Source organism: Brienomyrus brachyistius, chromosome 8 (genome assembly GCF_023856365.1).
Source record: "Brienomyrus brachyistius isolate T26 chromosome 8, BBRACH_0.4, whole genome shotgun sequence".
NCBI lineage: Eukaryota > Metazoa > Chordata > Actinopteri > Osteoglossiformes > Mormyridae > Brienomyrus > Brienomyrus brachyistius.
The window spans coordinates 1,914,159-1,978,489 of NC_064540.1; the positions used below are offsets into that span (position 1 = coordinate 1,914,159).

At 45.4% G+C, this 64,331-nt stretch overlaps 1 protein-coding gene across 2 annotated transcripts; it reads right to left on the reverse strand.

Annotated features, from left to right (window-relative positions):
* Positions 1 to 1,588: 1,588 nt before the first annotated feature.
* Positions 1,589 to 30,967, reverse strand: LOC125747087 (neurexophilin-1). Of its 2 annotated transcripts, XM_049021823.1 has the most exons (3): positions 30,778 to 30,967; positions 30,577 to 30,673; positions 1,589 to 3,304 (listed from the first exon to the last, which is right to left on the reverse strand). In XM_049021823.1, the coding sequence occupies exons 2-3, from the start codon at positions 30,628 to 30,630 to the stop codon at positions 2,483 to 2,485; spliced, it is 876 nt and encodes a 291-aa protein (XP_048877780.1). In that variant the 5' UTR covers positions 30,631 to 30,673; positions 30,778 to 30,967; the 3' UTR covers positions 1,589 to 2,482. The 2 variants fall into 2 exon arrangements, with proteins under 2 accessions (XP_048877780.1, XP_048877779.1); XM_049021822.1 differs by having other exon boundaries at positions 30,577 to 30,967.
* Between the last annotated feature and the right edge of the window lie 33,364 nt (positions 30,968 to 64,331).

Genomic DNA, 64,331 nt, shown 5'->3' on the forward strand with positions numbered 1-64,331 from the left:
GGGGAAAATGCAGAGCTGGAAAAAAAATAACATTTACTAATCACGTTCAATTCCGAAAATGGCACGCTGAATGTCCACACTGTGCGCCCTAATAATGTATGATATTTTGGAGGTAAAAAAATACGACCTGAAATCTGCAGGTTTTAATACTATGCAATTTTCTCTGGACAGATAATGTTAAGCTTATTACTCGGATGATGGCATTTTCTACCAAGTCGATTATTTTAATTAACCAGCTCGGTGCTGGGACGCAGCGAAGATAAGATCCTTTACAATACTTGTTTGTTCGCTACTGATACCGGAGTAGTGTAGAAGAAAATACCATAATAATATTTAATATTAACTTTAATATTTAATCCTCTTAAACTAAAGAACGTCACCTGATCTCAAAACAATGTGACTTAACTGAAATATAGGTTATTAGACATCTAGTTTGACAATATATAGGGAACGCATCTGAGAGGGGACAACACCTGTAGGCCTAACAAGCCGTATCCTCAACATTATACAGCAATATAGCTGTATCTGTGGTCAGCAGCGTATTCAAACCTGATAAATATGTAGCACGATATTTAATCTAAATTTGTATAACTTTTTAAACCAACTGTACAAACAGAAATCATGCATTCTTATTGATGTATTTTTTTGCGCTTCAAAAGTGCAGTATGCTCTGAAAGTGTTTTCGATCGGTAAGACAAACCTGAACAGAAAAGCTCGATTCTGTCGTAGCCGAACAATAAGATCATTCACAATTCAACAGATCGGGATGTCGTCTTTGTTAGTTTTGATTTTTTTTGTTTCATTTTAAATTAAGCCAAGTTTTGAAATAATAATACCACATTAACTCTGTACGTGTAAGCCATATTACGTGTAGTACTATCTGCATTTTTAACACGGAGCGCGGCATTATAGTAGGTTGAACATTTTTGACAATAATAACAGAATGAGAATTAATATATTTCTATTTTATTGCGTGATTTAGTCAACACCCTTTGTTAAGTGCGAAAATAAACGGCGGCAGAGCACTTTAAAATTCAGCACACACGTAATACCAGGCACATCTTAGAGGCTCGCACCCCCAATTCTAGCATTTAGCCCCCCTCCTGGTAGCAGACATGAAAAGTTAAATCTGACAGTCTAAGTATTTTCCAGACGGGAGAGAAAGTGTGGCAATATCAGGGTGTTGGGAGGGGACTGCACTGGAACAGAGCTCCAGGGTTTGAGATCTACAGTAGGGGTGTCAATCAAATAATAAATGAAGAAAAGAGGATTCAACTGAACATTAACTGGGTTACTTGATAAAACATCGCAGAGTACCCCTCCCCATTATCCAACACAAGAGAACATACTTAAAAATGACTTTGTAGAAAGGTAGGTAAAGAAAGCAAATCATCACTTTATTAACAATCCTTAAAACTGCAGTGTGTTAATAATAATAATAATAATATTAAAAATGACTTGATTTCACTAGCGGATATCGATACTGGTTTCTGTTTTTCAGTTAAAATGGTATATATTCATAAATAAATATGCATTTTGTATGGATCGAAAGCATGCATTAAAAATAAGCAGTAGTCAAATAAAGGTTGATTATTATTTAAAAATACATTTCATTTGACAGTATATTTTACAAGAAATCCATGAATCAGACATTTTATTTGAATCTGACATAAGATCAGTTTTCTCTTTATTTCAAGCAACTCAGTGCTGTCCACCAGTCCATATTATCTATCAGCTGGCTCGTTACTAACAGAAGTCTTTTATTTGTTATTATTTTTTATTATTTTTATTTTTTACAGTCCCTTTAACAGTGTCTTTGGAAACATATTCATTTTAAACAGCTTGCATTCTCTTCCATTTCCATGTGCCATTAATGGGTGTGCAATGACATCGCTTAGTGCTGAGACATTTATTTCAAAATCGCATGCTAAGTCGCCAGTTAACTTGGACAAAGACCCAAAGCCAACAGTTTAATACATTTTAATTGGCATTTTCATATATGCATATCCTGTCTTTATTATTTTCTACACATAATAGCAACAGTAGCATTATTTTCCAGCTGTAAGTTGTCATAGTCTCTCGCCGCTCCTTTCTGGAACTCAAGAGTGAAACAAGGATGGTGAAAATCACTAAACCAAAACACTTCTCACTATTTTAATTAATGCCACACATGGTATTATATTTCTTAATTAAAAAAAATGATTTCCAAGGTGAGAGGCTACAGTTAAGTTTGATTCCATTTTAATGCCTCTTCAGATTCCTCAAATATCAACAATATTAATGAATGACTTCTAAAAGCTGAGTTGATGTACAGAAAATAATCCAAATGAAAGCAATACAAATAACTGAGTCATTTTAGAAATCATTTGAAATGTTGCCTTTGTAGCTCTTGACCTTTTTTTATTATCCCACGTAATTGTAGAGAGGTGAGAAAACTACACAGCTCCTTTTGTTTATGCCAGCCTCTCTTACCCATCAGCCTTCATCCAAAGTAGGGGTGGTCATTCTGGAAGTTGTAGTCCGGACATACCTTCTGTACCAGCTTGTAATCTTTACCGCAGAAGGAGATGAAGATGCAGATGACCTTGAAAGGTTTGGCACACACCCAGGTTGCCTGCGACTCTGTATGTTCTGTGTAGCAGTTCTCAGAAGGGTTGTATAGGCAAGGCTTGGGTTTTACTTTGTGGTCGGTCTTTTGGTGTTCCACCCGGCAGTTGAAGGTCTTTATCTCTTTGGGGTCAATGGTGGATTGCTGCTGCTGCTGGAGCTGGAGATCGGGATGGAGCTGCTGCTGGTGGAGCACGTCAAACTCCACCACTTTTGAGGGCGGGACAATGCTGATGGACACATTGGCCAAGCTGGAGGAGTTGTGGCGGAAATAGACGCCGAATGTGCCGTTGACGTGATCCACTATCTTGCCCGTCACTATAAGACTGAACTTCATTGTCTTGATGTTTAAGTAGAAGTCCCCCCAGCCAAAGATCTTCTTGGATTTCATGCCTGTCTTCAGTAAAGGTTTGCGCTTGGAGCGATAGCCTGTCTGGTCCAAGTGGAGCGACTGGTTCCGGGCCAAGTCATATGGGTTCAGAAAGCTGTAGCTGGGGGGTTTGGACTTCAAGGGGGTGCTGTCCATAGTGGAGAAAATTCCAGATGTCTGGTACGGTGGCTTCACTCCCATGGGTTTTACCCTTTCCTCTTCCCCCACTCTGCCCATACCATAGGGAATGGTTTTCATCATGGAGCCGGCTGGCCCTAATTCCAGGTAATCCAAGGACTTGGTCACTTGTTTCTCCAGTCCTTGCACCTGAGGATATGGAGGGTACAGGGGAGAGAGACTCAGAAACCATAATGCATTTCTTCCATAACTGTATTACACTGAGCACACTGGCCTCATCCTAATAGTGTCAAAATATAACAGAATGAGTGTTTAATTCATTGTCCAATAATCTTTAATAAACCAACCTTCTAACAAGCCAACAGAAAGATAACAGGATTTGCAATTAATAGAAGTGTGCATGTAAACTTCTGCCCAGCGATGCATTTAAGAAAGATTCTCCTGCAAAAGGCATTGTGTGTATTTATGAAATCAGTCCTGACCTAAAACTTAAGGGAAGGTAAATAAATAAATAAATAAATTGCCACCACATGTGGAAATGATGATGTCCAGAGCTCTTCCGTATGCTGCTATGCTTCCAGGCCTGAGCGCTTCCTTACACTAGTGTGAGATCTACTACCCAGCATGTGAAATCTGCTCCTCGGTCAGCGAACGCTGAAATATTTATGACAATACTGTCCTGTTATTGCAGCAACAACATCCATGAAAATTACTCAGGCGATTTACATTACAAGGCCTTAAACGTAGCGCAGGCATCGGCCATGCGCTGGTTAATGTCTTCCAGAGCAGCCGCTCAATCAACTTCATGTTACAAGACACTGAAATCAATACATGCTTTAATTTACGCATGTGGGTTTTATTATTTATTTTTCAGTGGCCCTTTGTGGGTGTGTAGCTCTAGACTTCTGTTGCTGTGTGTCAGTTTTATTTACCATTTGACATTCATCTCCATCCAGCATGTCCTGTATCAGGGTACACACTAATTTAATTTCTAATGCAGTCACATTTCTATATCTTCCCACTGAATATCCATCCATCCATCCATCCATCCAATGGGGACTCTTCATTCATTTCTATGGGGAAAACTCTAATCGCAACATGGCGACCTTAAACCTCTACCCAGCCGTAAAAAAAACAGGTTTTATTACATTGTGGGTGACACTTGGTCCTAAAAATTTAATATAAACCCAATCCACACACACACAGACCTGTACTCATATCTCTGTGGGGACTCTCCATTCATTTCTATGGGGAAAACATTTGGTCCCCACAATGTAATATAAACATAATACGTATACACACAATCAACACACTAAAGGATATATATAAATGCCAATTCACCTAACTGTATGTTTGTGAACTGCAGGAGGAAACGATGTGCAATGATAGGGAAAGGATGCAAACCACACGTTTATTTTAAAAGAAACAATAATCACATAACGCATTAGAAGGATTAGGCCTAATATTCATAATAAATTGTTCTGTCTCTACCTCTTGCTTCATCACTTTTTAATCTCTCACTCACGTACCCAAATGTTAGCTATAAGTACACAAATTCCCAAAATAGACATTTTTTTTCAAACAAACGACAACTGATTAATCATAGATTTGATTTTCAGAGGAGAAGCACAGCAACAAGATCTTATTAAAAATGGCAAATAGTGTAACTTATACCTACTTCGCTGGTTCTGAATGAGTGTGGTGCAGCTACTGCCTGTACTCATCAATTACAAAGTCATACAAAGTCATTTATCCAAACGTTTGTCAATAGCATTGATATGGTACTCAGTCATTCCTTAATTCATTTTCAAAGTGTCCGATAAGGTCAATTGAAGCAACTACGACCAACGAAAAAAGTTAATTTAATTTGAAATGTGAGTTATGCTTTTAAAAATAAATTGAATACATTCAGGACTATCGACTACTGAATCAGCCACATGGTCTATGTCGAGAAAAGGGTTTCTGCTTCAGGGGTCTGTGCTGTTTCGCATATAGTAAAGCAGTTCATCAAGCAACAGGCTTTTAAACTGGATTTTAAAGAAGCAGGACCCAGTATTGCACTCAGAATCACACCCAGATGAGTCACAAGCCTGAGGCATTCGAGGCTGAAGCCCTGAATGAATCTGAACTAGTCCCGAATGAATCTGAACAAGCCCTGAGTGAATCTGAATGAGCCCACAATGGTTTATTTAACTCAGATGTTTTAACCACCATGCTCTCAGTTTGAGATCCCTTGTACAGATTAGCCCCCCCCCCATTTCACCTACTAATTTTTTCACCTGAAACTGTGCAAAGGGACACAGATCTTCCCGATCCAGTGCAATATACAGGCAAACAGATCCGTAGTCAAAATGTAACACTGGAACAACAGAGGTACAACGTACTCCTTTTTTTCCATTCACGCCTACAGGATATGGTTATTGAGAAGATAGATAATTTTGTTGATTGACCTCACAAAATGATCCAGTACTGGTCCTACAACATGTAGCACCCTAGGTTAGCATCACCATTGATGGCTCCCCACCAAAAGCAAATGGAAATCTGCTGGCAAGTCAGTGGGCTGCTCTAGGCAGCTGTCTATGTCACCTATAGGCTTGACTTGCCCCAGAATAACTATTAGACTGTCTATTAGGAGGTAAAGAAGTTTGCACACTGCTCCAGGTTTCATCTCTTACCCCAGTTCTAACTTTAGCATCATCAACAAAGTGTAAGTTAATATAGTAGGGATGTGCATCTCCATTGCTGAGGCGATGCAATACACGTGTCGATGCATTGTCAACAATCCGATACATTAACGATACACATAAAGCAACTACTATTGCAATACAATACAATTCACCCCTTTTGCGATGCAGTGCAAGACTTGACTGATAGACTTGCAAAGAATTGGCCACTGACAGCAGTGGAAAACTGGAGATGAGAGTGTGTTTGAGAAACGGTTTAGAGAGGGGGAATGAATCTAAATATAAAATTGGTCAAAACGTATTGGTCACATTTCTAAGTAATGAAAACATAGGGCCTCTACTAAATGATATTTGTATGTAACCCCAGCCGTGTGGTGCCTCTGTCTGGTTAATTCCAGTGGACAGGGCAGGCCAGGACTGGGACACTCTGCGTTGTCTGATGTCATATGGTGCGGTGGGGTGCAGGCCCAGGACTGTCTGTGTTGCGTTATAGTATGTTGATGATGTCACGTGGCGCGGTGAGGGAGGTGCAGGCCCAGGACCGTCTGTGTTGCGTTATAGTATGTTGATGATGTCACGTGGCGCGGTGAGGGAGGTGCAGGCCCAGGACCGTCCTGGTTGCGTTATAGTATGTTGATGATGTCATGTGATGCGGTGAGGGAGGTTGATGATGTCACGTGGCGCGGTGAGGCAGGTGCAGGCCCATGACCGTCTGTGTTGCGTTATAGTATGCTGATGATCTCATGTGATACGGTGAGGGAGGTTGATGATGTCACGTGGCGCGGTGAGGCAGGTGCAGGCCCAGGACCGTCCTGGTTGCGTTATAGTATGTTGATGATGTCATGTGATGCGGTGAGGGAGGTTGATGATGTCACGTGGCGCGGTGAGGCAGGTGCAGGCCCAGGACCGTCTGTGTTGCGTTATAGTATGTTGATGATGTCATGTGATGCGGTGAGGGAGGTTGATGATGTCACGTGGTGCGGTGAGGGAGGTTGATGATGTCACATGGCGCGGTGAGGGAGGTTGATGATGTCACGTGGCGCGGTGAGGCAGGTGCAGGCCCAGGACCGTCCTGGTTGCGTTATAGTATGTTGATGATGTCATGTGATGCGGTGAGGGAGGTTGATGATGTCACGTGGCGCGGTGAGGCAGGTGCAGGCCCAGGACCATCCTGGTTGCGTTATAGTATGTTGATGATGTCGTGTGGTGTGGTGAGGGAGGTTGATGATGTCATGTGGTGCGGTGAGGGAGGTTGATGATGTCATGTGGCGCGGTGAGGGAGGTGCAAGCCCAGGACTGTCTGTGTTGCGTAATAGTATGTTCATGATGTCACATGGTGCGGTGAGGGAGGTTGATGATGTCATGTGGTGCGGTGAGGGAGGTGCAGGCCCAGGAGCAGCATGGGCAGTAACCGCAGTCACAGCCTGACTTCAGGTGTTCTGATCCAGCGGGGAGAGCTATATGTTTGGAGAGGTGGGCAATGGTGAGTACAGTCTGGAGGTGAATACAAGTTAAACAACAAAATAAAACTAAAGACTTTCTTGTAGAGATTGGTCTTCCGTAGAACAGCTTATAAACACAAACAGGTTCATGGTAAAAGAGATGCCCTCCTGTGTTCTGGAAGCATAATGACCCCCAAAAACATTAATAACATCACTTGTGAACTATATAAATAATACGGATTTAATAAAGCAGAATGTTTGTACATGTTCTCACTGTTCTACATTAATAAATCAAATTTTACCAATGCAAACGTGAATACCTAGTTTTACCCAAATTGTATCCTGTGCATACTTGTTTAATCAGCACAGACACATCATGAACCTTTGTACCAGCGCACCCATGCAAATCAGTGAATCATACCATCCCTATAATCTAGTGCTATGATCGTTTTGTTTGACAGTGAAATAAGCTGCATAATTTTTTATACTTATTTTTACATGCACCATGCAGGGCTGAAGACTTCAACCCAGTCAGATTTTTTGTATAGATAGGTACAGTGCAGGAAATTTAATACAGAGACAAGCAGGTTATTGATCATAAAAGATGGAAGCAAAGGGAAATGATATTACAGGTAAGAGGAGAGATTATGGAAGAGCATGTGTTTTTAAGAACTTGAAGCAATAATCTTTAATTTAATTTGCCAGTCTAGGAGCGAATAGCATGCAATTTACTGCATGTGAGAAAGAGCCATAAGATTGAACAGTAGATTTTACTGGAAAAGAACACTGGCAGACAGAGCAGGCTGTGGAAAGCAGGGTGCCTTAATGGGTACAGCAGTACAGAAAAATTAAATCTGTCACCGATTTCTTTCTACTAAGTGCATAAAATTATTTAAAAAACTACACAATAATTATGGCTATGATTAATGTACATTCATGCAGCCTCATGCACTACTAAAATAATATCTATACAGGCCCGTAACCAGAATTATTATTTTGTGGTGTGTCTGTCTGGCATTGATCCACCTTGGTAGATCTGTCCAAACGACTGGGGGGGTTTATGCAATAATCTTTTTTTTTTTTTTTTGGGGGGGGGGGGGGTTCCAACCCAATCATTTTACAGTCTGGCTATGGAACATGCATCTCAGAAAACTGAGCTTGCTGCTCTTTGACTGACATCATTGGCTACCAACAAAAATTGGGGGGCGACTAGGGGACCCAATCAGATTTCAGGGGGCAGCCAGCGCTTCCCAGTCCAATCGGCAGGTTTCAGACATAAGTGTCAAATGTACACAATTCCTGATTTGCGCTTTGCAAGCATAATGCCTGTTTTACCATCCGATTCACCAAACAGGGAGGTAACAAATTTATTTTTAAAGAGCGTGGAGTCCCATCCCCTTCCACTGATTTCCTGATGCTGTTTATATTCGTATGCGTTTAAGAAAGATTTACCTTGGTGGTGGGGGGCCATTTCTCAGGGGACGATTTATACACCCGGGCAGCCGGTCCGTGTGCACTTGTAAGCTCTTTATTTGTCTAATTGGAGTTTTATTTGCAGCAATCAATTCCACTTCCCATCTTATCGTGGGCATCCGGGACACTGGTTCTCTGAGGCATTGATCAGCTGTCATGGGGAGATTCAAACGCCGGTACTCAAGCCAGCTTTCATAGTTACGCTTGGAACGTTTTTGCCATTATATCAATTACATTACCAAGCTTTGCTCGAATTACATTTATTTACCGCTAGTTACAAAAAACAGCGCCTTGTCTCTTGGTTAAGGCACTCCTGTCACTCTTTGGGGGAACATGATTAATCTATGTGAAAGTGTCGCGTAATCCGCATAAATTTGTGCATGTGTGTGTGGATTATGTTTATAATACATTGTTGGGACCAAATTTTCCCCACAATGTAATAAAAGCCAAATTAATAAGAGCCAGAAAGCAAGTTATTTTGACATTGTGAGGAGCATTTTTCATGTCCCCACAAAGATCAGTGAATGCAATCAGAAAATGCCGAAAGTCTCGTATTTTGTATGGTGACAAAATGGTCTCGTGTTATCACAGTGTTGTTGATAATATTTTTTTGGTAAAGAACATTGCAAAACGGGGGAAACATGTTCATTTTCAATTTCAACAAGATAAAATTACTTTCATCTTTAAAAAAAAAAAGCATTGAGTAAAATGACATTTAATTACAGGGAGCAAAATAACGCCCAAAGCAAAGACGATAAACTGAGGGGAAAGGGGAAAAATATCAGGAGACTAAAAACAGTAAAAGCGATTTCGCAGTTCAGTGCCATTGTTGAATTATCATGAGAATGAAAGGCAGCGATTCAGAGAGCGAGGAAATGGAAACCCGCCCGATAACACGGTGAGGGGGAAAGAGATGTACAAGGGAGGGAGAAAAGCCAGGAGACATGATAGGGAGTGAGAGAGAGCAAGTGTGGCGTGGAGGCGAAGTCGAGAGAGGAAACGCAAGAAAGATGAGCGACAGAGATGTGGGCGAGCAAAGATCGCTGCCAATTAAGACCAATTATTACGTTCAGGTGTGTAATTACTGTAAAAATGCATCAATAACAGGTATGAAATTACACTAATAACATTACATCGTGAATATGAATTTTCACACTGAATTGAATTTAAATGTCCATATTTTACAGGGATGCAATATGTAGTTATAACCCAATAAAATATGTTTTTTTCTTATGTCATATTAACAAATTAATACATCAGCTTTGAGTATTACATATTCAGCAATAAATGATTATATTTATATGAAAAAAATGTGACTGGAAAATTATGTTGTTTTTTCTAGCTGTTTCTTTTGCATAAAGATGATGGAAATTCAAGCAATTTCATTATTTCGACAAAAATCTATTAAAATATGTCACGCCATGAGACAATTCTCTGCATGTTCCCATGTATTGATTAGAAAAAGAAGCATTTCTGTACTTTTACTTAACACCTCAAAGACATCAGGGCCTCCAGGTCTTATAGTAGCACCAGCAGAAGTTCAATCTCTTTTCAAGTGGTCAGATTCATATTTATCTTTTCACAATTTTGGTTGTCATGATAATTAACCATGATGCCACATAACCCATTTTGTATATTTTATGAAACATTTGTTTTTATCATTAAAGTGCATAGTATCAAATTACTAAAAGTATTTACATTTTTATTAATATTAAACCAATGCTGTTTTGGGAGTATAAGGTAAGGCACATTAGCCAATCAAATAATTATGTCAGTGTAACTAATTAAATACGTAATGGAGTTTGACGTATTTCTATGTGAACATGATTAATAATGCAATTAATATTCTCTGTATCCTTACTAATTAATTGTCCAGTGAAGAAGATGTGCGTTAAAGTAGACTGAAAATACCAAGTCAAACACGCAACAAAACCAACTAATGTGACACATGCTATTAAATGTTTAGCTGTTTAATGTCATTGTTTTTTGTTTTATCATAATTTGATGTTACACTTGGAGTCACTCCACGCAGAACCGACGCTTGAATCCATGACTTCCTCTGTCTTGTTTAGCAAATGAGAAGAAAAAGATTTTTATATATATATTTTAATCACAGCCTCCTGTATTCTCCCATTTTACCCATGAGGAGAGCTCCTGTACTTCAATAATCTGAGTTGTACCAGCCTCTTCTACTCCAGCTGTAAAGTACAAAATCCACGATGCTAACTCCTGATAAACACCTGAGTAGGACTGACCAGAGAGGGCAGGCTTATGTGGCTCCCGGGCTGACCGAACCAAGAAGCAAAGCCATACCATAAAATCCAGTCTTTTAAGCGTACATTTATGGAGATATAGGCCGGAGGTGGAATTTGTCAGCTCCCCATACATATTCTAACTGATTATCTTGATTAGAGTTGTTGGAGGAGCCTATTTAATGCACAATAGGGGACAGGCCTCAAGTACGCCCTGGAAAGGACACAATGGGCAAACTGCAGAGGTCTTTTGACTGTGGGAAGAGATTGGAAAGGCCAGAGAAATCCCAATTGACACAGAGAACTTACAAACACCACACACACACATACACACACGCACACAAGACAGGGTTACAAACGGCCAACGCTGGAGGCATGAGCCAACAGTGATACTCACTGAGCCATCGTGCCATCAGATCTTCCACGTAAGACGTAATCCAACCGCAAATGTGTTCATCAGGAAAGAACACTACAGAGCTTCGAAAGTTTAAAGACATTTCAAATGTGCTAAAGGTAATTTTTACGAGGGATTTGAAAGTTCACCCGTAAAATCTTTGATCTCCGAGGGACGCTGCCTAAATCCAAGGGTGCCGAGCAGAAATACCACGGTAATGACAGTCTCGCTCACAGCCGATGCACCCAGAAAGTCTGCGAAGGACGAAGTGTGGCGCCGTGTTTTCAAATGAGCAATCAAGCCAGGCGGCAAAGTGTTACACTTGGCATAAGAATCATGAGACATCCTAGTGGAAAGAAGAGATTAGATTTCATCCAGGGAGAGAACAAAGATGGTATATTTAAAATAGTACCTGGGAGCCTTAATCGTAGCAGAAATGTTAAGGTTAAAAGAGTCTCCCATACAGGTGTAACGGTGTTCAGTGATGTTTCTGGCCCAGAATCCATTGGCGTAATTGATTTAGCTCCTGAAAGATTTGAGTGGCTGAGTGGCTTCACTGTAATGCACCTGAGCAGGAAGCGAGGGGGGGGAGTTTTAAAAACACGTGATAGGGAGACCATCGTGATAGGGAGACCATCTCCATGTAGTCAAGTTGATCTAATCAGGTAGGGGGGAGGGGGTCATCTACCTTAACCCTTCCTAAAAGAAGTCAGGGTTTCCTAAGCAATAAGAAGTGTCTGGAGACCCTTATAGAAAACAGCAACACAGGATACATTTTTATAATATCACCAGCCTAGTACGTGCTGCCACTGCAATTTCAGTTTCTATCAATATACAATCACAAGTCATTCAGATGTAATTTGGTGTTTCTTAAGAAAAACAGTGGCTGACTGTGAGGCGGCAGGAAACTTTCTGAGGAACGCAAAGTGACTATATCACAATCAGGAACTTCCGAATGAAGACGACACACTACCCTGGCCCTGCATTGTTACGTTCACCTCATGCCCTTTGTCCCTTTCTATACACAGTTCCACTACAGTCATGTGATCCTCTTTGTATTGGCCAATATGACTCAAGTCACAAATGGTAAATCTGTTCCTATGAAAGAGGAACCAGAACATCCAGATGTTCTCCACCTAGAGGTCAGGGCATGGCAAGGGCCAATTCTAGCCCCGACAGCGCAGCTGAATCGCTCCACCCCACTGAGCCAAGACACAGATCAATCATCGGCATCATGAATAGTCAGACCTGTGTTAACAGATGACTGGGGTGAGGTGTGCGTATGTGTGTGTGTTTGCGTGTGGGGAGGGGGTTCTCTTATGCATGCAGGACTGTAGGCAATGCATCAAAAGATGACAGCTTGCCCATTCTGCTTAAATAAGTGTGTCGGGACTCCTGGCTGCGTTTTTTAACTTTAATCATTCATCTAAATAACGACAGCAGAACACACTGCACCGGAGAGCAGGCCGCCCGCCAGGCAGGCGGAATAACAACTGACATGGCGCTACTGAATTTCGCATTTGTAAAAGTGTAAACATATATTTGACTCAGATTGCCGACACAAAATGTGCACCCCCCCCCCCCCCTTCCCCAACAGGCACCACACCCACCCTTCACCGATTTATGTATTGCCAAGATTTAAAATTCATGGTGGTTATGAAGTGGGGGGGGACAGTTTGGTGTTTGTGTGTAGGGGGGGGGGGGTTGAGTGAACAGTGCCTTCTTGGTGTGGCTGGGATGAACGTCGCCCCCCGACACAGTAAGTGACAGTGATTGATGCCCTTCTCTGTTCCCAACTTATCAAGTGCAGACACGCGTGCACTGGGAAAATAAACAGCTGGAATATAAGAAATAAACAAACAGTGGAACTGACGCGAGAAGGAGGCGAAGCAATAAGACCTCCATCTACTAGGGGTGATGCGAGGGGGGGTTGGAACGAGACAGAGAAGGACATTTGCTGCTACAGGGATGGGGGCAGAGAATGGGTAGGATACTTAGACATGGACACGGGTTGCCTTGGAGAGTTAAGATGAAGTGCTGCTTCACCTCGGCTTGTCGTGATGCGAGGCACAAGTTGCCTTAGTGAGTTAAGATGAAGTGCTGCTTCACCTCGGCTTGTCGTGATGCGAGGCACAAGTTGCCTTGGTGAGTTAAGATGAAGTGCTGCTTCACCTCACTTTGTAGTGATGAGAGGGGAATGCCGGACAGGTAACTCTGCGGGGGGATGTGTCAGACTGACTCGCTAAGGAAAGCATCTTCCATTTCTCCCACCTGCTGGCATGGAGCGCCCCGGTGGACCCCCCCCCCCCCTTGAGGAAGTAGTGCCTATGATGGCTGGTCCCTGGGAGTAACAGGATGATCAGAAATAGATGAACAGAACAAACATCCCACATCTTTTCTCTCCCAGAATCTGAGTGGGGCATTTCTCTGACCACATGCTGACAAAATCGCTGATCAGATGCGTGATCGGGAGCCCAGGCAATGAGCGTCCGGGGCGATCCGTTCTTCGCTACCCATCATTCCATGTGTGCCCCATCTCCCAGCTAGCAGGGATGGGTAAGGGTGCATCGGGAGCGAAGCTGCAAGCCGAGAAATTTCTAGCTCTCACCATTACAGTGTCGTACCGTAGGTGTGTCGGCAGAACAGAGATGATTTCCGGTTGACTGCATCCACAGACACAGCTGCTGCTGTCTCATGTCCTGGGAGGGGGGCGTTTGAAGGCCTGCAGCCCGAAGACCAATATTAAGGTTCAGTAGACCACACCTAGGCCGACTGGAGTAGAATATTCGCCTCAAAAAAAGAACTCTATTGTAGACCCAATGTAAATAACTCCTTGACCATATGAGCGTGGATGAATCCAGAAAGAGTGGTGGTACAACGGGTGGGTTTTAGCGTCTCCGGTGGTCCAGAACCGCACAGAAATGCTCCACTAGCTCCACTTGCATTTGTTCTGGGTGCCCCCAACCCCCATATAAAAACAATTATGGAAAGAAATGAGAAACAGTGGTCTCTCCACAGGCAATTGTGGCCTATATATAACAGCTAGGCTCCTCTCCCTCCCTCTCCATGTAGCTAAGCGAGTCAATCTATTTCTCCTGCTGCCTGGCAGCGCGTCCGAATCAGACGTGCGCGTGTCACGAGCGACGCGTTGGAGTCACGGACTCAAGCAGGACGAGCAGATGGAACAAGAACCCCATGAAGGCCACCTCACCCTCAGGAAGCTAATAAAACACAGCAGCACCTGGCTGAGTTTGACATCCCCCCCCCCAACAAATTCTAAGGTACAAAAATGCTTTGGCTTCTGAACTGTCCATCCATCCAGCCATCCTTATCCTGGTCGCTGGTTGATGTCTTACCTGGTCTCAAATATCAAGCATGAACAAAAGCGGGGAATGTGGAATAATGTCCTGGAACTTTTAGTTCCTAGAAAAAAAAGCATATATTAAGTTGCAGTGCTTTTGTTACTCTCCTTTTGGGACAATTTCCCAGAATCCCACACGCCACATTCTGCAACCTGAGCCTAACCCTGCATGTGCAGCTCAGCCAGCTCGTAGGACACCATATGCACATCGCAATAAATCTTGTGACACATAGTCAAGCATTCCGCAAAGAATGGGGGGCTGGGTGACCCCGTCTTATGTGACACTTAAATGACAGCCTCTCAGACGTTCATTCACCCGGGGACGTGAAGATGAGTCAGCGACACAAGGCTGCTTTTTTTTTGGGAGGGGTGGGGGGGGGTTACACATCTGCCAAACTATCCATCATAACAAACAGAGAATTTGAAGTGATTTTCACACACAGAACAAACTTACACCAGTGACATTAACTAGACTTTATAAATGTCACCTGTGGTGTTGTTGGTTTAGTTCCCCATTAGTAACTCAGCAGAAGTTCCCCCCAGCCTTAGGAATGCTGTCTGCTGTCCTGACCTGCCTGGTAAACGGGTAGAAAGTGCAGAAGCTGTTTTAAATGGTCCATTTAGAACCAAATTCCCCGCGGTACTGCAGCAGGCTGTTCAGCACCATGAATATTTACTATCTTATATAATCGCAGAGGAGAGGAAGAACACTATAGGAACATTGCTGAAAAGTCATCTTTAAATATGTATTGAAATCAGGGATTATTCTGGGATTTTCTAAGGTTGGGGCGTAAGCTGGACCATAATTCATACAGAGGGTCTAACCGTAACATTACATATGTTTTGATTAGGTGAGTGGCAGGAGGGGGCAACCTGGGGGCCAATCAGCTTTCAGTCCCTGCATAAGATCGAAATCTTGACTGAGGTCTGCAATAACAGGCAAAAATAAACACTAAAAACCATTATCATGCATGTAAAAAACACAGAAAGACAAAAATGAACTCTCTTGACGGTGTTGTCAGGGTAGTCAGATGGAAGAAGGACACGTGTCATCTCAAAGCTGTCGTTTATGACACACCCTCATCACACACTTCGTTTTTTTGCCGACCAAAAAAGGACAAAACTGTCACAGCCAATGGAAAATCCGTTGTTTCATTTCGGAGTGTTAGGTTTGGGAGAGAAGCGGGAACCTTCATGGCGGCACGCGTGACCTTACCGTTCTCACAGAGTCACGAGCGTCTTGGATCCATTAATGCAACACCTCTGCGGGTCACAGAAGACCCGGGCCGCCTGTTAAATGTCCTTAATTACCTTTACCGTCAGTGTTTTTTTTCCGCCGCATCGTCCTGCGATTGCGGGCGCAGGTGAAAAAACACGCTACGCTGCATCACGCCGGGGCCGGCTCGGGCTGCGGCTGGGGAACGGGGCGGCTCGTTCGTCTGTCACTCCTAACGAGCTCTGAGACTGCAGACGCGAGTGGGCCGGCATCGCAGGGTCGGCTGGCCCTCGACCCCGGTCATCCGTCAGCTTCAGAGGAGCTGCTGCTAATTGGGACAGAAGTTAATGAAGCAGGGTGGCTTTAGCTCATCCTGAAAGACTGCATGACTGACGGGGCCCAGGGGGGCGCCACTGCCTCATGCCACAACATTAACACGGGCAAGATTCCAGCATGATTTTATCAATGCGCTTTTAATATCAGTTTTAATTTTTATAGATCTAAAGGCAGCATTCAGCCAGCGATTTTAGAGATAAACACAGTAAACGTAATTGACTGTTGACTTGTTGTTGAGTGATTTATATCCAAAAATCTGGGACAAAATGCACACAGAAATTACAATAATATAAAATATTATTATTCATATTTTTTATGGATGTTCACAAATGACAGCCCCTGGTTTGGTAACTTTTCCCATCATGCATCCACCCCTCTTCTGTCCTATTGCTTGTCCCCTGCACCCCTGCTTGTCCTATTTAGCGTGGAAGGGTTTTGGAGCTTATTCTGGAAGCTATAGGCGCAAGGCAGGGAATTACCCAGGACAGGGTGCCAACACATGCCAGTTAAATGAACTAACGTGGCACTGAAAGAAATCTAACAGTTAAAGGAGATAAAGAGAGGGATGGTGAGTGTGGAAGTGAAGAAGTGGAGGATGGGACGTGTCCGAAATCCTCCATGTTGAGAAAGAGAGAAGGGATAAATTCTGGAGCAAAGTCAAAGACAAACAAGACATCCATCCTGGCAGCGCGGCGCACGGCTGATACACGGCCCCCACAAGGCCTCTCGAGGGAGGGGCGACCTTCAGGACCGACTGAGAGATAACATCATTATTCTCTATCGCTTTAGCTACATCCCACGGCCAGGAATAGAGCCGTACTGCAGACCTGGGTCACTGTGACTGAGGTCCTCTTAGATCTCAGGATTACAGCTTGGGTTCGGATGGGTGAGACTGGGCGTCGGCAGAAGCCCCAAGAGGGAGGAGCCAGACGGCATTTACTCCGGTGTCACGCGGCCGAAACGACCAAACTGCCTAAGTGAGAGCCTCTGGACACAGTGCATTACGCTCCTACCATGGAATATTCTTCCATCTCATATATCAAATCCACCAGATGCAAACGTCCCTCTTCTCTCACCTCAGCTCTCAATTCTTCCTCAAACCAGCCAGGAACCCCTGTCATAATCAATAACAGCCCCCCCCCCCCCTCCCCCCTACTGTGTGCAAACCTGCAATAATAACCGTCTTACAGTGGGGTAAAATAACTGAGGATGTTATTAAAATACAGAAAGAGACTCTATTCTGTTTGTTTCCTGGGCCGCCCCTCCACCCGCCATCCCCGTTGCCTAGGAGAGTGCCGGTTTGGTGGGAAACGCCATCCCACCTGCCCGGTAACGAGCTGCCCAGCGGATCTGCAGCAGGTACCCCCACCTTAGGAATTTTCCTGCTGTTCTCAGCAATATATATTTTTCATAGAACATCTTTTATATTCAGACAGCAGCTCCGTGGACACACTCATCTTTATTTCATTTTATTTTTTTCTTTTGGATGTTTTTAATTTTGTCTGAGATTATTATTTCGTCGTTCTCACCCTCTCTCCTTCAGCCTCCTTCCTCCTATCATCTGTTTCCCCAGTCGGCTGAGATCGCAGGCTCCCGGTATCCGCAGCCTTCTATGAAGCAGCGTATTTTCTTTACCCGCGGTGGACGTATGTTTATGTGTGAGTGTTTTTTTACGCCTCTCTTTCTAAATATATATTCATAACATCACTGCCGATATGATGAATCATGCAACAGCTTTATCTGATTTTAATTATTGCTTTTAAAAAAATAAAGAACAATTGTCTATAAAGGGGGAATAAAATGCAGTGCAGAAGAGCTCTACCCTGAGTTCAAAACTGGAGACAGTCTAACTACATATATTTGTCTGAAAGTTCCTAAATCTCTCCCCAGCTCTCTGCTGCCTCCGCTGGCTTCTCCCCTCAGTAGGCTGCCGGCTGTTTTATGTGTAATTTGGCCCGATTGCTGGAGGTAAGGGCTTAAAGCAATCAGCACTCATTTTCCAGTGCCTCTCTGGGGGGGGCTTTAACCTACGGTGACTCTAATCCTTTTCACTGTACTCCGCCCATTTTGAAATTACACTCGACCCCTGCTTAGTTTACCCCTTTGCAAACCCTTCCCTCCGTATACAGACACTCAGAGCAAATTCTAATTAAAGTGTCACATGGAGAACTCTCCAAGGACCTGGGATCTTGTACTACAGTCATGGTCCTGACTCTGCGTGTGCGTGTGTTTGCGTGTGCGCGTGCATGTGTGTATGCATACACCGTGTGCCATTCTGGGTCAGTAAGCAATGTCCAAGAGCAGTGGACTCATGTCCTTTCTGCGCCTTCGATCTCCCCTAGACCCAGCTGAAGCTATATTTTGAATTGCTCACCTGTCTAGATCAGCCTGCCACACTGTCTTGGTGTTTAGGTACATTATAATATAGATATTTTAATTGTACTGGCATTGCACACCAGCATACTGGCACTTGTCTTTGCTGTAGCACAGTCATCTGTGAATGTGGGTGTAGGAACACTCACATCTGCTTCCTCACCATGGGGCAGTCGTGCACATCAGCATACCCCCCCCCCCCCCCCCGGCCACCCAGTCCGACCTTTTGCGAGAGGTTGCGGTTTGAACTTGTTACTGCCCACTCGCCCGTCCTAACGGGGGGGTCACCCGCTGGGATCCTTCTGGCACCAGCGGCAGGTGGGCAGAGAGCACAGCCCCCGACTGGAGCTGATTTGGGCCGGAGCTGGTCACCCCCCCGCCCCCCACATAGAAATATATACAAATGAGATGGTTTCCGTGCCATTTTCCTGCAGTATACATGCACGATTATTTGAATCCAGGGACAATGAATGGATCAAAGAATTCACCCGGCATGGAGCAGGTCAGTCGGGGATTCACTCACAGACTCCGGCACATAGACTCAGCGGTCAGGGCAGCGCAGGAACGTCACTGCTGTCGGTGGAAGGTGCTTCATTCAATCCCGGCGTTTGCTCGACAGGCACAGCGGGGACCAAAGTTTGGAAATTTACTCTCTTGTCCCAAGACTTGTTTTTTTTTTTGGGGGGGGGGGAGGAATGGGGGCATGTTGGCATGTTAGCCTCTTGGGATGCAGGGAGCGGAATGCGAAGAGTGGCGTTCCGGCATACAATGCGAGTCAAACTGTCCCGTATTGTCGTAAACTCTTGAGAGGCAAACTTCACACGGCGGAGCTATACATAAACAGCGTCTCTATCTAGGGGCGGCAAAAGTTGGCGAGCGGGGAAGGCATGACGCAATCAAAGGCCTCTGTGCCGGCTCCTCCGCAAATCAGCGCACGCGGAAGTGGTGACAGCAGAGGAGCTGACAGCACGAGTGCTCGGGCTTTAACAGTCATGTGTTTTGACAGCCCCGTAATGATATAAGGCACCTTCACCTGACATAACCTCTTCATTTCAATGATGCTTTTTTTAGCTGCCGAGGTTATTATCCTAAGTGACCATCTATGTGATTTATCCTTTTTTTTACCCCCTTGCTCTGCTGGAAAATGACCACGATCCCGTCCGCTGGACACCACCTGGTTCGGGATGCACAAAAAAAGAGAAAAAGATTCATTTTACATTCCCCTTTCTGTTCCCGGTGACAGAGCCAAGTGCCTCAGAAGGCTTTTATTGCTGCCTGGCAGGGAGCCTTAAGATGGCTGCTGCCACATCAGACCTTCCCTCTTCCAAACCCTCACCACTGACCCCATCACGCATGGCATCACCGTCATTCCGAGAAGGACATCTGCCGTTCCGGACATTTTTACCCAGGTCTAGACAGCAAGACGCAACACCAGAGAAATACCACTCGTTACATCTCCCCTTGTTAATTTAATCCAGTTAATTTGACTAACCCAGAAAGTTACAGACAGGTGACAGCGGCGTCTTCGTAAATGGCAGTGTCCCTCACAAACAAAATTCTCCGTTCCTTTACATAACAGTGGAAGCTGTTAAAAAACTAGATATCTAAACCTTCAATTTTATGTTAGTTTAGAAACGATTATCCCTTTGCAGCTCAGAAGAATGTATCTAGAATTCCCGGAGATACATTTTAAAGCAGAAGAATTTTGTTGGATGTGACTGGCTGGGTCAGAGAGCAGTGAGCTCAAACTTCCGCAAGTTTTTATGTTTAAATACAGTAAATCGGAACATATAAATTGATCGATGCCCAGGATTTATATTCTATTCAAGAGCACTGCCATCGGGGAGCAGGTAACTTCCATCAGTGGAATTGCCAGTTCAGAGGCTGTTCAGATATTGATGAAGTGACATAGCGCTTTTAATGACTTGCTGTGTTGTGCCCTGTTCTCTCGCTCAGTTAACGGCATGTGGGAGTACAACAGTCATACTGGAATTTCAGTGCCGGTCTGCAGGTTACAGACACGGCAACATTAAGAAATGCAAACACATGCCTGATCCCTTCTAAGAATATACTGCTATTCCACAATCCTGAAATACCTGAAAGCTTCTTTTAAAATGGATGTAGATACGTAAATTACACCCTGTTTCTTTTGCCCTTACGTCCCGCTCCTCAGTAATGTGGCAGAACCCTCAATAGAGCTCATGTGGCGACACACTGTATTTTAGAATTACATGGTGTTCCAGAATGTTCCAGCAGAGGCACAGAATTGATGGTCACACTACAATGCTTTCAGGATGTTAATGGTATTTCCGCGTTTTTTTGTATTTTCACCATAATTCTGAGTCATTTTAGGTTCATTGAGATAAATATATTTCCTTCAAGGCCATGCTGTACTTGTAGTTAATGATTTCTGATTCAAGGTTTCTAGGGGTGACACTATTTTTTCCCCCCCCGGGTAATTCTGGTTTACAAGGTAACACGGCAGTTAATCTCGCACAGATCTTTTTTTTTTTTTTAATCTTTCTCCACTCCCCCAACTCCATTTGGACCTCTCTGTCTGTCTCGTGATTAATGTCCCTCCGTCACACTGTCCACGGCAGTGTCCCGGTCCAGCTGCACTGCACTCATCTCCAGTGCTGCCCTTAGTCACCCCAGATACCTCCTGGCACCTATCGGCAGTACATGGTCCCAGCACGCACACATCTGGCCCGGCTACCAGATTGCCATCATCCCCAGGTCACCACCAGCAGCCCCTCTCAGCCGGTACCCTCCGTAAACTGTACATTTATCATGACCTGTTTCATTTTAAACGCTTCATATCATACGTAACCTTCTGTATTTGCCAGTGGTGGTAAACAGCCCTTTAATTATCTTCCTTAAAAACCCACTTTCAAATCTCCAATTTATAGCTTCCTTTAACTACTTTCATGATAAACATCTCTATCTGCCTCCCCTTTCATTCCTTATGTTAATTACTTTCTTTAATTGTATCATTATGTCTCTGACCTTTGAATCTTACTACGATTTAAAAATGGTCTCTGTGACTTATCCAACTTATCCAGCCAGAAGATCATTGTAAATATAGGGTTGTTCATTGTGGACTTGGGGTGGACATAAGTACAGGTCTCTGGTCAAATGCGGCAAACGTTCGATATATTGCAACGACTTTGACTCAGTCCTCTTCCAATCTGGCCTCTCATGAAATTGTCTCCTTCCCCGACTCACCTCTCTTCCCAGTCCGTCGACTGACCCAGTTCCCCAGCCATAAACAGGCATGCGGCCCGCGAGACACACACGTGCGCAGTCCTCGCGGTTACGGCCGCGCCACCAAGCACCGTTTCGAGATCCCGGCACGAAGCCTCGATGGAAAAACCCCAAGTTAAACAGCTTGACCCACTTTTCAGGCTGATCCCGTGGGGGGGGGGGGGGGGGGGTTGGGGGTGTGTGACGGGTGTTAAAACTCACAAAGAAGCGAGAAAATCGACAAACAAAACAACGAAAAAGGAATCAGTCACATTAATTCACAGACCCTGCGGAAAAGGTCTGAAAATGCTGAAGAAGAAGCTCTGTTCTTCCCATAACAAACAGAGATCACGCACATCAATTTAGGTCACGCTCGACGTTCAGATATCGCTGAAGGACACATATGTGGGGGTGAAGTTTAAGTAATATTGTTGCCTCCCACTATCAATATCAGTGTGAAACCTTTGGTCCTGACAGTAATAAATCTTCTTCTTCGATTACTGCTTTGCTCGGTTCTCCATGGGTCCGACACTCTACCCAACCTCCTGCAAACTCCTCTGAGTGAACTTGGACCAAGTTGAAGGACTCGGAATCTAGTTCCACATCCGTTCCCTACCCACACACACCCCATGTCCCCAACCCTCTCCCCTAGATTAGGTCTAATTAACGAAAGCCCATGCTAAGATGGTGTATTATTCAGGACTGCAGCTTGGCATCTCCAGCCCAGTAGATCCCAGAGAGGCTTTCAACAGAGCCAACTGAAGCCAGGGAACAAGTCTAGGAGAGGAAAAAATTTAAAAATGAGCCCACAGCTTGGACAAGAGTATGGAGCCACTTTTGAAATGTGGCGGACGTCTCACATACATTATTTTGACATGGGCTAAATTTTAATCAGCTTTGCTTGCAAAGCTATGGAAAGCTGCTGACGGCAAGGTATGATGCAAGGGGAAGGAGATGGAAACGAGGAAGAGGAAGACGTTGGGGGGGGGGGTGAAGACAAGAGATGGGGGAACCAGAAGAGATGGTCCCTCACACGATGGATCCCTCTGGAAGATCAGAGGAGGTGTCCTTTGTGAGATCCCAAAGGTTCCTGAGCACGAACCGCTCCCGTCTATACGAGTCAATAACGAAAAGCACGTCAGGTCTGTCATTTGAAGATGAGATTTTTTTTTTTCCCAAGGTATATTGACTCTTCATTACTTCGCCCTTGTTGTTGTTTTTTTTTTCTGAACTTACAGCCTGTGATTTAATTTAAGGAGCTGCTTGAGATTGAATATTAAAATTGCAATGAAAGCCTTGGGGCAGATTTCAGCGGATTTCTGTTCTCTTTATTATTTGACTCTTGGAGGTGGAATTGACCGAGTTTTCATGGGTCATTATTCCAAATGAGGGCTTGTCTTTTCTTCCTGTGTTGTACATGTCTGCATTACAAGCCTCAACAGAGAGATGAAAAATGTTTTAAAAATAAAATGAACAAATAAAATTAATCCCACCCCCGGTCACATCTGGAGTAGCACTCGTACTGATTGACCCTGAGTGATCCCACTCGTCTGCACTGTGAGTTATGATATTTGGTGTCTCTTGGATTACACTTTAATATTTCATTACATGCACAAAATCCTGCTCTATATATCTCTCCCAGGTGTGCCTCTATTAATCACAGACAACACTGTAAAAACCAAGGCTGTCTAATAAGTCAAGCAATGTGCCACACACACTCCCAGTCTTACACACACACACACACACACACAATTTCAATTTGGAAGGACGGATGCATTACTATGTGCAGTAGATACACAAAAACGCCCTTTCATCTGACAAAAGCAGATAACTGTCCATTGAAGGACCACACAGCATTATGGGTAAATGGGGAAATACAGCAGATCACATAGTACGAATATATTCGGTATTCTATTAATGATGAGATGCGTAATCAGACGTAATCAGGTGTGAGCTGCCCCCCCCCCCCCCAGACTCGGTGCATTTCCTGTTGCTTTTCAGAGCAACACCAGGGAGCACAACCCACATTTATTTACCGCTCATGTCCAACCGACGGCTGGGGACTGCTCAAACTGGAACACCAGAGCTAGCTAAAGTAGGGCTGCCGACTCCTTCGGCTACCCCTTGGGTTCATTAGGAAACGCGAAGAAGGGAAAAGCAAAGAATTCCTCACTAAATATAAGGGTCGGAGGCCTAGCGAGGAGATTTTTGACACTTCTAAGCGATCTGCTGGCAATCCGGGGGGCCAGACGCAAGGCGACAGGAAGCCTTGATGCTTGCCAGGTCCTGGGCATCCCACAGCAAATGCCCTTCATTGGTTCCAGAGCTGTGTTCTTGTCCTCTCTGCCACTAGAGCTCGGAATCGTACCCTCATAAATAAAGTCTTCAGCCAGCAAACTCTGGTGCGTTCAGCACTCATTTCCGTAATTTAACTGCATATTTCTTCATGGCCTTTTCATTCCCGCCACCCTGTACTGCTGCGTACAGCTTATCCGCCACATTATGCCCTTTTTTCGATGGGGATATTTGCCGTCTGATTCCTTTTTACACAACATAACGTGCCGTGATATTTTCCCTGGTGCGACTGTCTTTGGGACGCCGTTCTCAAAGTGGCAGCCCGACACAGGATGCACCGAGAGCGATCTTGTGCGACTCTGACTGAAATCGAGTTAACGGCGCCCATCGAATTGCAATAACGCGCCACGAGCATCTTGATCTACACCTTCTGCAAAGCCAAATGAATGAGTCACCATGTGCTCGGCTCCATGCTGTGGAGGATTTCCATGTATTCCTACATATCTTCCAGACTGGACTTAGTACAGAGGCCGGCTTCGGAGGCCGGCTGGCCATGCGGACGTCCTTGCGGAGTCAGGCAGCATCTGTCAGCGGGCTCCTCCAGGGCAGCCTGGCACCCTGCCTGGGTTTCCGATGCCAAGCCCCATGCCCTCACCCCGCTACTCCCACCTAGGGAGCAGTGGTCTACTTCCGAAAAAGAACACATCTGTTTGTGCGGGCTCCTCCTCTCCGCCCAGTGGGAGGGGATCGTTTGATTGGTTGGGCTCTAAAGTGGCTGTCGGCCCTGTGAACGCAGCGATGGCCGCCCCGGTGGCACGGCCGATGCAGTTGGTCACCGCGCTGACTGACGTATTATCAAAGCTTTTACGCAAGATGTCGCGAGGCTTGGTACCGGTTCTTTTAAGATTCCCCTTTTTATGTCACTTCTGGTTGCTCACGGCTTTTATGCTAACTTCACTATCTCTGGAAGGCCGAGAAGTCTACATCGCAGTTTGCGGGGCTAAGAGTTCAAACTGTCTCGGAACAAGAAACTCACAGGAAGGGTTCTCAGAAAGGTATTTAACAACTCGCAAGCCTTCATAGAATCCCAAGGCTGAATTACTGCGTTGTTTGCACCTGCCTCCATCCTAAAATGGCTCCGATTTGCTGTTTGTTTTGAATGACAATTATATTTGACACACTGGTTCATAAGCAAAGGGACTTCCATCAAGTAAAAAAGGAACATCACCTCTTCCAAACAGAAACAGAACGTCCACAACATGAAATGCTTGGCATTTAGTATTTACATTCACTTACATCAGCCATATTGCTGCCCTCGGCCTAGCTGGCCCTGTTATTTTGCTAGGCAGATCCAAACCGTCGCCAAAATGAATGATCAGTCGGATTTAGGCAGTAGACAGGAAGTCCATAAAAGATGAGTCAAGAACATGGGCAGAGAGTGTCAGCCTGTCAATGCGAGCACTGTGAGCGAGCGAGGTATTTAGTCATCCCTAAACCACTCTCCCAAAGACAGCCGAACGGATGGCTGAATCAGGCTTAGAGACTTATCATCTGACCGGTGTTAGGCTGCTGCTGATGCAGCCCAATGAGGCTGAATTTTTAAACTGGGATGCCCATTCCTCTGAAGATGTGTTGGAACATGTATTAAAAAAATCCACTGTTCCAGAAATGCCTGTTATTTCGCAAAAGCAAATTCATCACGATGTGCTTAGTGCCTGATGTATACAACATTCCGTATTAACTATCCATCCATCCATCCATTTTCCAAACCGCTTTTCCTAGTCGCGGGGGGTCCGGAGCCTATCCCAGAAGCAATGGGCACGAGGCAGGGAACAACCCAGGATGGGGGGCCAGCCCATCGCAGGGCACACTCACACACCATTCACTCACGCACGCACTCCTACGTCTAATTTAGCAACTCCAATTAGCCTCAGCATGTTTTTGGACTGTGGGGGGGGGGAAACCGGAGTACCCGGAGGAAACCCCACGACGACATGGGGAGAACATGCAAACTCCACACACATGTGACCCAGGCGGAGACTCGAACCCAGGTCCCAGAGATGTGAGGCAACAGTGCTAACCACTGCACCACCATGCCACCCCCTGTATTGACTATATCTGGATAAATTAACTGCTAGGAAGTACTGTATTATTTTTTTGGGTTTGCCTATAAAAAATTTCAGATTATTTCACTTTGAAAATAGCTGTCAATGGTGTGGACCGTTAAGCAAAGCTTCTTTAAAACTTTCACACCATTGAGGGTTCCAGCCCAGCTTTGTGATGCAGTTTCAGTATCGATAAAAGGAAATATTACTACTTGGAAACAATACTTGGACTCGTTCGCCGGTAATTCGAGGTGATGTTAAAGGCAGCTCACTGGATGTAATTAGCTTAGAAAACAGCCCCACCCAGACCAAGCACGGAGAGGAACAACAGTCAGCAAACATCGTCTATCTTTTGACCAACTGTCCAAATACTGTCTTCTCTTACAAAAATCCACCCTACAACAAAGAGAAGACCCGTCTTGCTTATTTCTTTCCCCCAAAGTGCATCTTTCACCCACAGAAAAGAAGAACAAGTTCAGGGAAAAATGTAAACAAAAACCAAGTGGAAATCGCAGCTTGTATATATCAGCGTAACCTCAGAGTCGCATTAAACGTATTAGGACTTTATAAGCGCATCAGTCAACAGGCATGGACACCGTTTAAGCACATCAGCTCCTTCAGATCAAACCGTCAATGCAGCACAGTAGACATTAACCACGCAATGAGGGATCCTGAAAGCAACATATCCTGTCGAATATCCTGCTCACGTTGCATTTAGCTGCTTATCTGAAGCTGTTGTTCAGAGTGACTCACAGTCTTCCACACTTGTAAGGTTGATTATAGTGCCGTAGAAATTCAGGTTAAGGAACTAGTGCCACAGCTCCCTCTCTCCCCCGCAGGACTTAAAAATTTATGTCATGGGCCATCCTCTCTCCACTGTGCTAAGTGCTTTGCTGACTGTTAACTTTATCAGCCTTTTAATAGCACGAGGACTTCTTTTGTAGAGTGACGAGCTTTCCAGCCACGATCGCATCTAAACGTCAATTACGTCTACGCTGCCCTCCCCCCTCCCCAGATCACTCTGTAGTAAAAGGAGCACCGCGATCCGGACATGTTACCTAAGAGCCCGCATACACACACAAACGAGTCCACGTGCACATACATAAACGCATGAACGCGCATGCATACTGTATATTAGCACATAAATACAGACAAGGGATATAACGGAGTGTATAAATAAAGTTCTATAAATGCCACAAACACATGGTAATTAGTTTGATTCAATATGATTCAAACCCCGCTATGCTGCGGGGGTGTAGATAGAAGATAGATTTTTTAACTGCGTGATAAGAGGATTTCTGAGACCAAAGCGTTTGCTTTCATGGTGTTTAGTTACAGCCCACAGACCGTCCTCGAGCCATTCTGCCTCTCTGCCGCTCCCTCGCGCTCCCCCAATAAACGCTGGAACATTAAACAATAAAATTTGGAGAAGACTTAGAAATAAAGCTTCCTTATGAACCACTGGCAGCATTATTAGGCCGGGTTGATGGGCAAACTTACAAAAGGACTCCGCACACTTGCCAACTGTGGTCCTTTTTAAGTAACCCAAATACCACATTTTAAACCTTTATAGTATTAATAATGTAACATTTATAATTATTTTTTTCATGCGAATAAGTCAGGCAATGCAGTTGTATGTATTATGAGAGTATGTAGTTTACGTGGTTTTGCCTTTGCGTATCTTCTGCTGCAGACGTCGAATGAATAACTTAGGGGGATCCATTTCCTAAAGCGGTGGCGAGGACCATCCGATGGGGGATTAAAATATCAGTCGCTGGCCGCAGTAGCCTATGTTCAAATGGAATGAAGTATTTCCCTTTCTCGTTTCATTGCTTTACAATCTCCATGTCTTTCCATCTATATGGGGTCAATTATATATTGCAAAATAACCGAACACCAAAAAAGACACTCGGCGCACTTCGCACACAAACGGGCATCGATGTTAAATAAGTAACGTAACACGTGAAGGAGTTTACAGCCGGGGTGCTTTGTATGACTGATTATTGAAAATACTTATGGTGAAACCACCGCGGCGGATTTTTAATCATCGTTCCCTGGTGCTGTGGCTTTCCTGTACGACGGGACTCGGCGCTCCCCCCACGCTTGCCCTCCCCCGCTCTGCTCTCTCTCTCTCTCTCTCTCTCTCTCTCTCTCTCTCTCTCTCTCTCTCTCACTTTAAACATTCAGCACCGCGGCACTTGGACAGCGCCGGACTTCCCGTCTCACTATAACCAACGTGATTTGGAACCGAGCATCCCTCAAGAACATAATATGCATCATCTGCGATGTCTCTTTTCACATCATTTACAGACATAAATACAAGAACGCGTAGGCTTATTTATTAATAGAAAATAATTACTTGCCTAGAATACACGATTCAGTTACAATAACGCCCAGTCCAGAATTCCTCGAGATATTAAGCATCGTATAAATACATACAGTATTTATGTTTCCAGTGCAAATCAAAAATTATAAACGGGGAATGCTTGCTAAATCACAAGAACCGCTCAAATGTGAGATTTCTGGCATATTTATCGGCAGGTTGTATCAAGTGTACAACTTCACGTCACCTGTCACCGACAAGCACGTCCGGCGGGCACAAAGGGATTCTGTGATGTTTCATGTATATCTTTCGTTAGCGGTCAATTCTAGGACGCCGTGATGCAAAATAACATGAACCACCAAAATAACTATTAAGTAAACGGTTTATATCATTACCACATACGGTTTCATTATTTGAAATATGTACTGTGCTATTTAAAAATAGTTCTTGTCTAGCAGGACTCTGTTGGCATGAAGTTCATTAAACTCAAGTTAATTAGGCTATGGACCGAAACAGGAGAAAGACACAGGAAAGCATGCACGCACGCTGGTGCGACCAGACTCACGCAAACAATACCAGAGTAAATTATAAAGAATAAGTAATGAATACAATCAGCGGCTGCTCGAATAAACCCAAAGGGCTTATTCGCCGACTGAGAGAAAGAACCGAGCCCCGTAGTGGGTCGATCGCTGAAGAAAACATTCAGGGAACAATGTTTTCATTAATATGCTCACGAAGAAAGTAATAACGCTGGATCCTGTTTCTTTCTTATTTGTACGGTCCAAGGAGACTTACTGCATATTGAACAGAGTGACAGCACGGTTAAATCTGTGCAGTCATTCACGGCGGACTGGGTGGTAGGAAGAGACGCGGGAATTCAACCTCTTTTCACGGTTAAAGTTTTGCTGGGTGACGGAGAATGAGCTGCATTCGTCATCAGTTTTAATGTTTTACAGCCGAGGCGATTAATCAAATCCGGATCGGCGAATAAACAACGTTGATGTGTTTTTACCACCACTCCCTATAATAGTCATAGCAATAAATATTCAAACATGCAAACATGGAAGGGAGCTAATTTTATCTTGAATTACTTCCTAAAAAGTTTCCAGTACCTTCGGGAGAAGTATGAAATTTGATTCACCGTCTCTCTCTCTCTCTCTCTCTCTCTCTCTCTCTCTCTCTCTCTCTCTCTCTCAAACACACACACACACACACACACACGCACACACACACACACACACCTCTTGTGAAATGTACTTGACTATAAATAAATAACGTGCTGGTGGCGATAAGTGTAATTCGCCTGCGGCAAGCAAATAACCCGCTTTCGTGCAAAATCTTCATGCACCGCTGGTTGGACTAACACAGTAATAAGCAACGATATTGAAATATTTGCGATAGGCGGGAAACCTGTTTATGTGTAAACTGGAAGAGAAGCCTAAAGACGGACGATCCAATTACACAAAAAGGTGTCCAGCAAGATGCAAGTAAAAGCAAGTTCATTAGCGAGCACGTTGAACTCCAGAGTTACTTTCTGAGACTAAAATTGCATTTCTCCTCAGCATAAGCGTGTCGTTTCCTCAACGCCTGAATGTGATTTTGCATGAGAACTTGCAGATTTGTGATAGGGGAAAGTTTGGGCGTCAGACATTTCATTACACGCCTTTGTATCGTCAGTCGCACCTGATAACCGTGTAACTGTATTCACATCGTTCAAGAATGGAAGTAAAATAAAAAAGACACTCAAAAATCTGTTTCCACTTGTGCGAAACGGCCGTCATGATGTTTATCAAACTGGATGTACACGGAATCCAGATACTTTTACATGGATGAGAAACTTCCGTTATTTCCCTAAGTTAACCCAAGTTATTCTAAACGTAATAAGATACCAAGCGGCAGAGCAGAGGAATGCATGGTAACCGCTTGATGGAGGCTACTGGTTCGGGGCGAGTTGGACTTCTTACCTTTCGCAGAATCCACTGGCCGAGGATCGCGACGGTCCAGTAGAGCACCTTCATCGCACCTCCCGAACAGCAAACCTCCCTGAGGCTATTAATCTCCCTGGGTTAACATATACAGACAGAAGGAAAGTCAGGGATCACAAACAATCCAAGAGTCAGGATTAAAAAAAAATAAGTGGGAAATGTATTTTTGAGTCTATTTACGGATGTCTCGGTTTAGGGAATAAAGAGTCTGTTCAGCTTCTAAAGTCCGTCATTGGGAAATAAAACAGATCCATAGGTATCTTTCTCTGCAGCGTGTGGAGTCATGAAGTTCACTGATGGAGAGAAGTCAGGGAAACGCTGGTGAGAAATAGGAGGATCAAGAGCAGCTCTAATGTCCCCCACCAGTCAGTCGGCTACTCCTGGTTTAAAAGCAAGTGCCTTTTCACCTTCGTTGTTTTACTGTTCCCTCTCCCCCTCCCAATCTTTCCCTCTCTCTTTCTCCCTCGCTCTCTCTCTCTCTCTCTCTCTCTCTCTCTCTCTCTCTCTCACACACACACACTTTTCGTTCGTTTCGTTTCTCCGTTTTGAGCGTATGAATTTGAACTAAATACTAGAAGTGCGCATTTCTTAGACATTCATATTAGCGATCGGTGTGCTATGGGTGGGTATTTTTATGCATTTAATTTACTCCTAAAAATGAAGCACCACTCAGAGCGTGGAGGTAAAATCTACTTGTACTTTTTGCTGGGGATATTTTCTGTTTCATTCCGCACCAAAAAGGAACTTTCGACGTGTACTTTCTTTGTTATAGTTTTTTTTTTCGTGCATATTTTTCTTCTAATTTTTCTCGCGTGGGAAGACGTCGCCAGCAAAAACAATAAAAACAGCAAAAAAGCCGTAGATACAAAACTACGCGAGAGCAAGCGATTTGAGCTAATTATTACTTTCTGCGAGGTTTCCTGACATCGCTACTCTCATGCAAATTTTCCTGGATTTGATCTGTCATATTCGCCGTACCTCGTCGTTAATAGGATCGAGAGTCGGAATTGGGGTGAAATTTAGCTATTACCATTATGCAAATACTACAAAAAATATTTTGTAGTTGCTAGCAGTTTGATGAAAGTTGTTTTGATGAACATTTCATGTAGACAGAAATTGTAGGGTTTCGTTTGAAACCAGGAGAGTGTATGCAAGTGTTTTATACTGTAACTTGACAACATGTGGTCATAACTGCATACAGGCATAACTGCAACAACAGGCACCTTCCAGTGTCATCAATTAATACATGAGATATTTGTGAAAAATACAACACATATCTACAAAATGACCTATTTTAGATTCTGGATCTCTTATAACCCAATTTTTTTTTCATTAGTTTGAGCTTGATGCTTTTTTTCTTTTGGTTTCTGAAAACCATTCTGAAGCTAAGCTGCCGAATTGCTTGTCTGTGTTTGTTAATTTACACCTGGACTGAAGCTGAAGCAGGAGACGAATGTGGCGACACTGTGGGTCCTGGTTTAAAGAGCCCGACTCTAATCCGACGGGAAATATTACAAAACCAATCAGCAATGATGAGGATATTATCCCCGCCAACTATGGCGTGGAGCTGTCCCGTGGTCAGTCATTTGTATAATTTATTTGCAGAATAATGCATAGAAATTGACTTCGCAGTGCCTCGCCAGACGTGAGACCACAGTACGTTTTGACGTCCGCCGCGCCTGTACAGTGTTGCCCCCCAGCCTCATTACTGGCAGCTAGCAGTTTCCTGTTGGTTAGTTGATTATAATACTCTCTAAATGCCGCTTTTTAAAACACTGCTGAGAAAAATCGCTTTACATTACGGGTGGGCATCCCAAGGAGAGTCTTATTCTGGGGTATTTATCACTGTGTACAGTATGGTCATGGCACGGGTTCAATGCACCTCCACCATGCATCCAGCTACACCTACAGCTGTGAGCTACACCCCCGTTTGTCCCCCCGCTCCCTGAAGTATTGCTATTTCTGGGCGCTTTTTATCATTATCATCAAATGCTTTAACCTTAAATTCCCCAATAATTAATATTTGACCTTTAATCGCTGCTTTTAAATTATAGTTATTAAACAAAACGTAACGGGAGGGGGAAAAACAGCGTGTCTAGCAGACAGATTTGTTAATACCATCCTGTCTGCTGTTCTCTTCTGTTATGGGTGCCGCTCATGTATGTGCGATGATAATGCATTTGTTGATGAATGACATTATGGCCTGTGCATCTCATCCACATGTAGGGGGCCTGCAAAGTGCCGTCTGTCAGTGCACCAGGGTTCTCGCTGGTCCATCACCGAGGGCAACGCAGCACAGATAACACAAGGCGGGAGGGCTGGCCACGGCGATCGTGTGGCCTTACAGCGATGACAGTAATCACATGTTAGCCAGTCGGCTCGCTATCAGAGGGCACACGCTGATCCTCCCTGTTTGCTCTGAATCGGACCTGAGACTTGGTAACCCTGCACAGATGCTGATGCCAAAATCAAAAGACCGCACTGCATTATGGGATATAATTCATCACTACACATTTTTAAGATATCTTGGGACAAGCAGTTTACTAATCACAACTATTCAAACATATCTCCCTGTAGTTACATATTACAATTAATATTGCATAAACAAACTGGTATATTCATAACAGGATACAGAACACCATTTTTAAATTCAAATAAAAAACCTACATAGAAAATCATGCATCAAGTAAACTCATAAACTACAACCTTAAATATGGTAAAATGCACCGTTTTATAGTCTGCAAATAGTGGAGGCGGCCATTAATGTTAAGTTGTAGTTGTATTTGAACAGGATTGGAAGTGCAGAAGTATTTTGCCCATGAGATTCACGTAAAAGATTTTCCTAACTGGCTCCTGAAGGTTTTTCTTTTTTCATCATGTTCGCACTATTTCAGCAAAAATCTCAACAGCAACACCACCGGCTGCGCTTTTGGGATAAAGCGTGATGCTCATAGCTTCTGTTCCTGGTGCTGAAAGCAGCCTCTTTTCTAGCAAGGTATCATGGCTCCGTAAGAGTACAAACAGAGAGGCAAGAATTTCACTCAGACGATGTCACCAGACCCGTCACCGAGCAGGAAGGACCACCGCAGTCGCCGGGAGAGAGAGGGCCACCACCCGCGGCGTCCGCGATGTCAGGAAGCAGCCACGAGAACACAAGCACCTTCACAACAGCGCGACCCGCCAAGCGTTTAATAATAATCTAGATCAATGCTGCTTCCATTTCGCGCAAGGCCATCGAAATAAAACATTCTGCGTTATGATTTCGACATGAAAAAGAGTCAGAGAATGAGCTGATGCAAATGACAATATTCTCAACAGCCTGCAGCAAACATTTTACCATGTGCGACGTGAAAAAAAAAAATCAGTCTGCCGTCCCATTCTCAATTTAGTCAGCGTTCACTGGGTGCTTTCAAGAGATGCACTTTGCTACAAAAAAGGAAAAACATTTTTCAGCTCGAGAATATTGCACCCTTTCAATGTTCCATTCTTATGCTACGTTTCAGCAAACGAGAAACCAACGTGCAAACACAAAAAAAGTACGCCAAGTGTCATTCCAGACACCGTACGTCTGAAGATTTGGAAACCGATTCATAACATCACCGCAGACCTGGCATTTGCATTTGGTCCTGCTCAGCATGTAGACGTGTCAGCTAAGCCATCACATAGCGCTCTGTCACAGATAAGTAGTGCAGAAGACAGTATCTTATCGGCAGAGGCTGACCACCGCGGCGGTTTTTATGGTCTAATAGAAATAGTACCTGTGCAAGGTGATGACCAGCCATTATCATTTCTCAATTAATCCCATCACAACGTTGATTATCTCAGACTTACCTGCTTCTAGTTGATAAGCGGCATCAGTGTTTCTCATGACCAATTTAATTAAACATGTATAAACGTCTGCCCAATTGGTCAGGAGTAGGATTGTTTTTGAACGTAAATGTGTGGGACAGGATATTCCTCACAGTGGAGCCATAGCATGGATTTCCAATGAAAATACAGTCAGTACAGGTTATTATACTAAGTACAAAGTAGCTTCACAATTTATGCTCATCTATGCCTCAGATTTACGAACATTTTGGGCATTCCCCCAAGATATACTATCATTTTGGATACATATATTGTATTTAGTCTGAATTTATCTATTGTTAGATTTCTTTCACCCAACACAACCTTTACCAGAATTTTAAATACAGTCAATTCTGGAATAAGTTACCAATCGTGCTAATTAACATATAATGTAACATACAGCAGAGAAAAAGATAAAGCCATCCAAACTTGCAACCTTTTTTGACATTATAAATAACATAAACAAGAAAGACATAAATAGTGAAACAGGTTCTATGCCTTCTGCATTGGCAACATACGACTGAGATTTCATAAACACACATCCACATCAGGTCACAGCACATAAATGTAAAACCTTATGGGAAAAAAGCCGATATGTGAAAATTTAAACTCATTAAAACACTGTGTGAACTCAACTTACTGGCACAGTGGTTGCAACACTATTCCTGTTCAAAAACATTAAAATGTTCCCCTATTAAGTCTTGAAATTGATGTGAGCAAATTCCCCCGGCCAATTCCATATATACATTCCGGGTGTCTGAAATGTGCTGTCATTTTTCATTCCTATATCTCTTAAATGCTGCTTAGTCTGTACATACTGTTTCCAAAGACAGGCCCGAAACCATTTAAAAAGACAGGGTTGAATGCAAAACACACTTGAGATAATCTCTGAAAAAACCCACCGTGAATGGAAAAGGCGATGCAAAGATATACTGTATGTGCATCCCGAAAAACTCCACCTGGTCAACAATTACAATATCCATCATTTGTTATTCAGTTATTTCTCAGAAAATGGGTCAGGGGAGATGCTGCTAGACGCGTAGACATTTTAAGATATTTTATTTCAGTTTTTGGCTGTCCGAAGTAAACAGATGTCGAATTTGATTCCGCGAGAATGGCCAGCAGATCCGTGTGATGTGAGGGAAGATGGGATTGGTGAGACTTAGATAACTGGGATAACATGCAAGGCCAGCTGTTTCGTCGCTGAAAGAGAAGGACATGCAGAGTAGTGGAAGCATGAGAGATGGATCGCAAGGGGCATACATGGGGTCCAAGGCTGTCCTCACCTTTGCTGTCTCTCTCTCACTCTCATGACACCACAACAAAAAACAGGCTTCGTGCCATAATAGATGAGTAAATAATAACTGGTTGTGGCTGGATGAATGCCCCACCCTCCCTGAACCCTCACAGTGCCCTTGAGAAATGAAGCTCTTGCGCTTTTTTTTTCCACGTAGACATACTTCATAAGAAGCATGCGATTCTGGTAGTTTCCCATTTGGCGATATTCTTTGGAGCTGGTTTCTCCAAACCCTCCCAGACCTGTGCCACCTTTTTTAGTTACTAAGTGTTGATGTCCTTAGGGAGTTTATTTGGGTCAGCTGTGTTTGCCTGAGGTCCGTTACTCTCGGCAAACGAAGCCCCTGCCATGGTTAGTTTTGATTGGAACCCCCCCCATCACCACCACCGCCCTCCCCCCTGGGGTGGCACAGAAGGTGAGTGACACAGGACCATGGGTTGAGGGAGGTTTTGGTGCAGGGCTGAGTCATGCCCACCCTGTGCCCCACTGGACATGCAGTTACATTCCATACGGTGTAAGTGCTCTGAAATTACAGCACTTTAGCGCCCCCTTGAGGAGAAGAAGGCACATGCAATATGGCAAGAGAATAAATGATGGAGAGTGAGAATTGTATATTCCTTCAATGGTTTGAAAGTAATCTCAGTAACTATTGGAAAGGTATTTGATTAAGAACAGTTTATCTGTTGTATTCTTATACTAAACAAAGTTCTGAACCACTCCCCAAAGATTAATCAGGACACTCAACCATTTGTCTGAAAGACATTATCCATTCTAAAACCTAATCACAATAACTTGTGGGAGTATTTCTGCACAGAAAAACAAGTATCATATTTGTTCAAGATATGGGGCAGGCAGAATATATTGCTAAGGACAAAAATGATGGTGAGGATTTATTTTAGCAGACAGGGCAGGAAAGGTGCGACGCTGTGAGGGAATCACTGGTGAAGCACGTCCGCTGTAATTAACGAGACCCAAATCGCCGTCGTACCCGGGCTTCCTTTCCAGAACATTTAGAATTCACGTTATAATTACCGGCTTATCATTTAAACTGCTGTTTTAAAAAATGGAAATTTCTAGACGACACTTTTCCTCTGTGAGGCTACAAAACATTGATGCTTTCTGAAAGAAAAACAATATTAGCTTCATTGTGGCCTTATAGCTTCATAAAGGGGAAAAGCTGCGTAATTATACATGCAAAAGGTGGATAATGTTTGGGATCCCATCCCTCTGTTTTTGGTTTCCAGTGCAATGAAGGATTACCGGACATTCCTTATCTTCTGAGCCAATGGGCTTTTCCGTTTCAGCATAAAGTAAATGATCAGTGTTAAAATACAACTGCTGGTTGAATATGGTTGAACTGCTGGGGGGGGGGGGGTCACGCTGATGCCTATTGAGGGGTTGATGAGAATAGTCCTATGTACATTTGCTTCAGGATTTGTTCCTATTAAAGTGTTTTGAAAATGTCTCATGAGTGTTTATATATCAGATGTACACCGTCTGAGGCATGTACAATACAAAATGTAATTTCACAATGAAGTATAATGATGAGGATTTCAGTGACATGTTAATATTTAAAGGTGTCTGTTAGGTCTGCAGTGTTTGAGAGCAGACTTCCATTTTCGATAGCATCTTATCTGGTGCAGGCCCACCAGGGGCCTGGAGCCTGTGGCAGAAAGCACAGGGAATAAGGAGGGGGACACCCTGGATGGGAAGCCAATCCATAACAGGGCACACATTCAGTCATACACTAAGGGCTAATTAGAGACACCCCTTCGCCTGGAGAGAGAGAGTCGGACCCCAGAGTACCTGGAGAAAACCCTAACACCAAGCCGGAGGGAAATTCGCAATCAGGGCAATTTTTCAACATTCCCACAGTATGGCTGCGCTGCAGGCATGCATGCATGATGCATTTTCGGTTGCATTGCTCCTGCCGCATGCACGCGGTCCTCCCATGAGTCATTTCGCTTTGTGTCTACATTCAAATGTGCAGACGTTTTTTTTCCCCGCTGTGCCTGATGTATAACAGAACACAAGCAGTTAAATGCCTGTTTTATATTTTGCTTTCACATCTCACCAGTGTGATTTTTTTTCTTTTTTTGGCATCGAAACACTCGTTGTTATGACTGTGAATTTCCCAGTCTGGACTATTTGGGCTATGGAAGCGGGTTTAATGTGCAATCAGTGACAGACATCAAATGTGACAGTTGAATTTAGACCAGCTGCCTCCCCTCTCCTCCTCACAAGCGGGGTCCTCAGGCCTCCTCCTGGTTTTCGAGAAGAAAAAAACATTTGAGAAACATTTCCGATTCCAGAAGTCTAACAGTCCGTTCAAAGGAGGTCAAAACACTGCTGTTGTCTTTTAATAGAGACTCCCAAGTGGGATTCATTCTGAAGACGTCAAGCCGTCCATCCATCTTCCAGAACCACCAATCTAGCTCCAAGCCAGGGAAAACCTGGAGACTATCCCAGGAAGCACTGGGAACAAGGCAGGGAGCTCCCTGCATGGGACGCCGGTCCAAGGCAGGGCACGGACTCTCACTGCAAGTCACATAACCGCATGTTTTCGGGCCAAACTGGAAACAACAGGAAAGCCGCACAAACCCGAGGAGGATGTGCGTATTCCACACACATGGAGCCGGGGGCAGGAATCCGACTCCTAAGCATAGAGGTGTGAGGTGGTGTCGCTTCCTACAGAGGCACCATCCCACCTCTGACATTAACACTGATGCTAATTAATGTAGCATCCAAAACAAAGATACACTGACAGGTCTCAATTAGAAATGAAGCGTGTTGATGGAAACACCGAATGGGCAGCTATACTGACAGCATGTTTACTCAGCATGTGCTCTGGTACCTCACCAAGTCAATGAATAGCTCATAGACGACAGAAGGTGGGAAGTTTAGGCTAAATAAATAGAGGTGTTACTTCAAATATACAGCAAGAGTTAACCTTTATATTTCATGGATCACAAGTTCTCCTGGTGTCAACCAAAGTCAATCCAACAACTCTGTGCTCATTTTGCGCTTCTTGGCCCAGATCCCACCACTATGAAAGAAGAATCTAGTGCACAAATTAAGGAATGAATCTGAATCGTGAAGAAAAGGTCACAGTTATACTTTACGTACAGTAACTGTGCAAGAGAGGCTATCAAAGGAAATGTTTAAAGCTATTTGTCTGGGTACTAAGAATATATTTACTCGAAAATGCATTTTAATGTTAAAATGTATGCAAATGAACAAAAATTCAATAAAATTTTCTTCTCTTCTCCAAAACGTTACTGATACCTTCTTGGATGGTTAGATGAACTACGCTTCTGTTCTCAAACATCTCCTCAGGGGCACCGCAGCCATTCCGTGCATTTGTTAAATTTTTACCATCAGCTCACTTAATTAATTAACTTAATTAGTGACATAACTTCATGAGGTACTGGTTACCCAAACCCGTTATGCTAATGGCTGAGTCAAAAGATGCGTAGGTGTGTTGGATGGTTGCTGTAAATACTGGGGTGACTTTAGGAGAGGTAGGGAAATGCTTAAACTAACACATTTTGACAGACTTAATATTATAGTTTTACGCCAACATGAAACATCGTTTTGTTTGCCTAAGACTTTTGCGTAGTTCTGTATGTTGAATAAGATGATGACGTGCAATAATGGAAAACACTGGCTACAATTACTATAAATTCCTTGAACATAATTGTCGTGGTCATATATAACACAATGGTGTGCAGGCAATTATACGGGCAATGCAGCAATTCCTGAGACCTCAGCTTGTTATGTCGTTATGTTGACTGTGAGGCGAGTTTCGAGTCTTGCCACAAACTGCCCCCAGCGGAGTTTTCACACTGGTGCCCGGAGTGTGATGCGAATCTAAGTTTAGCTACCATACTGGTGGAAAGCAAGGTCAGTTATGGGTTTTCTTCAGTGCTCTTCGTTAGAGCAGTAATTGAAATTCTAACGTAAGATCAATGTGGGTGTGCGTGTTGGCTCCAGAAAGGTACGGAGCAATGTGGTGATCAGGACAGGCTTGCTAGGAGACCATGGATAATTGGACTTGGAGTTAAGTTTGCTGACTTTGTTGTGGGGTGTCTTCTGCATAAAGCATGTAGAATGTGGGCATGAAGAATTACAATGCCTATGTCATTTAAATGTTCAGCAAATGCTTTTATCCAAAGCAACATACTTGGAGGGAAAGCAGGGTCAGACAATTCCTGGAGCAATCGGGGGTTAAGAACCTTGCTCAGGAGTCCAACTGCAAATCACTGCTACCCCAAGAACCAGAGACAGAGTTGTAACCCACTGAGCTACACGCCCCCAAAATGAAGAGACACTCATGACATATTAGTGTATTTACCCATGAACAGAAGTGAATTTGCAAGAATTTGTTTGCATTACGAATGATCTTTACGAGCTTTAAGTATTACGTAGTGCTGCAGCGCATGCGGATAACTTACACGCATGCAGCCTGAGAAACACAACGAACAAATAAATTGCCATTTATTTTCACCCACCAAGTGTACCTTCCTGTGACATGTTTCAGACGGTTTGTTTGTATGTCGACAATCAGAATCTCAGGGAGGGCAAAACACACAGTAGATCATACTGACAGGGCCAGGCTGGAAAATTCATAATTACTCTGGCAGAATCGTAAGGGGTTAAAGAATAAAGCACGTAATCCACAAAATCCATAAAACGATTACATCATCTGTAATCCTCAGACGGGATAAAGCCGGTGCCATTTCATTGGGTATATTCTGTTTTAGGTAAACAAACAGGCCATAATATACAGACACATGACAATATTGTGTTCTACAAATATCAGTGTGGAAATCTGTGATTGTCACTGCCAGTAACAGAGAACTGATATATATTTTATTTTGCAATTAAGGGTTGTTTTGATGGTCAAATATTCACAATTGTTTCTCGAATAGAAAGAAAAATGAATTGCATTGGCATGTCTGTAAGATATTGAAATTAAGGCACTGTGCACTCAGCAAAATTATTTTGCTTGTATTTAAATATACAGGCGGTCGTTGACTGATGTAAGTAATCAGTTCCACCAACCCTTATGTAAGGCAAAGGATTTGCCTTCCTATACCATTCAGTACACCTTATAGCGAAAACATATAAGCCAGTAATATACCAGTGGTATGTACTAAAGAACATTTTAAAATAAATTACGTGTAAACGTACATATATAATGTCACCATTTTGTGTTAGCGCTTCCGGAAACCCTATTCATCTTGGATTTTTCGTTTGTGCATGTAAGTTGATTTTATTTGTCTTGAGCTGCCTGTATGGAATTTCCCAGGCAGCCTTAACGTGTTGTAATATCATCTCATTGAAGAAACTCATAAGGAATAATAATTTAATGTTCTGGCAATTTTTTGGTCACATCAGGCCCTGACATCATATGAACTTGCATTTGATTCGTTAATTCTTGTCACAATATGAAGTCACGTTCCCTTGATTGACTCCCAGGCTCCCTAGGCACATTAGGTAGAGTGCTGCCTTCAGCCTTAATGTTTTGATGTTATATATTTCTGTGACAGTTCTTTGATCATTTCTTATGAATAATGAGCTTTTAAAACCATTGTCAAAATATGATGCAATCCCACTGTTTTATTGGTGACAGTATGAGCAATGAAGACCATGCATGTACATTATCTATTCTACACAGACTTAATATATAATTATTTCATCAAAAAGATTAATAAATTACTTGGCATGCAACATTTCATTTATATTTCATCCTGTTTGACTGCTATGACTCAAGAAGTCGAGAATTGTTAAACTTTCAATGGCCGTCAACTGCTGATAGCAATCCGTCTGTCAACATCGTAACATAAACTTTGGTCAGAAAACAAAGAAAGATTACAAGACTGTAACTTTTTGCTACTGTAGTGTTTTTACATGCCGTTGGTAATATTCTGATTCATTTCAGCCATCTTAAGGCAGTAATTACATGTCTAAGTCTCAGAAAATCCCAGACATGCATTGTCTTAATGCTGGATACTTTTAGCAACGAAGAATCACACTGAATTTTATTATCATCGGGTTCACTGTTACACAGGGATGACGTGAGTCTGGCTATTCTATTTCCCATTTGCATTTGTCTAAATGTGGCCTTCATCAAACACTTCTATGGTATGTTTTTAGTATTCGGCAAATACTGTTGGGTTCTATAATTTATACACTGTTTTATATATCTTCCCCAGTTAGTTTTTTTAGCTGACAAAAAACCACACAACCTGGGCCCAAAGCATAGAAAAACGGAACAGCTACACTAAGCAACATCATTTCACGCATGAAAGGTCAGTCCCCCCCAGTCAACGTAACCTTCATCAGCTTTAATACGAAATAAGACTTTGCTAACATATCAATATGAATTCCATCTTATGTGAATGCCACACAACCTGCAATCCATTAAAAAATAAAATGTGCGATTGGAGATACTCCCCTTTAAATAAGTTTCAGAAGGAACATTTTTAAGACGTAATGTATCGTGACAACTACGGGATAAAGACAGTTGAGGAGTCACATCCATTACAGTTTCTACTACTGGGGAGAAATTGCAGAAACGTAGCTTCAATCATTAATTTTGCATGAATCTCAATGTCAGACAAGTAAGTGGAGGCCTGAGGTGCTTGGCTTTCCTGGTATTTGTTGAAAGTGCACCCACGTTTCGTATTGGCTTTGCGTGACGTGCTTTCCCCCCGATTCTGCTTATGATGTTCAGGCTGAAGAGGTTCAGGCTGGAGAGTGACTTACAGGATATGGTGTAATTATAACTCAAAATGAGCAGAGACTCATTCGTTCGTTTTCCACTTTGATGTATGCTAGCAGCGATTTTGCATAGCATATTGCGTATCATGTATAACTATTGTAGCAGAAGATTAGCGCCAGACAAGGACATTAGCATACATCTCCCATCAAGTCCCATACAAAGAGGCTGTAATGCAGTCGGTTGACAGCATTCTGTTCAAATTGGGCCTGTGGGCTGTAACTTAGATTGGTGGGTAGCACTGCAGTAGCTTCACATATTCAGGGGTTTGGGTTTGAGTCCTACCCTGGTGCATGTGGGTACTATAATTTCCTTAGAACAGTCTAAACCAGGGCTGTTCAGATCACAGTCCTCAAGGTCCGAGCTCCAGCTGATTTCCCAGCCTTCCTCTACCTGTGAGGCAGGTGTGAAGCCTCCGGCCAATCAGAATCAGTCATTATTAAAGTAACTGCCTGGGAGAACTGAAAACAAGGCCTGGATTTGGAATTGAGGGCCAGATTTGAATGGGGGGGGGTAGGGGTGGTCAAAAGCGTGCATTTAGGCAAATTGGCAACTATAAATTGTGTGTGTGTGTGTGTGTGTGTGTGTGGGGGGGGGGGGGGCGGGGGCACTGTATTTCCTGGGATATTCTCCAGGTTTGTCATCAAGCTGTAGGGGGATAAACGATTATGCAGCATGGAGGGCTGACAATGTCCTGACTTTAAAAACAACGACGTTGAATGACCATCCTCTAGAAACCAGCCCTTCTTTGGAGGTTGCTGTGAACTGATTCATGAGACCAGGATACTTGCTCTTGTGTGCCTAAGGCAGAGACAGAGGCAGCCAGCTGAACACAAAGAAGCAGAGATGCTCAGGATGGAGATGAGGTGTAGATGTTCCACCAGGACGCGTCTATGAGTCTGATTCAGGGGCCAGGAAGTATAATAGTGTAAGGTCAGATGCACTAATGGAGCCTTTTGTCCGGGGAAAATTGTCATTTCCTCTTGTCGCCGTGGGTTTCCTGTCTGTGACACAAAGCCCAGTGATCTGTTTTCGGTTTTTTTCTTTCTTTAATAGATTGGAGATGAGTGGAAGCAGTTAAAGAGCGGCGTGGATGAGGGAGCGATACGCGTCGGCATTTTGAGGATTTCTCCTAATTGTTATGGCGCCGGAGAGAGATGAAGCTGGGCTGAGGCAGGAGAGAAGCCAGCTGATCAATGCTGTGTCACCTTAGGGGCTCCGATGATAAATAGCCCGGACAAAATAGCTAGAAATGTAGCTATGTCATCGGCCGCGGCCGAGCCGAGAAGGCGCCTACGTGGCAGAGCGCGGTCTGCAGCGATGTCACACCTCTTCACTAAGACTCGGGTGACTCGGGGCCACAGACAATAAACAAAGCTTCCGTCGGAAACAATGCAAATGCTAGCTAACCAAGTGCCGCTTCCCAACAATGGGTGTGACGAGACAATGGTGTGTGTGTGTGTGTGTGTGTGTGTGTTTTAAAAAGGTCTTATTTTGTTTTACACTGCAGAACAACGCAGAACAGTATCTCTCTCGCAATAATCTAAAACAGAGCCTATCCTAAGATCCCCGGAGGACGTTTTTGAATTTTAAAATATATTTATTGGACAGGTGAAGGTCAGACTACGATTACTGTGGTACCGCGGTAACGAAATGTATGGTTGTGTTACCAGGGGCGCATTTGAAACCAATTGTTCTGCCACAAACTGCTAACAATTTTTTTTTTTTTCTGTTGCTTTTGTCCAAAGAGGGAAGGGTTACTATTTAAACACGGGCCCTGGGATTTGAACTCACAGCCTCTGCATTGTTGGCACAATGCTGTACTTGCTGAGTTCGAACAGCTGTAACAAACAGTGCCCCCCCCCGCAAGTCTGCTGTGTGGTTACAGTTCTTGTGGCGTCCCTCCTCCCCACAAAACTAATCTCTTCCTCTCTAAGCCTGTAGGGGGCGTGACACTCTGGCTGATCCTCCAGGCAGGCCTGCTAAACCTGTTTCCGGTCTGCTCACACTGGGCTGGGTGATCTCAGTGCATCCTTGTCCAATTAATTAAGTCTTCTAGGATATGATATTGTGACTTTCTGGTTGAAAATGCTGATATGAAGGGGCTCATATGGGCGCACACACACACACACACACAGACCTCTACTCATATCTTTGTCGGAACTGTCCATTCATTGCTATGGGCAATACCCTCATCCAAACAATGACAATCCTAACCCCTACTCAGTCCAAATCGTAACCATAACTAATGAAACAAAATACAAAAAAAAATTGATTGCAGCCACAGATTTTTATAAAATTGAGTTTCCTCATGTGGGGAGCAGAACAAATGATCCCCACTACATCAAAATAACAGGTTTTTATCACATTGTGAGGACATTTGATCACCACAATGTGATATATACACAACCCACACACACACACACACACACACACATACACACACACACACTCACACGCACACACTCACTCATACACACACTCACTCACTCACGGGCATCAATGCAAGCAGCAACTTTAATGTTATTGTCCAATCAATAGTAATCATACTCCAGTGGGTTTATAATGGTTTTCCGATGATTTTCTTAATGGTTTCTTCTTGGCATTTTTACATCCCCCTACCAGCCATGGGTTGTTTTTGGACACGAAATGCGGAAGCTGGTCTGCGCTCGTCACCGAGTCGCCAAAGTCGACCTTCCGCCGATTTTAGGGACGGCCGCGGGGGATCCCAGACATCCCATGCTAGGGTTACCGGGGTTACCACACCGGGGAGACCGATCGGTCATGGTAACGCCAGTGGCGACACCGAGAACGCGGAGGCAGCTAAATTAAAAGTGCAAACGTGCTTCCTTGTGGTGGGGGGGCGCGGACAGAAGCAGGGGCAGGGTGGGGCGGGGCCACGCCGGAAACCGTGGTAACTGAAGGCTCTGTGAAGATGCTGGTTATAAATGACCGAAAGTAGCGCAGCTCCGCGGCAGAGCAGGAGACTGTCACCGCCGTGCCTCGCCCCATCTGTCACACGGGCCCTGCTCATTAAGATTCACATCCCCAAAAGGTGACTTCTCAGGCGGGCGCAGTGACAACCACCCCCCCCCTCCCCAAGGCCCCCCCCACCCCCTTCCGCCCTCTTCTCTGGTTCAGCCTCAGACACAATGACAGGTAGCAGCACTCTCCCTCGGGGTGGTGGGGGGGGGGGGGTGACGAGCAGGATTATACAGTCTAAGATGCCCCCTGCAGATAAGAGGTCCTTTAGGATGTAGCAGTGTCTGCTAGAAGCCCCCCGCACACCCAGGAGGTCTATCCCCCCCCCCCAGCATCCTCTATCTCGTCCCTTATAATTTACCACTGACCACCTTTTACCACCTGTGCTACTCTCCCAAGATGCTTCCCTTTATCCACACCTAAAAAGGTAATCACCCACTCCGTTGTAGCCTCCCCCCCCCCCCACTGGCCCCTCCCATGGGGGGGCAAACGTGACGGCTGAGCCCCCACCAGCAGCCGGGGAGCGGGACCAGCATGGTTTCCTTCTGTCCTTTGCAGTTACTGAACTTTTAAATTTGATCAGCTGACATCCACTGACTGCGTCAGAGAGGCAGTGAGGGGGCAGGCAGGGGGGGTAATATGGCAGCTCGTGATCACTGTGGCGGAAAGGCCTGCCTCTGAAAGTATACATCTGTATGAGATCTTGAGATGTAAACTAGCGGCGGTATGGAGCAGCCAACCAGCGCTGTGCACCAGCGGTATGAAGCAGCCGGCCATGTCCGTGCACCGGTGGTATGGAGCGGCTTACCTGCAATGTGCACCAGTGGTATGGAGCGGCCGGCCTGCCATGGCTGTGCACCGGCGGCATGGAGCGGCCTGTCATGGCTGTGCACCGGCGGTATGGAGCGGCCTGCCATGGCTATGCACTGGCGGTATGGAGCGGCCGGCCTGCGCTGTGCACTGGCGGTATGGAGCGGCCTGTCATGGCTGTGCACCGGCGGTATGGAGCGGCCTGTCATGGCTGTGCACCGGCGGCATGGAGCGGCCTGTCATTGCTGTGCACCGGCGGCATGGAGTGGCCTGCCTGCGCTGTGCACTGGCGGTATGGAGCGGCCTGTCATGGCTGTGCACCGGCGGTATGGAGCGGCCTGCCATGGCTGTGCACCGGCGGTATGGAGTGGCCGGCCCGTCAGGTGAGCGGTTAATGAGGCGGAGCGGCCAGACAGCGGTGCCTAATGCCTTCACACCCGTCTGATTAGTGCGAACTTCCCCAAGGGCGGCAACTCCGAGCACCGGCTCCTCATTACGCCCAGGTTGGGCTAAAAGACCAGGGGAGATTAGGCCCGGAGATGGAGGATAGGCCCTGAGAAAACAGTGGCACAGAAGACTGATAATTACCAGTGCCACGTGACCCCTGTACAGGCGGCCACGACCGCGAGTGGAGCCCAGTACTGCCGGACACTCAGGCTGCATATATGTCCGTGTTCTCTGCACGGACGATCCTTAACAATAACAAGCCGTGATGAGCCACTGCTTTTCAAATTACAATGTACAATTTTCATTTGTTACAGTTCTATAAAATCAAGGTCACCAACGCACAGTGTTTTCGAACGTGGCACAGGGACCCCCTGTGGAGTTCAAGTGCTAGTGCTCCTTCGCATGGACGATAAAGTCTGGTGGTTGATATGAAACTTTTTGGGAGCTTTTTACAAACTTTAAATTTGTACCCTTAAATTGATGACACGACTGACAGGAAAAGTTCCTGTCTTCAATGGGCCTCAGTCTCTCCCAAACGAAGGTTCTCCTCAGTTCTCAGGCTACTTCTCTGACTGACTGTTTAGCTTAAGTCACATGGTGCAGAAGAAGTCAGACAATACAACCTGCAACCACCCTGTCGCTGAGAATTCAGGCCGTCTGGAGACACTGAGCTCGAGGGCATCACAGGCAGGACAGCGCGGGGGATCATGTGACATAGGGAATTGGCAGCAGACCAGCTTCTTATTTTTTATCAAGGACAGACAAGTTAGACACAGAGAAATTGCAGTGGTATAACTAAACTGAAGGCTGGTGAGGCCAAAAGAATAAGGTTTGCCAACGATGAATAAACAGTTGAATACAGCCTTCAGAACCCTGATGAAATTCACTGATGGGGGGAGGAAGAAAGAAAGAAAGAAAGAAAGAAAGAAAGAAAGAAAGAAAGAAAGAAAGATACAGTAGAGGGAACAAGCAGCACGACAAAGCCTTGTTTCTGCAGGTTACACCCAGCCACGAGTCCTCAGCATCAGATGGCAAAAGCAATTAAAATGTGCAACTGAACGGCTGCGGAATAAACCGTTAATTACCGTACGGCACAGGCGTCGCTTGCAGGAGAGGCAGGGCAGAGGGCAAGAGAACAGAACGGCAGGAGGCCCCCTCCCAACCCCCCACGCCCCTGTACTGAATCTCATCTTGTTTGTGATCTACCGGACATGTTTTCTGCTTTATTTTCACGTTTTTGCATTTATTGTGTGTGTGCGTGTGTGTGTGTGTGTCTGTGTGTGTTCTGTGTTTTTTTTTTCTTAAAATAAAAACTCAATAAGCATCTGTGGGAGCCGCACGCCGTGGGACACGAGCACTGCTGAGCTCAGCACGCGTCACGCACAGGCCACATCGCCGCACTTACATGCCATCTTCTGACTAACGTGCCCATGATGACCACCCCCCCCAGCCCCACACCCCCCCTCCCCCACAACTGCCTCCCTCATTTGAAAAATCTGGAGCAGATGAGAGGCAGAGGGGAAGGTAAGTGGGGGTCACATTAGCCTGCTGCTAATGAGCTCCTCTGTGTCTGCATGCAGAAAGGTAACAACCTGGGATCTTGTTAAGGAACCTTTTTTGTTAAAAGTGTCTTCTTAACACCTCCCCCACACACACAGCCCACACCACCCCCACCTGTTTTTTTATCCATGTGAATAAAAAAACAACTGATATTTTGCAGGACGTGTCTCCGTGGCCGTCTTGAAGATCGACTCCCCATCCTGGTCCTGCTCCTGGTCCTGCTCCTGGTCCTGCTCCTGCAGACTCCCGCACTTGGCCATTTGCTCTACCTGGGCACGCTGGCCATCAGCTGCACTAATTATCACCCCAATCCAACGGCCTCAGCTTCCTGTCTCAGCACAAAGGTCATTAGAGGCCAAACGTGAGCAGGTGGACCGGCCCTTGCTGTGACCTAGCAATGCCAGGGCCCAGACCTCAGCCAATGTGAGAATGACCTGGACCAGCAGGGATTCCCCTAAGAGGAAAGATAAAGGAACCACCATGTGAGGCCAGCGTGGGGCACTCTGCGTGGAGTGTAGGAGGGGTATGGGCAGGACATTGGTAGACTGAGAGCGAAGCATGGGTGGGGTCATGGGCAGGATGAGGGTAGGGTATGGAGGGCGGGGCCAGAGTGTGGGTGGATTATGGGCAGAGCATGATACCAACCCAAGATTTGGTTTTAATGATCTCATAAGGGGTTTGAAGAGAAGAGGGAAACACTTTCAAGTTCAATTTCAGGCCTCAGTTGCTTTCTAATTGAGACATAATATATTGCAGTACTGCATTTACAGTAAGACCAGGACGTCGCATCACTGGATTATGGATTAAGAAGCAGAATTTCATAAATAGGGAGGGAGAAAGCTGTCGCGAGAGCCAGCCTCCAGGCCTCAACCACCCTGCCCCCCCAGCCCCAAGCCTACAGCCTATAGCACCCCCGCGCCATCTCGCAATCTCAGGCCAGCCACCTTCTGCAAGGTTCATAATGTGGGGTTTGGAAACCAGCAAAGCTGACATTCAATTGTAACCAAAGTTCAAGCGAACCTATGACTGATAATTATTCATACTCTGAGCAGTTCAGAGCATTACGAAAAGCAAGGGGCGGCAGAGAGTATTTTGTTTCACTTGATAAATTAGAAATGCTAACTGTGTGAGATCTCTGTCTGCCACCTCCCAGAATATCCTGAGAACATGTCCCTCAGCGCTGGCCCCTGAAGCACAGGCACACATCATATTCAGAACATTCTGGAAGGTATTATTTTTGCAGAAAGGCAGCATTATGTGCACAGTTGTCCGTGTTGTTGTCCGTCAGGCCGCAAAAGGCACCAAAGTGACACCCAGGAATGAAAAAATGCTAAACTAACATGGTCATAATGCTGGAGGAATTTCATCCTGTTGAAGAGAAAGGGACATGGGACAGGGGACGGGGATGGGGCAAGGGACAAGGGATGGGGGACAAGGAACAGGGAACAGGGAACAAGGAACAGGGGATGAGGGAGAGGGGACAGGGGATGGGTCAAGGGACAAGGGATGGGGGACAGGGAACAGGGAACAGGGAACAGGGAACAAGGAACAGGGGATGAGGGACAGGGGACGGGGATGGGTCAAGGGACAAGGGATGGGGGACAGGGAACAGAGAACAGGGAACAAGGAACAGGGGATGAGGGAGAGGGGACAGGGGATGGGTCAAGGGACAAGGGATGGGGGACAGGGAACAGGGAACAGGGGATGAGGGACAGGGGATGAGGGACAGGGGATGGGGATGGGTCAAGGGACAAGGGATGGGGGACAAGGAACAGAGAACAGGGAACAAGGAACAGGGGATGAGGGAGAGGGGACAGGGGATGGGTCAAGGGACAAGGGATGGGGGACAGGGAACAGGGAACAGGGGATGAGGGACAGGGGACGGGGCAAGGGACAAGGGATGGGGGACAGGGAACAGGGAACAGGGGATGAGGGACAGGGGACGGGGATGGGTCAAGGGACAAGGGATGGGGGACAGGGAACAGGGAACAGGGGATGAGGGACAGGGGACGGGGATGGGTCAAGGGACAAGGGATGGGGGACAAGGAACAGAGAACAGGGAACAAGGAACAGCGGATGAGGGAGAGGGGACAGGGGATGGGTCAAGGGACAAGGGGTGGGGGACAAGGAACAGAGAACAGGGAACAAGGAACAGGGGATGAGGGAGAGGGGACAGGGGATGGGGCAAGGGACAAGGGATGGGGGACAGGGAACAGAGAACAGGGAACAAGGAACAGGGGATGAGGGAGAGGGGACAGGGGATGGGTCAAGGGACAAGGGATGGGGGACAGGGAACAGGGAACAGGGGATGAGGGACAGGGGATGGGGATGGGTCAAGGGACAAGGGATGGGGGACAAGGAACAGAGAACAGGGAACAAGGAACAGGGGATGAGGGAGAGGGGACAGGGGATGGGTCAAGGGACAAGGGATGGGGGACAGGGAACAGGGAACAGGGGATGAGGGACAGGGGACGGGGCAAGGGACAAGGGATGGGGGACAGGGAACAGGGAACAGGGGATGAGGGACAGGGGACGGGGATGGGTCAAGGGACAAGGGATGGGGGACAGGGAACAGGGAACAGGGGATGAGGGACAGGGGACGGGGATGGGTCAAGGGACAAGGGATGGGGGACAAGGAACAGAGAACAGGGAACAAGGAACAGGGGATGAGGGAGAGGGGACAGGGGATGGGTCAAGGGACAAGGGATGGGGGACAAGGAACAGAGAACAGGGAACAAGGAACAGGGGATGAGGGAGAGGGGACAGGGGATGGGGCAAGGGACAAGGGATGGGGGACAGGGAACAGAGAACAGGGAACAAGGAACAGGGGATGAGGGAGAGGGGACAGGGGATGGGTCAAGGGACAAGGGATGGGGGACAGGGAACAGGGAACAGGGGATGAGGGACAGGGGATGGGGATGGGTCAAGGGACAAGGGATGGGGGACAAGGAACAGAGAACAGGGAACAAGGAACAGGGGATGAGGGAGAGGGGACAGGGGATGGGTCAAGGGACAAGGGATGGGGGACAGGGAACAGGGAACAGGGGATGAGGGACAGGGGACGGGGCAAGGGACAAGGGATGGGGAACAGGGAACAGGGAACAGGGGATGAGGGACAGGGGACGGGGATGGGTCAAGGGACAAGGGATGGGGGACAGGGAACAGGGAACAGGGGATGAGGGACAGGGGACGGGGATGGGTCAAGGGACAAGGGATGGGGGACAAGGAACAGAGAACAGGGAACAAGGAACAGGGGATGAGGGAGAGGGGGCAGGGGATGGGTCAAGGGACAAGGGATGGGGGACAAGGAACAGAGAACAGGGAACAAGGAACAGGGGATGAGGGAGAGGGGACAGGGGATGGGTCAAGGGACAAGGGATGGGGGACAAGGAACAGAGAACAGGGAACAAGGAACAGGGGATGAGGGAGAGGGGACAGGGGATGGGGCAAGGGACAAGGGATGGGGGACAGGGAACAGCGGATGAGGGACAGGGGACAGTGTATGAGGGACAAGGGACAAGGGATGGGGACAGGGAACAGGGAACAGGGGATGAGGGACAGTGGACAGTGAATGAGGGACAACTGACAGGGGATGAGGGACAGGGGACTGGAAATGGGTTACAGGGGATGAGGGACAGAAGATGAGGACAGGGGACTGGGGATGGGGGACAGGGGATGGGTACAAGAGACAGGGCATGAGGGACCGGGGATGGGGGAGAGGAACAGGGGACAGAGGACAAGGTCACTCTAGGGCACAAGTAGGATCTATACTTATGCTATAACAACCTCCCACAGCAGGGAAGAGGGCATCCTGCTGCTTAAGGACACTGGCTTATAACCGGAAGGCCGTTGGTTCTGGTCCCAGAAGACCCTGCTTTGGTACCCTGGAGAAAGATGCTCAACCAGAATCACTGCAGCACTATAAATAGGCAGAATCAGACATCGATTTAGCTAAAAGCTCTGCTCTGTGCCTAAGTGTAAAGTGCTAATGTAGTGTAAAACCCCAACATAGATACTTATACATGTGAATATACCTTTGTAAATATACAATTATTTTATTTTATTCTTTATCTTTATTTGGATATAGCTAATTTATTCTGCTATTATTTATTTAAATACCTTTTTAACCAATTTTTAAAAATAAAATGATGCTTTATTTGCCATTTGTAGAAGTACAGGTACATTGGAATGCTTCTCTTACCCCATGTGGCTCTCCATGAGACACACGTTTAACTGAGAGCAAGCTTGGGGGTCACAGCACAGGTCTGTTAGCGTGCAGCGCCCCTGGGGCGGGGGATTAGGGGCCTGGCTCAAGGGCACAGTGGTGGCATTGTTCACTCTGTCCCAAAATTCAGCCGGCGAACCTCCGATCATAGACACAGAGTCTTGTCCCACTGGGACACGCCGGTAATCACCTCACCAAGGTGCCTTCCATGGTACGGATGAAGGATAGATGTATATGTGTGAGAGCCAGCGGGCCCGTAGAGGTACTGCAGGTAGTACCATCTGAAATGAAATTATAAACTTTGAAATAATCACTACATTTTTATAATCACTACATTTTTATTGTCATTTTAGAACACATTTTTTTCTATTCTTTGGAAAAATGCAGTATTGCAAAAATGTATGACATCACATCTATCCATTTTCCAAACCACTTATCCTATTGGGTCGCGAGGGGTCCGGAGTCTATCCCGGATGCAATGGGCACGAGGCAGGGAACAACCCAGGATGGGGGGCCAGCCCATCGCAGGGCACACTCACACACCATTCACTCACACGCCATTCACTCACACATGCACTCCTATGGGCAATTCAGTAACTCCAATTAGCCTCAGCATGTCTTTGGACTGTGGGGAGAAACCGGAGTACCCGGAGGAAACCCCACGATGACACGGGGAGAACATGCAAACTCCACACACATGTGACCCAGGCGGAGACTCGAACCCGGGTCCCAAAGGTGTGAGGCAACAGTGCTAACCACTGCACCACCATGCCGCCCCTTACAGTGCTAACCACTGCACCACCATGCCCCACATCTATACAAACACCTATAAACACATACTGTCTCTCTGTCTCTATAACTCATATTTTTAAGCATAGCTTGCTGTGACATTTCAGAAGGAAGAGAGAATTTGGGAGCGTCCGGTGCACAGAAAGCAGAGTCGGACCCCCTCACGGCTTCACATCAAGGGCATAGGTGTTCAACAGCATCACTGTTGGGGGGGGGGGAGGGGGGCATCACCAATGGTGACAGGGACACCCTCACATCCCTATAGCCTCCCCATTTCAGCTCCTACTTCCCTCAGCATTCACATCCAAACAAAAAAGAGTGACTTCATGATCCTTCCAACATCTTCACGTACGTGCTTAATATTTCCCCCACCCTGCCTGAGTGCTATGACAGTCAGACATTTAATATCAATTTCCGAAATGCCCCGGGTCTTTTGCAGCTCCAGAGCGCGAGTTTGGCTCGTCAGAGATAAAGGCATTATTTTGATTCATCACCTGGCAGCATATTACTACTTCTAGACGTCCTATTAATTTGCCACCGGATGCGAATATGCATATTATCAAGATGTAGATTGCGGACGATTATGGCGCAAAGAAGAAAAAAAAAAGAAATATATTGACTGGATTTTGTCTGTGCGCTTTGCATCGTGACACGTCCCACTTTTGCAGTGCCTGTCTTTCACTGGAACGTTGGACGGCATTCCCGGAAGCCTCAGCTCCCGACTGACAGATCCCGCAATGAGTGGGGGGTCACGCCTCGGCGTCATTCCGCGCTAACGAAATCTCTCCCCGAGTCCATCTGCTTAAACCAGCATCGTAACATAGGAATTAAAATGACCCTCCCGATAAGCGGCAGGCCAGCAGGCCGTGTGCCTGATTAGGTGACGACATGAGCAGGTATGTATGAACATTCATATATATATATATATATATATAGAAAGGTGGGACCACAGGGGATTCGCCGCCAGCTGAGAGCTGATTGGCCCCTGGAGTTCCTCCTTCCCATCACTCACCTATTCAAAACATATCACTGGCTAACGATAAGGTTGGCCTTTCTCTGTGAATTATGACTCCTGTTATGCATCCTTGAATCTCCCCAGTCTATGTGTCTGCTACCTGGTAATCCAGATTCATCTCTACAGCAGGTGTAGTATCTTCTCAGTGTTCAACACATAACGAGCCGTAGTCTTGGAAAGAGGTTTTCAGGAGTTTCCAAAAAAAGTTGATGCTACGAAGCTACCTGGTATGGCCATAGCTTGGGGGGGGGGGGTGGGGGTGTATTTTCAAGGCTAGGCTGCATTCTTAGAAGGTATCAGTCAAGTGGAACCTGAAGTTATCACGAAAAAAAATGGAGGGAAAGTTCTGCATTAGATCAAAAGCATTAATATGAGATTCCCCCCCCCCCGCCTCCTCTCACCCCCAGCCCACCCAGGAGACAGTGGACTTCCTCTGAGCCAGCAGGGCCGAACATGCAGGACAATATGACACCCAGCGGGTAAGAGGAGAAGTGAGAAATGAGCTACACAGCGGCGGCTTACAGCGCTGATGAAGGCAGCGTATTCAGCTGTCTTTCTCCCTGTCTAACGGGGACAGGGCTGGGGGAGTTTGGGGGAGGGGGGGGGACTGGAGTTACCGAACCTTATCTGAGCAACTAGCAAAGCTATGAAATGGAGTGTGAGTGCAGGAGCGGCCCGGCTCTGCTCGTGGCGTGCTGGGACCGTCGATGAGCTGCAGTTAGCCATCCGGGCCGGAGCAGAAGCTAAAGCCGGGCAGCGACAGGAAGGGAGGGTGTTGGGTCACATTCTCCACGGGCTTTAATTGCTTCAGCACTCGTTCAATTGAGTTGCTTAGCTGTCGTTTTCTATTGTTTTTCATTTTTTTCAGCTGGATTATTGTTACCAGAACGACACTTCTGAGGCTCCCGAACTGAGAGTCCATGTCGGTCATCCAAAGTGCCACCTACTGGACCGCGTCGACATTACGCCACGCCTGAGAGGATGACGCCAAAATGCCAATTAGCAAACAGAAGCTGCTGACAGCTCTGCTCTCAGGTGTTATTTTTTTTCTGACAAAGAAAGTCTTCCCGCCACACGAAACATCACGGTGGGTACGTGCGCTGCTCTGCTAGATAAAGGGTGACCAATGGAAGAGCAGGAGACGAGGATGGGGCCATTATCAAGGAGCGCTCCAGATGCAATGCGGCGTCGGCCCCGGTACTGTGAAATCCGGCATCTCGTTCAAAAGATGGAAAAAACGTATCATTCTGAAAATGGCTCTGCACCGTTTCAGAGGCTTTCAGTTAAGAAAAAGACATTTTCTTTCATACTGTGAGCTACAGCCAGAATTTCATCCAGTAAAGGTTACATTTCTCACTTACCCTCACCCATCCCCCCCCCAAATACACAACTTTATAAACCATGTCTATCTTATATCATCATATACAGAACTATGCAAAAGTCTTAGGTAGAGAAAGTGATACTTAAATGATCTTCATGTTGGTGTAAAATTATGACGTTATGTCTGTGGAAGTCTGTCAGCTGTATTTAAAGCAACCATCCAATACACCCGGGTGTTTTTGACTGGACCGCCAACCCCTACCTGGTTCGGCTAATCAATACTTCATTAATTTATTTAACTAATTAAGTTAATTAATTAAATGAGTTGATGGTGAAATTCCACAAATACACAGATCGACTGGGGTGCCCCTGAGGAGATGTTTGGGAGCTGAAGCGATGTTCACCTGACCATCCAACATGACGTCAGTAACTTTTTGGAGAATAGAAGGAATTGCTGTTAATTCTGTTCATTTGCATACGTTATAATGTTAAACTAAGTTTTTTTTTTTTTTTTATCTGAGCAAATATACACTTACTACCCAGATAATCGTTTTCTTCAACTGCATACATGTATACAAAGCATAATTAAAAGCAGAATTTTTCATGGTCAGCTCCTTATAAAATTAGATTAACTGGTATATTATGAATGACTAGCAGATAATGATGAATAATTTTAACATAGTCAGCAAAAAAAAAAAGTACGGTTTGAACAAAATGGATTCAAAACCCTGCAAAAGCATAAATCTTGAATCCCTTCTAAACTCGTCTTCATATCTAAGGCATGTCTGGGCTGTAACCCGCATCAGTCCATCTGGCTGCTTTCTGTTGACAAGTGACACTGAAGAACCAGCAGGTGTGAATATCGGGATCTGTCTGTGTGGTTTGCTGTCATGTGAGCTTAATGGAACCAATCAGCGGCTATGCGGATGCGGTTTTTCAGGCAGTCATGTGACCAGCGAGTAGAGCTGGCAGGAGATGCTCAGCTAATACTCAAACACACTAATATCAATGCATATGGAATTCTGCCCTTGAAACTCGCAATTGCTTGTCAGTTTGCGATAATGCAGAGCAATGGAGAGAGACAGAGACAGAGAAGCGCGCCCACACGCTATCCTGGGCCGAGCATTAAAGACACGGATTTTTCATTGTCAGGAAGGGACTGCAGATGATGCAGAAGGCTGTGCCTGCTGATTTCAGCAGGACGGGGGCAAAGAAAGAGAGAAATCCAACCAGCGACTTCACCCTCTTTTCCTTCACAATACACATTCAGGACGAGCTTCCGTGCCGAATCTCACTGCTGCTGTAATTTATGGTACAAAAGCAAGAATTCACACGAAATGTCACAGTTGAACAAGGGGAACAGTTGTGAGTATCACTAAGCTGGAGATGAAGACGTAAAATCAAAATGATGCTCTCATCTCCTGGAGACGAGCTCTATCTTTTGAACCTGAATTTTTTTTTTGGGGGGGGGGGGGGGGGGGGTTGCTCATTTGCTCATGAATTCCAGCCTGTTCCTGTTCATAGAACCCAAACCTGGGACGAAAGAGGGGTTTTCATCACGCATATGCATAGCCCAGGATCTAGCAGAAGTGCCACATAGGAACGAGGAGGTGTTGCCTCTGGATGAATGACTTGTTCTCCTCTCCAGCCTGGTGTGATGTAGAAAGCCCTTGTCTAATTACTTACAAATGCCCTTTCATTCAGCCCATTCTTAAAATGTAGCTCTTTCCTTTAACCTTTTAGCAGGTGATGCATAGCAGAGGCCATTCCCCCCCCCCCCCCGCCCTTCATCTATAACCGCAACGAGAGGGTGAGGAGTAACGGTAGAGGGTCTCCAACTACACTGGAGACCGTGGCCTCGTGGGATTCCCATGAAAAGGGACGCTCATTCATTTTGCATCGACTGTGGCGCCTTTATTTCCGGATGTATCCATGTTCTTTTGGTTGCCATGGCGTTCCCGGTTCTCCTGTACTCCTGAAGATTGTTGAGTTTCGCCATGACGCACTGCAAATGCACCCATTAAACTACACGATAGAGCCGGTGCCCATTAAGCCTCCCAGATGTATATGAGAAATGCTGACAGATTTTCTGTCTATTACCTCGGGTCTCTGAGTGGAGATAGCAGTCATCCTATAAGAGGTTAGGTCCCCACAAGCTATTTTCATATATCCTGGATATATTGTTGGCCCCACCCCTCTCATCCAGTGATTGGTGCATTAAAATGAGGCCAACTCATGACATCACCCCTCAGTCGGAGGGCCACGCCCCATAGAATGCAAAGCAGCTCCATTTCAACACCCAAGCTTGTGACCTCGAGATAGCAGATTGGCTTTCGCCTGTCGAGGGTGAGGGACAGGTATCTGTCATGGAGGCGATGACCATTAGCTCCTTGGAGGTTCAATCAGAGGTGACACAGCAGGGTCATAGCAATGCAAGATGAGACTGCTGCCACTTCACTAGCACTGGATAAGCTCTTCCACGATCTGCCCGGGAAGCAGCTGAAAGACCTTCAGCTGAGACCGACATCCTCTGTTATACACAATCATGACCTTTGAATACTGGCCAGAAGGTGCCAGCTGCAAGACAGCTGGGCAGAGCCTCTGGACTCCGGCCATGGAACGGGATTTTGTGGCCAAATGGTTTCTTAAAGAACTACAGACCTCCCTGCGTGAGGTGGGACACGTTAGGTGACACTTCTGGTGAGAAGGTTGCTCCCTCCAACCAGCAAAGTAGCTGCATGGACCCAAAATGAAAAGAAAAGAGAGCTAAGAGTGACATTCGAGCAGGAGCCCCAGGCTAAATCAGCTTCACATACAAATTGTAACTTAAAATGCTACAAACATGCAGGCCTTCCAAAGGGCAGCAGAATAATAAGAAGGTGTTGAGATCCGAGAGTAAAGCGGAGATGTCAGCAGTGGTCAGACATACCTGTACGATCTCCAGTCAGCTACATATAATCAGACTTCCGCATTGTATATGTTACTGCATAAATTACCTTCAACTGTGCTCACCAGGATTTTGCCAAAAATATCCTCACCGTGCACAGGTGCCGAGAGGGGGATTAATTACTCAAGATAATGAGGTAACGGCGAAGTCGTTGATGGAGAGCTGTGTGTTTTGCCCGCTTCATGTGCACAGATGGACAGTTCCAGGTAATTGAAGGTGTTCGATGGCTTATTTCCTCTCAAGCCAGTTGTCTCTGCTGACTGGCTTTTTCACGCTACGAGCCGATGATCTCTGGCACGCAGAAAACCGGGAGACAGTCAGCCGCTCGCTACACAGCTAGTGGGCGAAAGGCAGCAATAATGAAGCTTGATAATTCGGAGGCAATTTCACACTAACCCGCCCCTAATTGAACAGTCTGTTTGTTACATTATTTTCACTCCCCCCCCCCCCACCCCCCAACACAACACGCCTTTGGGACTGCAACTGAGAAATGGCATCTTCCATGTCTCATTGAGCATCTTTCAGCCCGAACTAATCTCGCCAAGCCAAACAGGGAGCGGATCGCACCAGGCGCCCAACTGTTTGCTTGACAGGGAGAGAAGATGAGCGTCCATTTAAGCCGATTGTGCGTTTCACCCAAGTTCATCCCGCTCCATTAGACGCAGAATGTCGAGAGGAGCATCCGTACACGTCGCAGCTGGTCCAAGATGGCCGCTCGTTTTTTTTTTTTAATACGCCATCACACAAAGTGATCCTCCCACACGAGGCCTCGTGCTCTCTCTCTTCGGGCGATCGCAGGGCGCTACGTGGTCCGCTCCCTGTCACCACCCCATGTTCGTCAGTCCTAATTACTGTTCCACTAATTGGGAAATGACATGGTATTAATCAGCGACAAGGAGAGGGGTTGAGCAAGTCGGGGAAACAGTTAATTGGGCCACTGATTGGCTGAGACTAATTGGGTGAGTTCTGCATTGACAGGGAAGAAGAGGCCCTAGTGCAGCAGCCCAGCTCTCCTCAGCTGTGGCACAGCACCACCAATTAAAACACACGCCCCCCCCCATAATCGTGGGTGTGCGTTTTCAGAAGTTTTCTTCATATGCTAATTGCCCTCCTTTTAAAAATGATGAGAAGAGAAGATATTTGGAGTTTTAAAGAAATAAACTGATCCTTATTACAGACAGTATTTATTGTGTTTTACATTTTTTTCTTTCATGCTTTATGCAAATGACTGAGTTATATATTCAGTCTGAAGCTATGGAATCGCCTTAACAAAAAGTCATGATTTGTATATAAATAGTTCAACTGAGCACTTGGTTCTTTGAAATAAAATGTGAGGAGTTGAGTGCATATAAGCAAATATGATGACCTACAACTGAATTTACAGCAAGCGAGCAAGTGGACGCCTCCACAATGCATGGCCTTTGCCTGCTCAGGAAAACAGCAATTTTCTTCATCTAAGCAACGTTCTGAAAAAGAAAGTATCATCAAACAGAACTTTGGTTATAAAAGGGAGGCTGTTATGAGGCGGGAGCCAATTCTGCAGAGTTTGAGGGGGTTTTACTCAATGAAATATGCAACGGCATCACACAAGCCTGCGTGTTACATATTTTATCCATTCATCTTCCAACCGCTTACCCTGGACAGAGTTGCAAGTTGCAGAGGCCTAGAACTGATTGATCACTGGCTGGGGATGGACCCTGGACATGATGCCAGTCCATCACAGGGCATACATACACAATGGGCATTTTAGAGATACCAATTCACCAAGCTACACCTTTCAACTGTAGAGGAAAAGCAAGAAATGTATACAGTAAAAACCATGTATGTAGGTAAGATTGCAATAATGCTGTTTTTACCCCAGAAATCACATGATATATGGTCGGGCACAGCCTGAGCAGAACACATTTACACATGTTTATATTTAAACGCCATTTCTGTGCATCACAAGCACATTAATGTGCGTGCAAACACATTTATTTTCAAAGCTGATATTTAATTACGCCCAGCATGGCGATTCATCAATGACATCATGAAATACTCCGCTTAACAGAGGACATGCTTTTAACATAGTATAATAGTTAATTGTATTTGCTTTAATGTTTGATGGTGTTTAGTGATGGAACCACCATTGCTGATGTTGCATAAGGGATATTTTGAGAGCTGGATGTTTAAAAAGCTCCCTTTCGGCAAAAGATTGGTCCATAAAGACCAGCATCTTATGTCACCAAAACCTGCACACTAATTCATCCAGCATCTTATTTGTTTAGTTATTTATATAAGTTCCAGATGATCAGGTTAATATTTATTTCTCTCTTATTTAATCTTGTTTTTATTACTCTCGCACAGCTTTTCTTGTATGTAAATTTAATGTAAATGCTTCTTTGCTTCATGCAATTTCAATTTTCGAAAGGATTCACAGGGAAGCTCAACTTTCGGGAAGCAGGGATTTTGGGATTTTTTTTTTTATGGTTCACAAGTGGATGGCTGAACAAGCACCTTCTCCGGATTTCTGTGACCTGTGTGACACCACATAGTCGAACACATGGTCTTCTCCTCCTCTTCCTCCTGTGTAGGACAGGACACATTACTCAACACCATTTCAGCTGTAGACTCCCCATCACCAACTGCATCTCTCAGCGATACAACTCCCGTTCCCGGATCGCGAACACCGATGATGAACGGCTCTCATCGTAACACATCTCACCATCTCTCCTTCCCGTTTATCCGGCGGCCTGGGACGACGCCGGTATTAATGTGAGTGGAAACACGGGTCAACACACAACACTGAGGCTCAGGAGTGAAGGAGACTTTCGGGAGTAAATACAGATGGAAGAAAGAGGCATAGATTTATGACTCAGGTTTCACTAGGCAGCGAAATGAAAGGTCAGAGTCTCACGACGTACTTTCCAAGCGGCTGGGAACGTGAACGGCTGTAAGTATTCCTGGACACAATTAACCTTCTGCGTCTTCTTGGGGGGGGGGTGGGGTGGGGCGGGGGGGTAAGGTGTTGAAAAGCAGCAGACGGGGCTTGTCAGGGCGAGTTTTCTCCGCACATTATTAAGTCTTCCAGCGTGTTCCTGCAGCCACCGGGCGCCTTCTACCTCATTTCCCATTTCTCCCTGCCTAATTTATCGGCCAAGTTCACTCCTTTGTACAGATTTTACTCGCCAGGTTTCCCGATTCCTTATTTTATTAAAAAAAAAAAAAAAAAAACACGCACTGGGCTAATTTTAAAGCGTCGAAATGATTAAAATATCCAGTAATACATGTTAAAGTTAGCTGAACACATACATACATGCGACAAGAGACCAGTATGTGGCAGCAACCAGTAACAAGCTTGGAACAGGCTGCATAACAGTAGCCCATTTTCCAGATTGTATGTTGGTCGTTAAACAGTTCAGCTTTGTTGATACTGCTCATCTCGTACAGTCATTACGGTAGCAGAGCAGTTTACCTATGTAATGGCATAATCAGTGAATATAAGAATGAGGATTACAAAAAGGGTGCAAGGGTGCAAATTAGTATGGTAGCATGCAATGTACCTGAAACCACAACTGAATGACAGAGTCGTGGGTCACTTATTCCTTTACGTACTTATCTTCCCTCTGGTTTCTCAGCAAATCTATGCCGGCCCTTTTTGATTTGTTGAGGCGTTTTACAGACCCCTTTGCTTACAAGCTCTTTGCCCTGAACGTCCTCTCATGCGAAGGTCCTTTGCACCCGGATCCCATCTGTGTGCGTCTGCTGCATGCCGGATCGCAGACATCCCAAAATGCACAGCCAGAGCAATTAAACGCCTTGTGTATTTTTAGGCAGCCTAATTGCCTTCAATTTATTACAACCTGGATAGCGCCTTCTGACGCGGACACCCACAGGTAAAGAAAACAAACTATTTATATACTCGCAGAAATACTCTGCTTTTCATAAACAGCATATGGAATTAAACTGAAGGAAAATTGTTTTATTTTGTTCTTTTGTTTTTGGGATTAGCTCAGTCACTCCAGGATAGCACAGTCCACTCGCTAATTGGTAGTGATGGGAGAGACACAACTTCAAATACCACAGTAGGGGGTTCACTACTACCGTCAATTACTGATTGGTTTTACCCATTTCCCACTGGCTACTTTACTGGCTCCCAGTGGGTCAAACCAGCATGTGACGAACAGTAATCGTAACCATGGTGAGTTTTGGAAGCTCATTTTCCTGTTACTCTTAATCGAGTTAGTACCCAGTCTTACTTTCCACTCATCCAGACACGGTAAATGACCACCTTGAAATTCTGCTAATGAGATACATTCCTCAGACTTCGAAGAAGCAGAGTTATGCAGTTAGATACCCAGGAGCAGAACTCCCGCTGCGTAAGAGTTTCTGTATGACAGGGGGCCCTTTGCACAGTGGGACCAGTCAGTGCGTTGGATGGCCTGAATGATGCGTTCAAATGGCCAGTGAAAATGTCAAAATGATATCGACTGAGCACATAGAAACCTGAATTGGCAACATCTGTAGCCTCATTAAAAGTCAGAAACTGAAACAAGAATCGCACCATTAACTTTGCAGGGGATCAAACATCAATGCAAGTGAAAATCCAGGATTCAAGACTTTCTCTCGGCTTCAGCTCCACCAGGATTATGCCACCCAATCCCATTTCCATACATTTCATATGACGGCTCTTATGCAATAATAATGTTTACTGTTCAGGGTCTTACACTGAGCTTTCAGTTGTGCTGGGTATCTAGCTAGTAGGTAATGATCTTCCAGTTCGTCTCCCCGGATGGTCAAGGTTCTCCTCAGAGTGAATAAAGCTTCCCTACGATACCATGGATTCTGATGTTGCTTTCTCCCACTAGCTTGCTTCAGCCAAGGCATAAGCAAAAAAGGTGTAGGTTTGTAAAGCCGGCTGCTAAGACTAGTTCATAGATATTTGTGTTGCAGGCCATTTAGAGGTGAGAACCTGGAACTAAGGGTGGTGTAAATGCAGTACTGCAGGAAAAATGAAAGTACTGCAGTGACCTTACTTTGCTGCTTCTGGGCTAACAGCTGCTTGTGTTAAATTGCCAAAAGGTAAGTGAACCAGCACTTGCCTGGTACAGAATTTCCTTAGGAAGCACAATCATAGGGGCTGCTGTACAGCGTGGCAGCTCAGCTGCAGTCCATGCTCACCTACCCACCCAGCGGGCAACTTACAGATGCCAGTTTGCCTAACCATCTGTTTTTGGAGTCCAGCAGGGAACAGACATCTGCAGAGGATTCCCACAGTGAACAGAAAGATCATGCAAACTACATACAAACACACAGAGAGGACATGAGATCCAAACCCACAGTTATGGAGGTGCAAGATGGCAGCCCTATAAAGTTGCATCCAGTTCATCCACACGCACATCAGAATCTCAGTGAGGTCAGCCCTCAAATGCCAAATGATGACATTGACCGTTCAAAGATGTAGTACTGAACGCACGAGATGAGAGTGGCACCTGTGCCCTGAGACGGCTGTCTTGAATCTTACATACAGACGGCGAAACCCAAATAGTAACTCAGAATTTGTCTGCAGCTGAAATTCAGCGTGTTACCACTAGGACAAGTTTAGCGAAACATCCTTCTTTTCTGAGCGTCAAAGCATACAAATAAGATGCTTATTGTGTCAATGAGTTAATGTGTTGACCTCAGAGGTGGAGATTTCAGGTCCAGAAAGTACAAATCCAGTCCAGGATTTTG

Bases quoted from the DNA above. Each gene is read 5' to 3' on its own strand.
- LOC125747087 (XM_049021823.1), bottom strand. From the start codon at position 30,630: ATGAAGGTGCTCTACTGGACCGTCGCGATCCTCGGCCAGTGGATTCTG. The intron at 3,305-30,576 runs GTAAGAAGTCCA...CCATATCCTCAG, and splicing joins GCCAGTGGATTCTGCGAAAG to GTGCAAGGACTGGAGAAACA.